Source organism: Chiloscyllium punctatum, chromosome 49 (assembly GCF_047496795.1).
Source record: "Chiloscyllium punctatum isolate Juve2018m chromosome 49, sChiPun1.3, whole genome shotgun sequence".
NCBI classification, from domain to species: Eukaryota; Metazoa; Chordata; class Chondrichthyes; order Orectolobiformes; family Hemiscylliidae; genus Chiloscyllium; species Chiloscyllium punctatum.
Genome location: NC_092787.1, coordinates 55,863,086 through 55,935,174, shown reverse-complemented (window position 1 = coordinate 55,935,174; position 72,089 = coordinate 55,863,086).

The following is a 72,089-nucleotide window of genomic DNA, read 5'->3' as shown; positions in this document are numbered from 1 at the left end:
CTCTTTTAAACTGTGTTTAAAGCAGTGATCCAAGATTAACTTTCTGTAAGTTTTGCATAACAGCCCCCTCTCTATCACCAGAGCTATAACAGGGTGGCATGGTGGCTCAGTGGTTATCAGTGCTTCCTCACAGTACCAGAGACTGGCTTTGATTCCAACCTTGGGTGACTGTCTGTGTGGAGTTTGCACATTCTCCCCGTGTCTGCATGGGTTTCTTCCGGGTGCTCCGGTTTCCTTCCTCAGTCCATAGATGTGCAGGTTAGGTGGATTGGCCATGCTTAAATTTTCTATCATGTCCAGGGATGTGGAGGTTAAGTGGATTAGCCATAGGAAATGCAGGGTTACAGGGATGGGTCAGGGTGAAATGTTTTTCAGAGGGGTTCTATGAAAGTTCACATTGCAGGCAAAAGCACATTAAGTAGCAGTCAGAAATTTAGTCCATTCACTAAAACTGTGCAAGCAATGTCAAACTTTTGCTGAAGCATTAGTCAAGTATCTCAGTTAATATGATTAGAAATCAAATTCGAGTATCCCATCTTCCAAAAAATATGAACATATTCAAAGAGAGCATAAAAGATAGTTCAGGACTTTAAAAGACTTGGGCTTGAAACTAGTTCATATATTTGAACTGAGTTGACAAAAAATAAATTACGAGGCAATATGTCTGGCTAAGAGATATTTATTGTTTACATGTAAGCAGGTAGTTTAAGTTTCAAATGCTGCAGCAAAGGGTACAAATACAAACCTAACAAGGAACAGATTACCAGTTGAAGTTGTTAATGCTTTACTTTCGAAAGAGTTGGTGAACTTTATGATTTGGACAGGAATTCAGATTTGTCAGGTTGTCTACATGAGGAATTGAATACATTGGTTCTGAAAGGTTGTAATCAATACAACACCAGTACAGAAAGGCCAGCCAGTCAAGGATGGTTATTAGAGATAACAATGCTGCCTGATTTACATTTGGGCCAATCAAAAGCTTTACACAAAACATCGGTGATAACATTAATGAGAAAGATAATGTAATAGAATAGAAAGACTCTCTTGTGGTGCAGTGGTAATGTCCCTACCTCTAGACTGAGAAGCCTGGGTTCAAATACCACCTGCTCCAGAGGTATGTAATGGCATAAAATGATTAGAAAATACACAGTAGAAGGATTGTGATCACTGGACACGATGGACTTTACTTAGTTAGGTGCTCTATGTCCTGTGTAGGATTATTGCTTTTCATGGTAGTGCTATTTAAATGAAATTAAGTCTACATGGTTTCCAGAGCATGGTGTTATGCTGCCTGTTTTACCCAGCAGTAGAATGCTTTTGTTGCTTCTACAAGCACAAGTGTTACTTTTATATTACTGAACCATATATAATTTCATTAGAAAAAGCATTAGTAAAGAAAATAAAATATTGGTTTTTGAAAGCTTTAGAATTAACAATGTTAATGTAGTTCTTCAAGTGAATGCTATTGCATTTCAAATTATATTTTTATTGTTTACAATTAAATTATTCAATAAAGAACAAAATAAAAAAATCTACATAAATATAAACTGGGGATATAGTCAAGAAGCTTGTGGCATTTATTTATAAATACCAAAGAAGTCACATGTCAAGAGTCTCAATTCAGTCTATTACAAACAATGGATCAGCATTCAAAATTAGAGCCAGCAGTTTTGTCTTTTAAGAAGCTTTAGATTAAGCATTTAAAATCTGCATCATTTCTCAATGAGAAACTCACTGGCTTATAGACATTTATAGCACAGAAGGAGGCCATTCAATCCATTGTACTGGTCTAGCGAGAATCTGACTCCACTAAACCTGTTTTCCAGTTTTGCCCCTTAGCCATGGAGGCTAAGGCTTTGCAAATGAATATCTAAATACAGCTTTAACTGATTTAAGTGTGTCTGATTCAACTCACTTTTCAGGCAGTGAGATCCAGAATCCCACCACACTCTGAGAGATTAGATTACTTACAGTGTGGAAACAGGCCCTTCGGCTCAACAAGTCCACACCGACCCTCCGAAGAGCAACCCACCCATACCCCTACACCTAACACTACGGGAAATTTAGCATGGCCAATTCACCTAACCTGCACATTTTTTGGACTGTGGGAGGAAACCGGAGCACCCAGAGGAAACCCACACAGACACGGGGAGAATGTGCAAACTCCACACAGACAGTTGCTTGAGGCAGGAATTGAACCCGGGTCTCTGGCGCCGTGAGGCAGCAGTGCTAACCACTGTGCCACTGTGCCGCCCACAAGAGAAAGTTCTCCTTTTAGCCTAAGTCTGTCTGATCTTCCTAATAATGGGAAAGATATCTTCCTACCTAACTTAGCTGTACCCCATATAATCATAGCTGAAAATGTGTTGCTGGAAAAGCGCAGCAGGCCAGGCAGCATCCAAGGAGCAGGAGAATCGACATTTTGGGCATGAGCCCTTCTTCAGGAGAAGAAGGTCCTGAAGAAGGGCTCATGCCCGAAACGTCGATTCTCCTGTTCCTTGGATGCTGCCTGACCTGCTGCGCTTTTCCAGCAACGCATCTTCAGCTCTGATCTCCAGCATCTGCAGTTCTCACTTTCTCCCATATGATCATATACACCTTTATCAGGTCTACTCTCAACTTTCCTGCTCTAAGGGAAAAAGTCCAGCCTTTCAAACCTTCCATAGCTCAGAGCCTCCAGTGCAGGTAGCAGCCTGTGAAATTGCCTTCACATCTGCACTTTCTATCAATGTGACCAGAGCTGCATGCTGTTAGTCCAGTTGTATCCGAACCAGTGTTTTACACACTACCACCATACACTTCCTACTCTTGAATTATATGCCTCTGCTAATAAAGGTCTGTGTCTAATATGGGTTTTTAATCATCTCATCTGCCTGCAGATCTTTGGATATATACAACAAGGTCCCTCCGAGGTGTGTGCTTTTGAGGGTCCTACCAATAATGATGTAATCCTTTGTCTTGTCAGCCCTCCACTAGCAGCTTCTTCCTTGCTGTTAACAGACTTCTCATATATTAGAGTTGATCCTTCTCTGCACCTTCTCTGTAACTATAACACTATATTCTGCACTCTGTTCTACTACCCTGATATAGTTATGTAAGGTGTGATTTGTCTGGATATCACGCAAAACAATACTTTTCACTATATCTCGGTACATGTGACAATAATAAATCAAATGCTTTGCCTCACACTTTTCAGGATTTAATTCCCTTTGACACTTCTTGCCCATTTGACCAGTCCACTGACATCCTCCTGCAGTTTATTACTATCTTCCTCACTATTTAGCACCCTACCAGTTTTCAGGTTGTCTATGAAATTCTTGATCACACCGCTACGTTTAAGTTCAAATCATGAATGTACAATACGAGCAGAAAGGGCTCCAGTACTGAACCCTGCAGAACCCTACCTGAAATCGACCTCCATTTACTGAAACACCTTCTTGCTGCCTCACAGTCAAATTTGGAACTAACTATAGTTGGAACAAAATAGTTGGAACAACTATTTTGTTTTGGACTGCATTGGCTTTTTACTTTCTTGACTAGTGTGCACAAGAAATTTTTCAAAAGCCTTGTAACATCCATGTAGACCACATCAAGTGCATTATTACATTCATCTGCAAAGGAGAAATTAGTGATCTTGCAAGGAAAGCTTATTGGAAATTCTCATCAACAGTTAACAGTACTGAGGGTCCATAAGAATTTATTGAACATGATTCATCAAGTTCATCTGTGAAACATATCTATAGATTTATTTGTTCTTCAATTTTCCTCTAATTTATCCTGGCTGGCCCTTAATCATCTCCCATATGTCCTATGTCTAAAAATATTCAAAATATTAGCTTTGTTCAATTTCTAATGGCATTAAGCCACATGATTATATGTTGAACTCAATTGTGGATTTGAATTCAGGGACTACGGTTAATTCTATACAAAGAGTCCTACCAGGGGGAGGTGATCTTATTGCTGGACTGTTAATCTATAGACTACATAATGGTCTGGGAACCAGCACTCAAATCCCACTTGAACTTGAATTCAAGAAAATGAATCTGGAGTTTAGAGTCTAATGTTGACCAGTAATCATTGCTGATTGTCAGAAAAAAACCCATCTGGTTCACTAATGCCCTTTAGAGAGAGAAATCTGCCATCCTTTCCTGGTCTGGCCTACATGTGAGTCCAGACTCATAACAATGTAGTTGACTCTTACCTGCTCTCTGGACAATAAATACTGGCCTAATCAGTGATGCCATCATCCTGTGAAAGAATAAAACAAACCTTTGCCAACTCAGTTATATCTATGAATTTATATGACACTATTTGAAGAAGAGTCAGAAATGTGTTTATTAACCTGGCCAAAACTCTACCCTTGAATATCACCACCAAAATCAGATTACCCAGATGTTCTCTTATTGACTGCTAATAAGACTTTGCTATGTGCAAGAAGTGTCAATACCACAGTGATTGTCTAATCTACTGTCACAAAACACTCTGCCAAATATTTAGGATATGATAAAGCATTGGGTATATATTCAAGTTATGCAGTTTTATGCATCCATACCTCATGTTTTCTGCACATATTTTTAACTTACTCATGGGACATGGGAGCCACTAGCTAAGGGTAGCATTTCTTGCCCATCCCTAGCTGCCTTTGCGAAGGTGACTGCCTTCTTGAAACCACTGCAGTCCATATGCTATAGCCTATCATAATCAAATATCATGCAGTGTCAGCATTTATTTATTTTATGGATATAACAATGTCCAATAGCCTATTCTAAACATATTTTGACAGAGTTGGCCTTCAAGATCACTGAATTACACAGAAAAAGAACTGAATAGGAAAGAGAATTGGATGTGATTTTTAAAACAATCAAAGTTCTTAATTTGCAGAATCCCAGTTTATTTTTTTCAAAAACTGTATGAATCCATGTGAAACTCTGTAAAACTATACACAGGGTTTGTCAGTCTAACATAACATTGGGCACAGACAGACCTTACACCTATTGTTTAAAAAGCTGAGCTCACATGACAATGTAATGTAAAAGAATTTCTAGGATTTACATATCAAATTTTGGTAACCAGCATATAGACAATAGACAATAGATGCAGGAGTAGGCCATTCTGCCCTTCGAGCCTGCACCGCCATTCAATATGATCATGGCTGATCATTCCTAATCAGTATCCTGTTCCAGCCTTATCTCCATACCCCTTGACTCCACTATCTTTAAGAGCTCTATCCAATTCTTTCTTAAAAGAATCCAGAGACTGGGCCTCCACTGCCCTCTGGGGCAGAGCATTCCACACAGCCACCACTCTCTGGGTGAAGTAGTTTCTCCTCATCTCTGTCCTAAATGGTCTACCCCGTATTTTTAAGTTGTGTCCTCTGGTTCGGCACTCCCCCATCAACGGAAATATGTTCCCTCCTGCCAGAGTGTCCAGTCCTTTCATAAGCCTATACGTTTCAATCAGATCCCCTCTCAGTCTTCTAAACTCAAGGGTATACAAGCCCAGTCGCTTCAGTCTTTCCGTGTAAGGCAATCCTGCCATTCCAGGAATTGACCTCGTGAACCTACGCTGCACTCCCTCAATAGCCAGAATGTCTTTCCTCAAATTTGGAGACCAGAACTGTACACAGTACTCCAGGTGTGGTCTCACCAGGGCCCTGTACAGCTGCAGAAGCACCTCTTTGCTTCTATACTCAATCCCTCTTGTTATGAAGGCCAGCATGCTATTAGCCTTCTTCACGACCTGCTGTACCTGCATGCTTGCCTTCATTGACTGGTGGACAAGAACACCCAGATCTCTCTGAACAGCCCCTTTACCTAATTTGATACCATTGAGGTAGTAATCTGCCTTCCTGTTCTTGCCACCAAAGTGGATAACCAGACATTTATCCACATTAAACTGCATCTGCCATGCATCTGCCCACTCACCTAACTTGTCCAGGTCACCCTGTAATCCCCTAACATCCTCATCACATTTCACCCTACCACCTAGCTTTGTGTCATCAGCAAATTTGCTAATGTTATTGCTGATACCATCTTCTATATCATTTACATATATTGTAAAAAGCTGCGGTCCCAGCACGGATCCCTGCGGTACCCCACTGGTCACTGCCTGCCATTTCGAAATGGAGCCGTTAATCACTACCCTTTGTTTCCTATTAGCCAACCAATTCTCTATCCAATCTAGTACTTTGCCCCCAATCCCGTGCGCCCTAATTTTACTCACTAACCTCTTGTGTGGGACTTTATCAAAAGCTTTCTGAAAGTCCAGGTACAGTACATCCACTGGATCTCCCTCGTCCATCTTCCGAGTTACATCCTCAAAAAATTCAAGAAGATTAGTCAAGCATGATTTCCCCTTCATAAATCCATGCTGACTCTGTCCTATCCTGTTACTATTATCCAGATGTGCCGTAATTTCATCCCATGATAAAAAATGAAAGTTTTAATCTAAGATTGTTTACTGTATCATATCTCCATGACATTGACCTCCTTTGGCTATAAACTCTATGAGCATGATCTTAACTTCCACAACCACCTGATGAAGGTGTGGCACTCCAAAAGCTAGTACTTCCAAATAAACCTGTTGGATTATAACCTGGTGTTGTGTGATTTTTAACTCTGCCCACCCCAGTCCAACATCGGCACCTCCAAGTTTAAGGGTAGATGCTGAGACAATGCTTTCCTGGCTGAGGGAGTTGAGGTTCACAGAATTAGAGCAAGAGGTTATCAATTCAGAAGAGTTGAAATGAAGTTTCTTCTCTCACACTGTTATGAGTCTATGGAATTCACCACCCAGAGAGCTGTGGATGTTCAGTCATTGAGTATGCTCCAACATAAATTGTTAGTGTTTTGGTTCATAAGGGAATTAAGAAACATGATGATAATGTGGGATTGTGGAGTTGGGAGGGATCACTCAGGATCTTACTGAAGAATGGAACAAGCTTGAAGGACAGAACCGTTAATGCCTGTGCCTATTTCTTAAGTTCTTATGACATTGACTAATTTCCCTCCTATATTTATCATGGAAAATAAATGAATTCCAGAGTGTAATTCCCAAAGCAGCTTTAAAAATCTTGGAATCTCAATGTAATAAAAGTGGAATTTGACTTGTTCCATCACTGTAAATCAGTAACATTGTTAGAATGTCCATTGCATTCAGCATAGCTAAGTGGAAAGGGCTATTTATATAACAGTCATAATCAACTGATGTGAAAAGAGTTGGCGATCACAAAAATGAAGGATGAGGCCTCCTGTTTCTGCTTTGGACACAGTTGTCGATCTGTGTGCAGCAGGCACAGGAAATTACATTCATGCCCAGAAGTTTTTTTTTTGGGTAGGTTTTCAGTCAAACCCATTTGCACATCATCAAATATAGATCGGTTCTTAATGGGTAAGGGAATCAAGGATTGTGAGAGAAGGCAGAAGAATGGGATTGAGAAACAGATCAGCAATGATTGAATGGCAGAGTAGACTTGAATGGCAGAATGGCCTAATTCTGCCCATATAGCTTATGGTCGCGTGGCTAAATATAAGTTCTGCCACAAGCCAGCAAAAATGGACAATAGGTTAGAAATTAATGATGTTTTTAAAACAATCTCTCAACTGCTTCTTGAGGTAAGTGCGAACTCAGTGCAGCTTGATTAATAGAACAGAAAATGGGTTTACAATCATAAAAGACCTATTAAACATAGTGACTAGCCCATAATCTGTAAGCAACTTGATTTCATAAATCAAATTTAAAACAATGCAAACCATTTGCTAGTCACTTTGATGCGTACAATTCTGAGTTTCTCAGAAAGTTAAAATATACATAGTCGAAAGCTTCTAAAGCATGTCAATAAATGTTTTGGTTCCAAAAGTAAACCTAGTTTTTGAAAGGATAATTCTGGAAAGTCTGTGATAACGTCTAAGTAAGGATAGCAGAAATTCAAAATGATGAATAATTTTATCTGGGGATGTGATCAGTTTTATTGAGAGGGTCAAATTCTAACACAATGTTTTTATACAACCATAAAAGGCGATTGAGAATTAAAATGTGTTAAATTTAATTTGTGCTTAGAATTACATGATTCTTTTGTATTAGCTTGGCTAATTTTAAGCAAAGATTAGTGTGGGGCTGGAAAAGCACAGCAGGTCAGGCAGCATCTGAGAAGCAGGAAAATCGACATTTCGGGCAAAAGCCATTTATCAGGAAAGCCATTCCTGATGAAGGGCTTTTGCCCGAAACATCAATTTTCCTGCTCCTCGAATGCTGCCTGACCTGCTTTTCCAGCACCACTCTAATCTTGACTCTAATCTCCAGCATCTGCAGTTACCACCTCTGCCCAATCTTAAGCAAAGGGCACTAATAAAAACACAACCGCCATGTTGGACCGACAGGCCGACTACTTTACTTCACAGTATAATGCTGCATAGTAATTACATTGAAAAAAAATTAGTTTGCTGAGGTGATCCTGCTGTATTAAAGTTGAGTGTGTTCCATTTGACAAAATAACTGCAGAGTAATTATGGCACAGGAAGAGCCTGGGAGTGTTGGTGTTACAAACTCTAAGACACAACACATTTGTTTTGAGATTGCAACTTAGATGCCAGCAATTCTTTTCTAATAGGTTATCCATCTTTGTCCAATAGGTGGATTTTACAACTACCTACTTTATTCCTTGAATGAATGATACAGCGGATGTCCGCACAATTATTGTCTAAATTTGATTTTCTAATAGCATACGCGCAGTTTGGACTGTGTAGCATTAGGATAGTATGAAATAGATTGATAGATGTTAAAGTGGACAATCAGTGTATCACCCACTGCTTGGAACCCCACGTTGCTTTTCTCTGAGTAGTCTCACACAGTCACTTAGTTGGCAAGAATCTGCCTGAACAATGTTGGGCCTCTGATTGAACTAAAGACACAACAGAGTGGAAATCCCCACTCTGAGGGATTCCAGGCAATCAGAGGTGGGAATAGTGCTGAGTGCAAGAATAACAGTGGAATATACCTCGAGGATTGTCAACAACTCTCCTAATACAAGTGAGTAAGGACAGGGTGGGGAGGAGTTCATTGGTAAAGAGTAAGTTAACTGACATCATGGGAAGGAGTGTGAGTCCATGGAGGGTTCCTCCTTCCCTTGATCAGACAGAGTGCTTTCAAATGAGGGAAGCAAATACACCCCTCCAGAACACTAAAGTCATAACCCAGCAAGGTTTCTCCTTATCCTGCTAGTCAGCTAAAAATAGTCATGGAGGGCAAAATCAAAGGCAAGGCCTTCATCGTGCCACTAAAAATGGCGCTACACAAGCCAATTTCAATTTCATGAGCCTCCAACATGCTCTATCCAAATCGAACAATTCAAAATTCAGGGCAATGCTGCTTTCAACTTCAAGTTCGATTGAACATTAGCCTTTTACATCGATAGATATTTTATTAAGCAAGAAGTTTTTACACATCTTTTTTATTTTTATTAAACAATTCATATTAGGGAAATATTACAGTAGTAATTATGTCATAATTAGAACAATTTCTTTGAAGATTTTAAGTACATTAGACACTGTGTGCAGAAAGAAACCCAAATTATTTTCTGCCATTAGTTCTACAGTGAATCTTAATGATACTGAATAATTTGCCAGTGGAGAATTAAACATTCACATAATTTTACCATCTCAATTACATGTAAACAAAAATAAACATTTAAAGCAATAATCTATGGCTATCAAGCTTGTGAAATTATGTGATAAGTTACAGAAATGATTTCCTTATAAAATGCAAGAAAAGTGATGTCAATGGAATTCAGTAAAGCATCAGTTTGATTAATTTGGAACCTAACCTTGGTTGATATTATTAATTGCTTCTAAATGGTAACTACATGGGCTATGTCTGAAATTAGTTGAGCTGATTCAACCAAGTTTGCAGTGTCCATTGGTCTACGGTACAAAACTACCCATAGCCTGACATTAAATTCACAGTAATACTGAAGAAAACATTGGTTGGCTACTTTGGAAATTAAAACATTTATTTGTTCAAGGACAAAAATATATGAGTATAGAAAATATGATTATACTATTCTAACGACTGGAAATGGAATCTCACAGCCTCTGGCTGTATATTCAAGACAGGGCATTCATCTTCATAATAACTGACTACAGTTATTAGAGCAGCATTCTTGCTAGATATGGAGATGCTTTGCGACAATTTCAATTTCACTTTCCATTAGTGGAGCGAAAGTGTAAAATCTTAAGTCCACTTTCCAATCAATCTTTCAAATCCACAGAATCCACAGAAATAGAGTGTCATTTTAATAAAAATGCATGTCGCTTCATAACAGAAATGAAGAGAAATTCAAGATCAGTGATTAACTTGCGCAATCCATGTATGTGCTGCATGCGAGTAGTTGGCGTGACGGAATTTCTTTAGGGCTAAGTATAATATCAGGGAACGGTTGGGAGGTGCTCGGGATCACTGGAAACAATATAACTGAGAAAAAAAACACCCTGATCTCAATCACAATGGACCTAAAACCAATTGTCTATTCCCAGAAATGTGTCCAATTCCCCTCGAAGATATTGTATGTTCTATGTCTTTTGCAATTCTTTGAATTTCCATTTTATGCATTCAATGTACTTTTTAATAAAGGAACTAAATGTAACATGTGCAATTTTCAGTGTTTACGCTGGAATTCATGCCCTTTGGTTCCAGAGCTTGGCTGATTTGTGTATGTATTTTGTCCCATTAAAAGTCTGCTCCATTACCAATGCAGGTTCCCAACATAGCCACACAAGGCCAGTGCTCTTCTGTTTTTAAAAAAAGAGATATTCTTAAGAAGATTTGAGAATCTGGCAAATCTTATGTGCTGAAATTCCACACTCCGACTTCCTTTAGATGATTTGGAGGAGCCGATGTTGGAATGGAGCACGGGTTTATTTGGAAGCACTAGCTTTCAAAACACTACTTCTTCATCAGGTGGGTACGAAGCAGGACTAGAAGACACAGAATTTATAGCAAAAGATTACAGTCTCATGCAGCTGAAAAGAATTTTTGAACAAACCTAGATCATTAAGTCTTTCATCTTTTAGAATGGGTTTGCTGGTTTTGGTTCTTCAATACGTAAATACTAGAACGTTTTTTCTAAGTTACATTCTGAAGATAACTTAAGGTTTTATAACATAAGGTGATATCTCAGCTCAGGAAATGCCTTAAAGATGTGAGGTTAAAGTCTGTCGGTATCCCAATCCCATTCCTTCGGATGAACCATTGTCTTTTTAAGAGCAATATCTTGTGTCTATCATATGACAGGTTAACTTATTGACATGTCAGTTCAATATATCATAGAGATGATCCTGAGGTTCATAGCAGCAGGATTCAACCTTTCATGCCTGCTCTTCCAGGGCTAAAATGACTTGTCTGTTCCTAAACTGCATTTATCCTCCTTGATTCCATACCCCCCAGTACTCTTAACTGAACAAAAATATCTATATTGATGACTCATTATAAAATTCCACAAAGGTTCATTCTAGGTGGTGAAACCCATTATTGATGTACATTTTTCTTTCCCCTGGGAGTCAGGAGTTATTTTTGGGTGAACCAACTAAAATGTTGAATATTTTGAATTCATTTCTCACAGATTCTGTATTTTTGATCCAGCTGAATAAGTCATTGTTTACAGGATGATTCAGTATGTGGTCGAATTTGCTATCCATACAGTTCTGGGTCAGAGGATCAGTATGCTTCTGGTCGGAAAGACTAACAAGTCAAACTGCCAGCACCTTCTCAAGAATATATCTTTTTTTTTAAATAGAAGAACATTTGGCTTTGTCTGTACATGCTGGGAGCCTGCATTGGTAATTAAGCAGATTTTTAAGGGAACATAATTCATTTGAGATTCCCACAAACTCTGGAACCTAGGGACATGGACTCAAGTTTAAAAGCTGGAACTTGCACAAATTAAAATGAATAACTCTTTAAAGAGGTTATTAAATGGATGAAATGGTGGTCCATAGACTACATGAAGCAAAATGGCTCTAATATTTTAAAGGAGAATTGAGAAGATACTTCTGGGACTGAGAAATTGGTTTTGGGACTAACCCGTTGAACTATAGGGTCTTAGTTTTAATTGTTTACTTTCCATAACTCCTTTATTCGTCAATCAGAAGTCAAACAAAACCTTATTATGTCTGATTAAGTACTTCAAAGTAGCAAGCAAATGCTGCTTTTGTGCCCATACAGTTAAGTTGTATGAGCATAAACGCTCCCTCTCAATTGTACACTGGTGTGGTTGCATCGTCATCCAAAAGATACAGCACAGATTGCTAACAATAACTTTTGCTTCAGATATTAGGTGTCCATGATTACTTTAAATGTAGAACAGATTGAAATGAAGAAGACTCAACAATAAAAAAACAATGTTTGAGGGGAACTATGCAGCCTTGATGCCTGTATTGGAGAGGATTGTGATCCCCAGAATTCACCTTCCCCAATAGCACTTAATCTCCTCAGAAAGGTAACAAAATAGGTTCCAATGGAGTCTGTATCAATGAAGATGAGAAGAGGAAAATTCTGATTTTATTTTCAAACAACAAAGGTGATTCAAAGAGCTATGAACCTGCACTCCAAGGTCTCTCCTTCAGAATTTTGTCCAATACTTTCACTCATGTCAGACTACTTGGTCTGTAATGCCTGGCCTAACCCTGCTGCCCTTTTTGAGCAAAGAAACAAATTGACCTGTGCTACGTTTTGACTTCTACCTCACTCACCATCTGAGTATCTTTCTTCAAGGTAATTTTTAAAATTCAGTCAAGGGATGTAGGCATCACTGGCTGGTCCAGGATTTAGTACCCATCCCCAATTGTTCTTGAAAAGGTGGTGGTGAGCTGCCTTCTTGAATCATTACTCCATGTGCTGGAGGTAGACCCACAATGCTGTTGGGAGGGAGTTCCAGCATTTTGACCCGGCACCACTCTCGGAACAGTGATATATTTCAAAGCCAGGATGGTGAGTGTCTTGAAGGAGAACTTGTAAGTGGTAGAGTTCCCATGTTTACGCCACCCCTGTCTTTCTAGATGGCAGTGGTTTTGGGTTCAGAAGGTCCGTCGAAGCAACCTTGATAATATTTTGCAGTTCGTCTTGTTGATAGCACACACTGCTGCTTCTTAGTATTGAAGGTGTAGGCAGTGCTGATCAAGTGGCTGCTTTGATTTTGGAATCTTTTTTGGACCGTAATAAATCTGACAGAGGTTCATTAGCAGTTCGAGTAACCATCCTATGTCTTATGAATTCTGACCTTGGAGATTCATAGTCATTTTCTTCTTCTAAACGTTTCGTGAAATTATATGGACTTTCCTCGAAATGATTTTTTTTTACTGTCTTGCTTGAATGAATTGCACTGCCTACAGTTTAGATGAACAGTTTCCACTCCGAGAAAACTTTATTGAATGAATCCTTCTGCTTGCAGCTTTAATCATGATTCCAGTTCCTTTTCTGGAATGAGTCCTGCCTTTTCTGGATCTATATGATGAATCCCATTCCTTCAATGGTTTTTCTAGATTTTTTTCAGCTGTCAGCTTCTCAAAATTAAAATCACAGTTGTTTCATATTTGTTTTCCTGGATTTATCCTGCTGTGTGCAGTTCAAATACATGCTTCCTATCTTTAGCTTAATTTCATTAATGGATTTTCTGTCTTTTCTACAGTCTGTGTAAACTCTTAACACTCTCTATTTGTTAGACGTTGTCTGCTTTGGTTGATAATTTGACATTTTTATCATTTTAATTCAAGCTTTGTGAAATTTCTGTGTCTGCAACTTTTTAAAAAAAAACTTCAGTAACCCTTGATCTCCTTACTGGAGCCATGTCTCGTGTAGACTATAATCACTTCAGTAGTGACAAACAACAAAAGCACTTTGACTTATGCTAGTTTTCCAAGTGTGTAAACTGCACCATTTTGTTGTTCAAGTGAAGACTACCTTAACAGAATAGACCACACTTTAACTAGCACTGGGACCGGTACATCAGGAATCAAAACCAATTTCCTTCATACAGATCTTTGAGTCATGCATACTTTCATTTTTCTAATTTTGTTCACCTGATGTCAATTTGCTTGTGGATCATGTAATATCCCACAAATTGACCACTTCCAGATTTTCGTTTTTAATTAAACCCTAGCTGCTCATCTTCTCTTGCCATAGCCTGTTTTCCTAGTTTTGCCAATATTACTTGTACCTACAAGTGGATCCACCCCCTCCACTGCAAGTTCCTCTCCAGCCCAGAGCAGATGTTCTGAAGCCTGGTAGGGACATGCAATGCAGTTTTTGGCATTCTCACTCTCAGGGCAGAAAATTGTATCCCTTGCCCTGATGATACCATCCCTGATTACCGTGCGAATCCTTTGAACCCCCACCCCCTCCCACCCCCCACACCCCCACCCCTCCTCCCCACCCCCACCCCCACCCCCCCCATTATAATAATTCTTATAGTATGTATCATGGTCAGTTTGATCATCTGTCATGCAACCTCCACTTCTATCCACAAAAACTGCAAGAATCTCAAATCTGTGGTACATTTGTTAAGGTTAGGTCTCCTCCATTCATACCTTCTTGATCCCCTTACCAATCGCGAAGGAACCATTGTCGAATGTCTGGCTATTGCCACCAGTGAGACCCTTTGTGAACCAAAGATTGCTCAAAGAGAAAACTCTCCACCTGAGTCAACTGATGACTGTCGGTATTCTGGGGGATATGCTACCCGAAGGAGATAATTGGCTGCTGATAAAATGCCACTGGTACTGGGAAGAGGCCCTTAATAAACCATTTAAATTGCCTCTAAGCAGGACAGCACTGTCTGCCACCTTCTCCTTGGTTGACGCAATGATATGGCAGTGGGAAAGGAGCAGGTCTCATCTTCCCAAGCCATTATGTGGCATGTTTAATCTCACCACCCCGAGATAGCTGGTAAAATTCAGCCCTTTGTGTTCTAAGTGAATGTAAGGCCAATTGTCCCCAACATCTTTACCCAGATCATTAATATAGGCTGTGAAGAGCGATGGGAGACTCTCAGTATAAAAGCTGATACATATAAGGTACAGTATTTTGTGTTTTCATTATGAGGCATTAATCAGATTATAGGTCATCCCTTCATTTGCTATTTAGCTATTGACACTTTACTCTCGTTGTCTGACACTTTTGATCATCTGCAGAAATTTATTATTCAGCCAGTCGACACTCCATTCACACCCTTTGTATGGTCTTTTGATCTCTGCCTAAAAATGCTATGCCTCTTTGTTTCTCTTCACTCCACCTGATGAAGGGGCAGCGTTCCAAAAGCTTGTGATTTCAAATAAATCTGTTGGACTATAAACTAGTGTTGTGTGACTTCTGACCTAGTCTGACCACAGATCTAAACAATGCATGTTGTGAGCAACTATGCTTAATGCCGCATTGATAAACATGCAAATTTAGTTAGGATTTATTTGATTCAAATTAGAGTCATAGAGTCATAGAGATGTACAGCATGGAAACAGACCCATAGGTCCAACCTGTCCATGCCGACCAGATATCCCAACCCAATGTAGTCCCACCTGCCAGCACCCAGCCCATATTCCTCCAAACCCTTCCTATTCATATACCAACCAAATGCCTCTTAAATGTTGCAATTGAAACAGCCTCCACCACTTCCTCTGGCAGCTCATTCCATACATGTACCACTCACTGTGTGAAAAAGTTGCCCCTTGGGTCTCTTTTATATCTTTCCCCTCTCACCCTAAACCTATGTTCTCTAGTTCTGGACTCCCCAAACCCAGGGAAAAGACTTTGCCTATTTAGGTTAAAAACAATGACTGCAGATGCTGGAAACCAAATTTTGGAGTAGTGGTGCTGGAAGAGCACAGTGGCTCAGGCAGCATCCGAGGAGCAGTAAAATTGATGTTTCGGGCAAAAGCCCTTCACTTTTATTCCTGATGAAGGTATTTTGCCCGAAACGTCGATTTTACAGCTCCTCGGATGCTGCCTGAACTGCTGTGCTCTTCCAGCACCACTAATCCAGACTTTGCCTATTTACCCTATCCTTGCCCCTCATAATTTTGTAAACCTCTATAAGGTCACCCCTCAGCCTCCGACGCTCCAGGGAAAACAGCTTTATATTTGCACAATAACATTAAACGTTTGGAGGAGCTGAACATGAAACAGAGATTTGATGTAGTTAAATAAAGCCTTTTGCTTAACAAAAACTGAGCATCATAAATCCCCTGCCTGCTTTATATCAAAAGTGACTAAAATCTGAGGGAAGCAACATTCCTGTGTTAATTATCACCAATACATACTTAGTGTGAGTGATGTGACTAAGGATGCTGTGGTTACTTCCTTTTTTAAAGCAAAATTATATTATTGGAAATTATAATTGGTACCCCCATTTTTTGCCATTATAGCTCATTTATTCCTTATTCTGGTTTGCAATTTAAAACATCTTGGATGAAGACATAAGCTATGAATAGCATTTTCATGTGGAAATTATTTCTATATACCTACTTCTGACGCAAACTGTATGACAATATCGCTCACAGTCATATGCACTGCTTTGGGATGTCACGGGAGCAGAACTTCATATCCAGCAGGAGGTCTGGCATGTTTTCAGCCCAGTCCCAATCAATCATTTTACAGTTAAAAACACAAAAGGATACTGATATGGCCAGAAAGTGAACAACTGTCTCTGCTTATAAAATTTAGGAAGAAATATAATTACACAGATGGTTAGAGTTTGCCTCTAACCTCTAGTTTCTATGACATCACTGAGAGTTACCAGTCTTTCTAAATGATAGACACAGGGAGTAAAAAATCACTTAGGGATGTGCTCTGCCTCCTGCCCACCCTTATCCTGAACCAGGTCCCTTTGGAACAGGGTATATCTGGTTCCGCTATGCTTCCTGAAGTTGTCCAGTTTAATTAGCAGATGAAATGAAGGGCTTACTTGTTCGGTCCCAGCACTCAAGGTCCCAAAGCAAAGGGCTCCAAGGGAAGAAATGAGCTTTGCAAATGCTCGCTAAATGGCATCTAAAACAAAATTCAGAAGACATTCAGTGTAGCATCTTTTCAGGCAGCAATTATCTATTTCTCCATTTCTCCAAAAGTCTGCATTTGCTCTTAAGGTTTGCTGTAGCAAGTTGCCATCTCCAGACTTGTGCAGCAACCCAATATGTCTCATGGAGACTAATCACTTCCCAGTGTGTAAACTGGACCAGCTTGTTGTTCAGGTGAAGACTAACTCAACAGTACAGACCCCACTTTACCCAGTACTGGGACCAGTGCATCAGGAATCAAAACCAATTTCCTTCATACAGACCTTTGAGTCATGCATTCATTTCCAAGTACAGTCCCATGTGTGAATTAACGTTGAATGGAAAACATGGAGTCAGAGGCTGACAAAAGTTTCATCTGCCTGAAGACTAACCCCTATCCCAGAAACTGAAAGTCCAGGCAACCATGTTCAAGTATCTCACTATACATGGGACTTAATTTATAATCAGTCTTAACTTATAATCAGTTCTTTCTTGATGAAGGTAAAATAAAAATAGTACAGTTAATAGAAACATTTTGCAATGATTGTCTTCAAATTGCTAATGCCAAGCAAAACTTACAAAATCTTTTGAAAAACAGTGAACTGGATTTAACCTCTTTACTTTCATTTTCAGGTAAAGTAAATGTGCAAAACATTATCCAGGAGCCACATTTGAACACTGAAAACATGAAGGAATCGATATTTTTCAAAATAAACATAAATTTACATTGGTAACTATTTTTTAGTCCAATGTTCCTATTGCACAACTGCTACACACATATAACTAAGAAATGAAATGGACTAACCATCTTTGATTTTCCTATCTCTAACTCTGTTCCATTTTAGGTTCAGTGTGAATTTTCAGAGCTGATTTACCAAGCTTAACATTAACAGAAGGCAGCTTCCATATATCACTGAATTGCAGCATCCAGCAAAGTATCTAACTTTTTGTTGCACTTTGATCATTTCGATTGTGAAATTATTAGCCACTAACAGTCTCTATTAACAGCTATTCACCCTCCCTGCCTGATCACTATCTACTCCATGGTCCTTCCAACTTTTCTTCTCTCTCTCTTTGGGCTCTATGCCCAGCCATCATCTACTCCTTACCTTCCCCCCTGTCCATCACCGTATCTTCTGAATAAAAACTGACATTTTCTTAGCTACCATCAGTTCTGAGGAAGGGTCACTCAACTCGAAACTTTAACTCTGATTTCTCTTCAGAGGGGCTGCCAGACCTGCTGAGCTTTTCCAGCAACTTCTGTTTGTGTTGTTAGGGAAAATTTGCTGTAAAACATATTTATTGTTCTTTTCCAAAATCCAGGGGTCAGAGTCACAGTTAAAAATTAGGAAGGAGTAAACATCAGGGGAAGATAATTACTTTCCACTTCGCAGCTTGTAGAATTCTGAACTAAATTACCATTGGAACATGCTGTATAAATTATAATAAAAAACTGCATTTCTGGAGAGAGAAAAGTTTGGAGGTATAGTAACAGATTTGAAGAGTATGATGGATTCCTGAAGTAAGCTTGGGCTTAATGGTTTTTTTGTCTTATTTCTACGATCAGAAGATAATGATTGATAGACAAGATGATCTCACTGAAACTGAATAAAGAGGCAACTATATATTCACTACAATTTTTGCACTAAATTGACAAGTATAAATAATCCTGATCAGAAAGTATTTTAATTTCAACATCCATGAAAAGAATGATTAGATTAAAAAGTCAAAATACCTATTTTGTTATTTCCTTTTTGCAATTCTGTAAAACGAACTTCACTAAAATTGAGAGGTGAACTTTATTACACCCTTCACAGATTCAGGCTTTGGAATCTATATAAAAAATGTTATCATATGGCCTCACTATTACACACCACCATTATCCGCCACTAATACTCCCCATTCGTAGCCATTCATTCACCTAGGCTGACTGTTATCCACTCCTTTGTCTTTCTAACTGATCCTCTCTCTCTTTGGGCTCTATCTGCACCAATCATTTACGCCTTAGCCCCTACCTCCATCTCTACCTTTAGCATTAAAAATATTTTTTTCCTAACTACCATCAGTTCTAAAGAAGGGTCACTAGACCCAAAACATTAACTCTGCTTTCTCTCCACAGGTGCTGCCAGACCTAATGAGGTTTACCAGCCATTTCTGCTTTCATTTCTGATTTCCAGCAATCGCAGTTAGAGTCATAGAGATGCACAACATAGAAACAGACCCTTCAGTCCAACTTGTTCATGACAACCAGATATCCTAAATTAATCTAGTCCCATTTGCCAGCACTTGACCCATATCCCTCTAAACCCTTCCTATTCATATACCCATCCAGATGCCTTTTAAATGCTGTAATTGTACCAGCCTCCACCACTTCCTCTGGCAGCTCATTCCATATACACACCACCCTCTGTGTGAAAACGTTGCCCTTTAGGTCCCTTTTAAATTATTCCTCTCTCACCCTAAAGCTATCCCCTCAAGTCTGGACTCCCCCAGCGCAGGGAATAGACCTTGCCTATTTAATCTACTCATGCCCTTCATGATTTTATAAACCTCTATAAAGTCACCCCTCAGCCTCCAAAGCTCCAGAGAAAATAGCCCCAGCCCATTCAGCCTCTCCCTATAGCTCAAGCCCCCCAACCCTGGCAACATCCTTGTAAATCTTTTCCGAGTCCCTTCCAGTTCTTCCAGGTCTTTTTTTTTTAAAGATGCTAATGTAGGTGTGCTCTCATATAGCTCCTCTTCTAAAATGAAAACTATTGCAGCAACTGCCAACCGAACATGAACAAAGTAAGATTCAGGCAGCTCAAACTGGGCCAGTCAAAAGGGAATGGTGCTTCTAGGAAATTCCAAAATCAACATTGTCAATTCATTTTGTTATTGAAGAGCACTCTACTGACATACCCTGTCTTATGGCACACATAATGATTTAAAAATGAATGTGTTTGTTAGATTTTTGAGACAGTATGGAAAAAGGTCACGAGTCCCTTCCTTCAAAGAGCCTCAATCAACAGAAGGGGTATATGGTTGACATAATCCAGAACATGTTTCTTTGAAACTTGTTGCTTCTCCCCTGCTCATATGTTAAAGCTGAAACCAACATGACCTCACCCAGCATGAAAGTTCAGATCCATCTTCTGAATTATTGCCTAAGGGTGTCTAGACTTGAAACTGACAGACTGCCAAGGAGATGTCTAATGGAGGCAACATAATACAGGAGGTAACATTTTTCCATGGTTCAACTTTGTTAAAAAAAAGTCCATAATAAGACAAGAGATTGGAAATATGTGGAAAAACTGTTCATTCTGCAAAAACTTCCATGTAACAAAATATAAACAAATAGAGACTGGAAGATATCCGTCATTATGATGGAATTAAACCCAAAGATTTTATTCCTATTTAACAGAAAACAAAGCGTAGTGAAAATTTTGTTAAAAATATTGAAAATTAAGAATCGGTTTCACAAGATTCTATTGGAATGAAATTTGTTCCTTCAGGCAGGAGCTTAAGAATAGGATCAGGTGGATTCAATATAGAAAACAGTGGATGTGAAATTGGGTAGCACATGCCTGGAAACGTTCAGAGCATAACAAAATAAAGGTTGGTTATATTTTTGTATGATTCAAGCAACTGCATTTGTGGCAATTTGCATCAGGTACAGTAGCGACACCCCATCCATAGTGTGAATCAGAACACCCACCAGGGCTGCTCCCTTGCTCCCTCAGTGTGCATTCACTTGGTGCCTACCATCATACCTACGGCATGTAAGTCTTAATCTGCCATGCCCTGTACTGGCAATCAGTGTTGTCACACAGCCGGGCACATGATCATGCTCTTTGACAATGTCCAATCGAAGACACGCACAATGAGCAACATCAGTCTACTAGCATGGCAGGAGCATTTGTCTCAAACTCAGCAAGCATTAGGAAATGTCTGAAGGTTTTCATGGACTGATTCCACTCAACTCCAAGTGAACACCCATCATTCAGGGGTTTCCAAATCCAGTTCAGACGGGCTTCCAGGCAAGGGTGGATGTACACAGTGGCTGTTATGCTCCAGGAAGCAAGTCTTGGTCAGTACTCTATCACTGTAGGTGCCAGGATAGGAGTGAGACTGTTGGGACTGTGGGGTCACCAGTCAGGGGTCTGTGTGAGGTGTCAGCTCATCAGGCCGCACAATGGCTTGTGCTGTGATCATTCCATTATCATCATTCCTGGATGTTAAAGAGGATGGAGGAGCAGGACTTGGGTGGAGAAAGAGGTAAGGAAGGTGTAAGTGCATTTACCCAGCCCAGGGAATATCTGGAAACGTGAGGCCTGATGGAATGGGCATCTCGCGGGGAGAAGGTGATGTTCAGGGTTTCAGCGACATATTAACACTGATGTTGACAGACAGTGGCAGAGTATAGTCCATAATGTTTCCACCATGAAGCACATGGACATTGCACAATGTCCTGGAGGACAGCTGAGAATGCAATTGTAATGGGAGGAGTAAGTGCACTGGCACCTGAGGAAGAGTTCAATGGGCTTTCACCAGGGAAGAACATTGCTGTTGCACATGCGATGGTGCCACACAGGCACTCAGATTGTGTTCTCCCTGGTTATCATGCAGAGTTAACCCTTCCTGTTCATCACCCCTCCCTGGCAACGTCACTGCTGGGGAACTGTCTGAGATAGTCACTCCAATAGGCACTGTGAGTCAAAACTGGGCAGTGTTGAAGGGTGGGGAAGCCTAACATGCCGGACTGAGCTAATATTATGGATGTGCATCGCTTAAAATGCTCCCACATTATGTCATCAGTTGTCATTGTATACATTCCTGCATATCATTACCAGAGAGATCAAGGATCGATGTTACAGGGGGTAACTAGGCATCGAAACCTACACAATTACATGAACAACAAATAAACTGTGTACATAAGTGCCATCTATGGGCCGCAAATAATCTTTCTCCTCCTCTCCCTCTCACTGAGCCTCACTGAGCTCCAGATAGGATCGAGGGAACCTGATCCACAATGGAGTCTGTTGACCCTGAAGATTTAGCCAGATTATCCAGATGGGTTAGCCATGCCTGGGGCAATGTGACTCTTCCCGGTCTGAACTTCCAAGGATTGGATGGAGGCAGACAGGATGGAGATGGGGGCCAGGTCACCTCTGCAGTGTCCTGAGGGTACACTGCTGAGGAACCCATGTGCAGCTTCTCCTCTGGTTCGGTGGCAAATGGTGCCATCCTGTCTCCATGTGAGGATGGGGCAACTGGAATGTGGCCAAGGTTTTCTGACTGCCTCTCCACCCAGACCCACCCCTTCAGTCCTGAGGGCCATTAGGCAGAGTGCAGGTGTTCATCCAGCATTCCCTGAAGGTCTGAGCATGGGAGCCAGTCTGATTCTCCATTGGAGCCCCCATCTGTCAATGGCAGAAGCCACAGAGTCACTGGACTGGGACCATTGCTCCAGCTTCTCACAAGGAGAGCTATAGTGCCTACTTGCTGATCTTGCTCATCTTTGACCATGTTGAAGTTTCTCATTGCTGAAATGACTCTTCTGCCATGGGCAGGACAGGTACCCAATCACTACCACTCCACCATGTGCTAGATACCTGGGACATTTCTCGCTCATCCATCTGTGCAACTGTGAGTGTGAGATGCTGATGCAGCCTCACATCCCACACTCCGTTTCCCCCATCTGCTGGGGGTGCAGTGGGCAGTCTTCTTGACGGTTTCTTCATGGTCCTAAACAGTCTCTTCCTCTGAGGTTAAGGACGTCTCCTCTGAGGATATGTGTGTTGCTGGAAAAGCACAGGAGGTCAGGCAGCAGGCGAGGAGCAGGAAAATCGATGCTTCAGGCTGGAGCCCTTCATCAGGAATCTGAAATGAGTTAGACTCAAGTTAGCTCTGGTGCATGTGGGTCAAAGATGTCAAGGTGCTCCAAGGGAGTGAGGAGCTAGAATGGAGAGGTTGTAGGGTTAGTAATTTGGGAGCATAGAGGGTAAAAATAGTGAGTCAGGAAAGATGCTACTTGGAGCAGAGGGGGGCATCAGAGCAGAAACCTTGGTGGGAGGTGAGTGCTGAGATGGAATAAATGTGAGGTAGCAGAGAACAGGGTATGGCACTTACCATGCATGGAGGAGGTTGTTGACCTTCTTTTGGTGCTGCTGTCCAATCTCTGAGCTCTGAACTGACCTGGATAGTGATCTCTGACTGGACAGACATCACACAGTGGCCCAGCCTTCTCTGCCTGCCGTCTGGGAGGAGGACCGCATGCTTGTGCGCCATCCCATTGGCTAGGATCTCCAGGCTCCTCTTGGACAATCTCAGTGCCAGTTTACATTTGTCTGCTATCTCTAGCTAATCAACGATCACGTGCAGGATAAATGCTACCGCTCATCCAGGTGCACTCCATGGCCACAATGAATGGATGGTAGGCGAGTGGCACTTTTTACTTGGAGCAGCACTTAGAATGATGGAATGGACATAAGATGCAGTACTCACCATTGGTTGGCAATGGCAACTAAATTAGTGAGATTGGTAATATACAACGAGAAAGCTTGCCCACACTCATGCCAAGTTTTACTCCACCAAACTTGATGGAAGTTCTTCTTCACCAGGATCCTTCACTAAGATTCTGCCTATTAGATTGGTAGATTCATCATGGTGGAAATCAGTGAGGAAAATTGGAACCCATCCCTGTATGATATTTCTTTATTTGGACAACTAAAACCAATTTTAGGGGTTTTAGTTTCTTCTGTGTACTATTTTCAGAAAATTAGTTAATGCATCAGAATTCATTTCTCATCCGTTGTTATTTTAACATAACTATTAATCATTTCTTTTAAATGTCGGCAGTAAATTGGACAGGTCCAATACACAAATGAGTTCATACATTCATCAGTCCCAGGAACTTGATACCTGGCACTTCTTAAATTAAATAATTAGCATTTGTACTTAAAATACATCACTTTGTCGGAGAAAAAGATTGTTCTTGCCATGAACTGTTATCCATAGTTTCGACTGCGTTTTTTACAAAGTTATACATTGTTATAAAATTCACCGTGGTATTATATGATAAATTAAGGGATGGGTCAGCCAGGTCAAGATGAATTCTTTTCTCATGAGTTTAATAGTCAAAACAAATTGAATGCTAGAACTATTATGACACAATCTAACAACAACATTGATTGGTCAATGATTGCATTTGCTGAGTTAGAGTGGTCCAGACTTTACTCCCAAAATAATAAGCAGAATTTTGGAGCAGAATTTCAGAAAACTGCACTTGCGCCTGTTAAACACGAATATGCAGTCTGATACATGCCATACCACCATTAGATTTTTATCACATGGAAAAGCATTAAATAGCGTGAAGATGGTGTAGTTGCCTGTTATAGAATCATAGAGTTACAGAGATGTACAAAAAGTAGAGGTTTGGAGGGATATAAACTGGGTGTTGGCAGGCAGGACTAGGTTGGGTTGGGATATCTGGTTGGCATGGACGGGCTAGACTGAAGGGTCTGTTTCCATGGTGTACAACTCTATGACTCTATGATTCTAAATGAGGTAACGAGATTCCAGAGAAAGTACAGTAGCGCCTTGACTTACGAACTTAATCTGTTCCGGGACCCAGTTCGCGAACCGAAAAGTTCGCGAACTGAATCAATTTTCCCATTGTTCAGATAGTCAAAGTGCACGTAGCAAAGCAGAACAATGATAATGAAACCACAGGCTTTTGGCGTTCGTACCTTCGCTCGTACCTTGAATTTCATACGTACATTGAAGCAAAATTTTACATACAATCCTGTTTGTAAACCGATTTGTTCGTGAACGGGGTCATTTGCATGTCGAGGCGCTACTGTATATTCCTGTTCGGGTGAAAGGAAAGGCTGGTAGGTATAGGGAATGCTGGATGACTAAAAAAATTGAGGATTTAGTTAAGAAAAAGAAGGAAGCATATGTCAGGTATAGACAGAATAGATCGAGTGAATCCTCAGAAGAGTATAAAGGCAGTAGGAGTATATTTAAGAGGGAAATCAGGAGGGAAAAAGGGGACATGAAATTGCTTTGGCAAATAGAATTAAGGGCAATCCAGAGAGTTTTTACAAATACATTAAGGACAAAAGAGTAACTAGGGAGAGAATAGGGCATCTCAAAGATCAGCAAGGCGGGCTTTGTGTGGAGCCGCAGAAAATGGAAGAGATACGAAACGAGTATTTTGCATCAGTATTTACTGTGGAAAAGGATATGGAAGATATAGACTATAGGGAAATAGATGTTGACATCTTGAAAAATGTCGATAATACAGAAGAGGAAGTTCTGGGTGTCTTGAAACGCATAAAGGTGGATAAATCCCCAGGACCTGATCAGGTGTACCCGAGAATTCTGTGGGAAGCTAGAGAAGTGATTGCTGGGCCTCTTGCTGAGATATTTGTGTCATCGATAGTCACAGGTGAGGTGCCGGAAGACTGGAGGTTGGCTAACGTGGTTCCACTGTTTAAGAAGGGTGGTAAGGACAAGCCAGGGAACTATAGACCGGTGAGCCTGAAGTTGGTGGAGGGCAAGTTTTTGGAGGGAATCCTGAGGGACAGGATGTACATGTATTTGGAAAGGCAAGGTCTGATTAGGGATAGTCAACATGGCTTTGTGCATGGGAAATCATGTCTCATAAACTTGATTGAGTTTTTTGAAGAAGTAACAAAGAGGATTGATGAGGGCAGAGTGGTAGACATGATCTATGTGGACTTCAGTAAGGTGTTCGACAAGGTTCCCCATGGGAGACTGGTTAGCAAGGTTAGATCTCACGGAATACAAGGAGAACTAGCCGTTTGGATACAGAACTGGCTGAAAGGTAGAAGACAGAGGGTGGTGGTGGAGGGTTGTTTTTCAGGCTGAAGGCCTGTGACTAGTGGAGTGCCACAAGAATTGGTGCTGGGCCCTCTACTTTTTGTCAATTACATAAATGGTTTGGATGTGAGCTTAAGAGGTACAGTTAGTAAGTTTGCAGATGACACCAAAATTGGAGGTGTAGTGGACAGCGAAGAGGGTTCCCTCAGATTACAACAGGATCTTGACCAGATGGGCCAGTGGGCTGAGAAGTGGCAGATGGCGTTTAATTCAGATAAATGCGAGGTGCTGCATTTTGGGAAAGCAACGCTTAGCGGGACTTATACACTTAATGTTAAGTTCCTAGGGAATGTTGCCGAACAAAGAGACCTTGAAGTGCAGGTTCATAGCTCCTTGAAAGTGGAGTCGCATGTAGATAGGATAGTGAAGGCATTTGGTATTCTTCCTTTTATTGTTTAGAGTATTGAGTACAGGAGTTGGGATGCAAAATATTCGTTTAGTATCTCCCCATTTTCTGCAGCTTCACACAAAGGCTGCCTTGCTGATATTTGAGGGTCCCTATTCTCTCCCTCGTTACTCTTTTGTCCTTAGTGTATTTGTAAAAACCCTTCCAATTTAGGAGCAAACCGTCCTTCTTGTACAAGTCATTTCTACCCCAAAAGAAATTACAATGGTCCAAAAATATGAATCCTTCTCCTCAGTCATGCATTCATCTGCTCTATTCTCCTATTCCTGCCCTCACTCGCTCGTAGCACTGGGAGTAATCTAGATATTTCTACCCTTGAGGACCTACTTTTTAAATTCCTGCCTAACTCTCTGTAATCTCCCTTCAGAAACTCAACCTTTTCCCTTCCTATGTCGTTAGCTCCAATGTGGACAATGACCTCTTGCTGGCCCCTCTCCCCCTTGAGAACATTTTGCACACTCTCTCAGACATCCTTGATCCTGGCACCAGGGAAGCAACACACCATTCTGATTTTTTTGCTGCTGGCCACAGAAACATCTGTCTGTACCTCAGACGAGAGAGTCCCCTAACACAATTGATCTCTTAGAACCTGATGTACCCCTCATTGCATTAGAGCCAGTCTCAATACCTAAACTTGGCTGTTCGTGCTATGTTCCGCTGAGAATCCACCACCCCCTACATTTTCCAAAACAGCATACTTGTTTGAAATGGGTATAGCTACTGAAGGCTCCTATACTAGCTGCCTACCTCTCTTACCTTTTTTGGAGTTAACCCATCTATGTGACTATATCTGAGACTTTCCCCCCTTCCTATAACTGCCATCCATTACATACTGTTGCTGTTGCAAATTCCTCATTGCTTCTAACTGTCTCTCTCCAACCGATCCATTCGATCTGATAAGATTTGCAACCAACAGCATTTATTGCTGATATAATCCGCAGTAACCCTTAAACTCTCTTTAAACTCCCACATCTGATAAGACGTGCATATCACTCTACTAAAGGCCATTTTTGCTCCTTTACAATCTACAGACCAAGAAAATTACACCATTTCATTCCTCTCCAAAGCACTGCCCCAGGTTAAATAAATAGTTATGGCTTATATTTTAAGTTCAAACAAGAGATATAACTCAAAAAACATATAATCAAGAAAGAACCCACTCTACTCACTGCTGCAGATTTTCTGTAGGTCCCACTTAAAAACAATACTTCACACAAACAGTTCCTCCAAGATTAGTTGTGAATTTCACTGTTTGTTAATTTTCCCAGATGCACTCCGATGTCCAGCGATACATGAATTCAGACAGCAAAGGCAGTAACTGTGCAGGTTCACTGCTGTGTCAGTTTCTTTCTCTCTCTATCTCTCCTGCACTGACCTCACCATGTGCTTCCTTTGTCTGTTCTTCTCCCTGTTAAAACTGCTGTTGTTTTGACTCTTTGTTTCCAAAATTCCAAAACAATGCAACAGCATATACAACAGTAATTGCTGCTCCTGGAATTCGAGGAAAACACCTCTCAGCACCTACAATATCTCAATAAAGGAGCAGCTGTTACAGCCAGAGGTTTCTGAAGGCTTCCCATTTTCCAACCGTCCCTTTACCTGCGAACACCTGCCCCCAATCAGCTTTCGAAAGTTCTTGCCTAATACCGTCAAAATTGGCCTTTCTCCAATTTAGAACTTCAACGTTTAGATCTGGTCTATCCTTTTCCATCACTATTTTAAAACGAATAGAATTATGGTTGCTGGCCCAAAGGTGCTCCCCCACTGACACCTCAGTCATCTGCCCTGCCTTATTTCCCAAGAGTAGATCAAGTTTTGCATCTTCTCTAATAGACATATCCACATACTGAACCAGAAAATTGTCTTGTACACACTTAACAAATTTCTCTCCATTTAAACCCTTCACACTATGGCAGTCCCAATCAATGTTTGGAAAGTTAAAATCCCCTACCATAACCACCCTATTATTCTTACAGATAGCTGAGATCTCCTTACAAGTTTGTTTCTCAATTTTCCTCTGACTATTAGGGGGTCTATAATACAATCCCAATAAGGTGATGATCCCTTTCATATTTCTCAGTTCCACCCAAATAACTTCCTTGGATTTGTTAAATACAAACCAAACTCACCACAGAAACTTGAAACTTGTCATTAAGTATGTGTACGAATTTAACTATGTGATGTAGAGGGCCATTGGTTTGCCAACTCTATGTTTCCACTGGTTGGAATAATTCTGGATGAGTCCTGCAGGAACTCAATGGAGTGAGTGTAAAGGTTCATCGTGGTCTGTTGCATGCTGAACAACTTCGCCACCACAAACTGGACTATTTCTGAAATATTTTGTGACAAAGAATTTAGGTTCTCCGTCCTTGATTCCTGATTCTGAATTCTGGAGATTGCTGCTTCCATTGCCTTTCAATTTGCTGCCTTGAGAGCTCCTGGTGTCTCGTGGACACAAAGCCAAATCTCCTTCTTGCCATCTTCTCCTTTTTGATCCCCAGTGCAGCATCCATTGGAGCTCACTTTCTCCCATGCTATGCCATCCTTTACAGATTGCTGGGTGAAATTCATGTCTATCAACATCATCTCTAGTCATAATTTCCCAACCCTTTTCGTGGAACATGCAAGCTTTAAGCAGAATTGAGAAGTTGCGTTTTTTTTTAAACCCCTATGAAAAAGGTGAACAGGGTGTTTAACACAGCGGAGACAGAACAAACATTGCAATGGGCAAATAGCATGAATTCAGCTTTGATATCTATGTTACATAAAAGGAGTGAAAGCAAAATACTGTAGAGACTGGTATTAAAGACAAACACGGAGAATGCTAGAGAAACTGAGCAGGCATCTGTGGAGAGAGAAACAATGCTCATATTTCCTGTCTGGTATGACATTTCTTCAGATTTATCATGGCTTTATTAGAACAACAACAATCAGTTTCTCCAGCATTCCTTGGGTTTGTTACATGGTAAAAGCTCCAGTCAATTGCTGCCCTCTGTCTGTTTCTGGAAACTATCCAATTTAGTTTCCATTATCTCAATGCAAGTTATTTCTGTCATTACCAAAAGTTACAGAAAGCACCCAACATGGACTAAGTTTTCATTTCATCAAATCTTATCCAGTGCACGGTGGCTAGAGTTAACTAATCTTCAAGAATATTAAAAAAAGGAATATGCTCAAAGGATGTAACTGTAGAGTAGAGACTATGCAGTCATTGTTTTTACCTCGTTGATTTTAACCCTACTGCGATCCTCTTGCAAGGATGCCTGCCTTGAAGAAGTTTTCCTCCTCTCTCTACAAGAATCTCAGGGATTCCCTCTCCCACTGCAACTCCCAGGTTATTTCCTCTGCTCTGAAGCTCTTCAACCATGTCGTGAAACAAACTCGGTACTACAGCCACATTTGCTTCCTCAGTGCATGTCTCCGTAACCAACTCATCCCACACGGACTCCAGACCACCTTTAAACCAGAAGAGTTCGGACCCGAACAGGACAAACAGTACAGACTACAGATTCAAAAACACCAGCAACAGTTCTCCTTCAAGATCCTCCACTCCACGCTTGCAGCAATGCGCCGTCACCTAACCTCTCTCCAGTCAGCCCTGCCTCAGCTGAGGGCCACACTCTCTCAGAATTGCAAAGGACCCACTCTGTACTACATCCTCAGGAGAATTCATACTCTCAACAAACAGTATTTCAACTCCATCTCAATCATCAAAAACTGTAAGTACAACAAACTTTTATCCACCCACCTCCATAACCAGCGCTCCTCAAACATTCCAGAAGATTCCCCTGGCCTCGAAAACGCCATTAGCCATGCGGCTGATGCAGCTACCACCCCCACGCTGAGTGATGATGTCACTTCTGCCCCCATCATGGCCACTCCCACAGCCACTTCCGGCCCTCACATCATCGCTGATGCCACACGCTCAGTGACTTCCTCCACCCCTACTGCCATGATCACCACCACTTCCGCCTCCACCAGCGCCACTCACCTGCATTCTGCTGACATGCCCTCCACAGACCTCACTGTCACTATCCCCACACCCCAGAACCCCGAGGGGAACATTACCCCAGCTCATGCCTCCACCCCCATTCCCTCCACCATCACACCCACTCCAGGTACTGGCTCCGACCCCACTCCCAGGTCCACACCCAAACCAGATCCCAACTCCCGGCTCTGCCGAGTTTTCACCATCCCTCCAGACCTCCCACTCACTGAGGACGAACGATCAGTCCTCAGCAAAGGACTCACCTTCATCCCCCTCGTCCACGCATCAATGAATTTAATACACGCCGAGACATCGAACAATTCTTCCGTCGCTTCCGCCTCCGAGCTTACTTTCGCAATCAGGACTCCCGCCCACCTTCCGAGGACCCCTTCGCCCACCTCCAACACATTGCATCCACCTGGAAACCCCGCGCTGGCCTATTACCCACCCTCGACCTCTTCATTTCCAACTGCCGCCGGGACATTAACTGCCTCAACCTGTCGTCCCCCCTCCCCCACTCCAACCTCTCACCCTCACAACGCGCAGCCCTCCAATCCCTCTGCTCCAATCCCAACCTCACCATTAAGCCAGCGGATAAAGGGGGCGCAGTGGTAGTCTGGCGCACTGACCTCTACACCACTGAAGCCAAACGCCAACTCGAGGACACCTCTTCCTACTACCCCCTCGACCATGACCCCAACCCCCCATCACCAAACCATCATCTCCCAGACCATACAGAACCTCATCACCTCAGGAGATCTCCCACCCACAGCTTCCAACCTCATAGTCCGGGAACCCCGCACTGGCCGTTTCGACCTCCTTCCCAAGATCCACAAGCCTGACCACCCTGTCCGACCCATTGTCTCAGCATGCTCCTGCCCCACTCAACTCATCTCTACCTACCTCGAAACTGTCCTATCCCCCCTAGTCCAGAAACTCCCCACATACGTTCGAGACACCACCCACGCCCTCCACCTCCTCCAAGACTTCCATTTCCCCAGCCCCCAACGCCTCATCTTCACCATGGATATCCAATCCCTCTACACCTCCATCCGCCATGACCAGGGCCTCCAAGCCCTCCGTTTTTTCCTCTCCAGACGTCCCCAACAGTACCCTTCCACTGACACTCTCATTCGTTTGGCCGAACTAGTCCTCACCCTTAACAATTTCTCCTTTGAATCCTCCCACTTTCTCCAGACCAAAGGGGTAGCCATGGGCACACGTATGGGCCCCAGCTATGCCTGTCTCTTTGTTGGCTACGTAGAGCAGTTGATCTTCCGTAATTACACCGGCACCACTCCCCACCTCTTCCTCCGCTACATTGATGACTGCATTGGCGCCACCTCGTGCTCCCGCGAGGAGGTTGAGCAATTCATCAACTTCACCAACACATTCCACCCTGACCTTAAAATTTACCTGGACCATCTCTGACACTTCGCTCCCCTTCCTGGACCTCTCCATCTCCATTAGCGACGACCGACTTGACACTGACATTTTTTACAAACCCACCGACTCCCACAGTTACCTGGATTACACCTCTCCCCACCCTATCTCTTGCAAAAATGCCATCCCGTATTCCCAATTTCTCCGCCTCCGCCGTATCTGCTCCCAGGAGGACCAGTTCCACCATAGAACACACCAGATGGCCTCCTTCTTTAGAGACCGCAATTTCCCTTCCCACGTGGTTAAAGATGCCCTCCAACGCATCTCGTCCACATCCCACACCTCTGCCCTCAGACCCCACCCCTCCAACCATAACAAGGACAGAACGCCCCTGGTGCTCACCTTCCACCCTACCAACCTTCGCATCAACCAAATCATCTGCCGACATTTCCGTCACCTCAAAAAAAACCCCACCACCAGGGATATATTTCCCTCCCCACCCCTTTCTACCTTCCGCAAAGACCGTTCCCTCCGTGACTACCTGGTCAGGTCCACACCCCCCTACGACCCACCCTCCCATTCTGGCACTTTCCCCTGCCACCGCAGGAACTGTAAAACCTGTGCCCACACCTCCTCCCTCACCTCTATCCAAGGCCCTAAAGGAGCCTTCCACATCCATCAAAGTTTTACCTGCACATCCACTAATATCATTTATTGTATCCGCTGCTTCCTCTACATTGGGGAGACTGGGCTCCTCCTAGCAGAGCCCTTATGGGAACATCTCAGAGACACCCGCACCAATCAACCACACCGCCCCGTGGCCCAACATTTCAACTCCCCCTCCCACTCTGCCGAGGACATGGAGGTCCTGGGCCTCCTTCACCACCGCTCCCTCACCACCAGATGCCTGGAGGAAGAACGCCTCATCTTCCGCCTCGGAACACTTCAACCCCAGGGCATCAATGTGGACTTCAACAGCTTCCTCATTTCCCCTTCCCCCACCTCATCCTAGTTTCAAACTTCCAGCTCAGCACTGTCTCCTTGACTTGTCCGGACTTGTCCAACCTGCCTATCTCCTTTTCCACCTATCCACTCCACCCTCTCCTCCTTGACCTATCACCTTCATCTCCTCCCCCACTCACCCATTGTACTCTATGCTACTCTCTCCCCACCCCCACCCTCCTCTAGCTTATCTCTCCATGCTGCAGGCTCACTGCCTTTATTCCTGATGAAGGGCTTTTGCCCGAAACGTCGATTTCACTGCTTGTTGTATGCTGCCTGAACTGCTGTGCTCTTCCAGCACCACTAATCCAGTATATGCAAATAGTCAGCCATTTTAGGAACTGCTGCTTTCGGTTCAGTCTTTTAAATATTAACCAATGATTTAGACCACTCAATTTTTTAAAATATGATTTTTGTTTTTAACAAAGCAATGCTGAGGTTTCAGGAATAAATTTAAAGATATGTTTAATTCAAATTCCATTTCCATTTTATCAAAAGAACATCCTAAGTTATTGAAGTGATGGTAAGGGCAAGCAAAGTGGTTGTTGGTAAATAATTGACTAAGATTTCTCAGGGAAAATTTATGCAGTAATAAAGTCAATATTGTAATTGTTGTTGTTCCAATAAAGCAATATGATCACAATAATATTTGAAAATCAGTAAGGCCATTCTTTGGGAAATTATCAAGCTCATTTTGGAATGAAGAGGTCCAAGAACCAACTCTATAATTATATTAAGACTAACTTCAAGAAAAGAAAAAACAGCTGAAACAAATTGAAAACCGTCTAAATCATTCATGACATAGTTTGATGCCAAAATGAGATATCTGTAAGGTGATTCTTGGATGCATGGACTAAAATATTCTGAATGGCTTTCATAATCTACATTTAATTTGGAAATGGCTTTTCTTCTCAGCCTGTTTATTACACTATGTCAGGCTCATTTAAGTCTCTGTTTTGACACTTCAATTGATATTGCTGGAAGAAAAGGAGCTGTGATCAATCAATACCATCATGAGATGAAAACTCAGAGCCAATACACAATAAGTGAAATAAATATTAATTTATAATTTTCCTAAAAATGAATTAAGTGCAATTGCCATGGTCCCAGAAAGCCGTTCTCTCATTAAAGAGTGATGATTGATGGTGAGTTTAATCTGAGGGTCACCAGCCCCGGACAAGGAGTGTGGTGGGCAAGGTGGTACTTTCATGGTGGCATCAGCTGGTACAAGGATTGAACCTACACCATGGCTTTCATTCTGCATTGCAAGCAAGCTGTGCAACCAACCAAATGAACCAACCCTTTTTAAAATGAATTATAGTATCTTCAGAAGAGATCTATAAAGCAATCAAAATTAATTCAGAGGTTTGCTTCCACTAATAAACCCAAATCCAGAGTTAAATCATTATTTTCAGCCATTTTGTTGTGTTATTTTAAATTGAAAAGCCATTTTTATGGTTAATAAAAATCTACATATACTTGTTGCTTCTGACAACAGCCTAAATTCAAATTTTAGATCCTCACCTTCAGAAGAGAGCTATAAAGCAATCAAAATTAATTCAGTGGTTTGCTTCCACTAATAAGCCCAAGTCCTCCTTTAATTAAAAAAAGAATGCTTTAGGAATTGAGGCATAGCAAACAGTAGGCTGCAGAATAAGCTGCTTACTAATTGCTATACACTACACAATAAACATTCAGATTTCTTGCACTAACACATAAGCATTGAAAATACTTTTGTGATTCCTACATGCATTTTCCTGCTTATCCTGCAGAATGATGAAGACCCCAGGGAAACAGTGCAAGGATCTTTTGTGTTGGTTGTGCAACAGAACCTGCACAAAAATTCTTTTAACTCAGAGACAAAGAATGGGTCTCGGGTGGGGTGCTCAGAAGATATTCCAAAATTGTAGCAGGGACTGAATTCAAAGAAACTGAATTGTTCTTTTACAGAAGAGAACAGAAAGAGTTCTTAAAATTATGGTAGACCAGATGCAGGTTTAAGGAAATCCACGGGAGAAATGAGGAGAATTTCTTTTGCGAATGACTTTGTATGACCTGCAGTACACTTCCTAAAGTATAGAGGAAGAGGATACAATAGTAATGTTCAGAAGGGATTTTTGTTTCCATGCTTGAAATGAGAAATTTACAGGGCTTTCAACAGAATTGGGAGCAGGAGAGCAGTGTACTACTGTTTTATCACGATCAAATGACTAGCCTAGTTGAATTGAATGGCCTCTTCTTTTGTCATGTGATAATTTGATTCTGAATACAAAACTGGACTAAAATTTATTCCAGGTGAAAAGAAAAGAATTGCATTTACGTGGTGCATTTCATGACCAGCAGACATTAACTGGAACTACAGTTCAGTACTTTAATATTAGGCAGCACCCTTTTAAGATAGGGATGAGATTGTTTTTCTTTCAGAAAGTTATAGAACTTCAGAATTCTCTGCCTCAGATATTTTGAAGACAGAGATGGAAAACAAGGAACTTCCTCTGCTGGAAATCTGAATCAAAAACAGAAATTGCTGCGGAAACTCAAAAGATCTGGCAGTGTCTGCAGGGAGAGAGCAGAATTAAATTTCGAGTCCAGTGAGCCTTCTTCAAAAGTGCTGGATAGATTTTTGTTAGCCAAGGGAAACAAAAGTTATCGGAGGTAGATGGGAATGTGGAATTCAAAGCACAAACAGATCAATCACGACCTTATTCTTGAGGGTCTGAATACTGTGCACTGCATTTCGGCTCAACTTCATATGTTCACAATGTTGATAGCAGTTGATTTGTACTCAGAAGAATCTCATATACTTTACTTTGATAATGACAAGTGAATCTGCATTTTAATGAAGTTGACGGAGATATAAATATTGCCCAAAGTACCAGTGATACCTCCTGTCCTGTCCTTCAAAATACTGTCATGGGATCTTTGATATCCACTCATTAAGCATGTCAGGCCTCAAAGATAGTACTTTACAGGGCAATGTTTCTTCTGAAGCAAATTTGAATAGATTACCAACTTTTACTTCACCAAAGCCCTTTTCAAGCTCTCAAAGTCTGAAGTTCTATTGTTTTACCCTGTCACTTTGGGTCAATATCTAAATGCAACACTTTATATAACTTTGAGACTAAGCCCTTATGAAGCCTTCATTACCTTGTCCTTCTATAACATAACTGCAAGGGGAAATGTGTTCAATTGAGAAAGATTAACGAGTGGAATTTTCTCAGCTCCTGAACCATGTGGGCACTGATGAGGCAGTTGGGTAAAGACTGTGAGATTGGAAAGATGGAATTCTCAACATGGAGAAGAAAGACTGATTCAGCAACAAAGTTTTTAACAGGTGGCGAGAATTTCACAAGTGAGTGGCAAATGGCTGTCTGCCATTAGTCTGCCATTTCATTAGTACTTTATCTCACTTCATTGATATTAGATTAGATTAGATTAGATTACTTACAGTGTGGAAACAGGCCCTTCGGCCCAACAAGTCCACACCGCCCCGCCGAAGCGCAACCCACCCATACCCCTACATCTACATCTACCCCTTACCTAACACTACGGGCAATTTAGCAATGGCCAATTCACCTGACCTGCACATCTTTTGGACTGTGGGAGGAAACCGGAGCACCCGGAGGAAACCCACGCAGACACAGGGAGAACGTGCAAACTCCACACAGTCAGTCGCCTGAGGCGGGAATTGAACCCGGGTCTCTGGCGCTGTGAGGCAGCAGTGCTAACCACTGTGCCACCGTGCCGCATTTTCTCATTCTTGCACATGCCAGCGAGAAACTAGATGGAGCTACATGGAGGTCAGAGTGGCTATCTGGCAACTCCAAGTCATTGGTTTCTCCACCAAGGCTGCATCTTTGATGGCAGTCCCCAACATTTCAGCAGAGGCACTCCATACAGTGAGCACCTATGTCCCTGTCCAAAGAGGTTCACATCAGACATGTACCAGCTTCACTAAATCCTCATGACACATCTCCAACATATTTGCAGTAAAGTTCTGCACTTCGGAGCACACCAGCACCTTTCATTGCAATACTGCTGTCAGGAAGCTTTCTGTGCAAGGGCAGGCATTAACGGATAGATTGGACCTGGGTGAATATCAGGACTCATCACTTGTTCTTTTTATGCTGATTCTCTTTGTGGCCTTTTGGATGCTCACTGTATCTCAGCCTTGCCTTGTCTTCTGGAGCTTTATCCCCTCTGCCAGAACTAAAAGGCTCACAGTCTTTCTATTGTGCCTTGCCAGACACAAAGCCAGGCACCTTGTCATAATCGTCAGCAACAATCAGTCAAGGGGACGGGCATGTTGCTGTGCAGCACTTACTGTGCCAATTTCACATTCACAGCCTGCAGCTTATGCACTGCACACACCCATGCGTGCTTCAACTAAATGACCAAGTCTCAAAGTCTAAGGACGGGGACTGCATAATGCCAAGCCTTCAGTCAGTGGGTCCTAGAACTGTAAGTCAAGGTAGCATCCAATCACAGTCCAGAGGCTTGGACACAATCATTCAGTCACAGGGTTCAATAACAGGGTATCCATATCACGACAGTCTGGCAAGTGGGCACTGAAGGCACTGCAAAACCAATCCAGTGGTCTACAATCATTCAGGAGTCTGGGTCAGCTGAATGAAAGTAAAGGGACTCATCAGGGCCAGAACTGCAGCAAGAGAGTTGGGGAAGTCAATTCTGAGGATGGGAGGCAGAATGCTGGGATGCAGAAGGACCAAAAATTGTTGTGGGGGCAGCTCAACATATAAGTGGGGGGTGGGAGGGTGGCGGTGTGAGATGGTAGTGCATTGGAGGGCAAAGGTTACTGTAGGGGGAAGGGGGACATTGACAATCACAAGGCTGCTTTTCTTAAGTAATATGGAGGGGGCGGAGATAAGGAATCAGCAACATACAGCAATTACAACCTCATTCCAGTTGACGGGCCTGTTCCCGAAATGTCGATTCTCCTGCTCCTTGGATGCTGCCTGGCCTGCTGTGCTTTTCCAGCACAACACGCTTCAACTTTGATCTCCAACATCTACACTTCTCACTTTCTCCCCATACTGCTCTGCGCAATGTTGCATGTGCAGTATTCAACAGAATCAGGCCCAATGTCAAAGTTCCATGGAGAGGCATTCCATTGTCCTTCCTGTTGGCGTTTTCCATGTCCCACTGTATAGAATATGTTAATCAGTTATTTGCATGTGATTTGAATGCTGACTGTTTACATTATGAAGAATCTGCTCCATTTCTGGTATTCCTTGCACAGTCTCATTGAACTGTCACCAGTGAATCCAACTATAGCAGAGGGTACCATTGCCGGTACTGTTGTGTAACAAAGACATAGGTAGATTGAGGAGGAATACATATGCCAGCCAAATTCAGCAGATGCCAAATAGATTCCACATGAAAACATCACAAGTAGAAGGTCTCCTGAGGATGTACAAGGTTCAGGAGGCACTATCATCCTCAATGGCATTTCTTCCAGATGAGTGAGGCTCAGGCTGAAGAGGTGGCAGGATGCTGTCACTGAACTGTTTCATCTGTTGGTGCTGGCCGGTAACCTGGAAGAGTGGCTTATCCCAATGCCTGGATAGTGACAGATGTGCTAAACTTTATGCAATTGGCTGCTTCCATTGTTCAATGGAGATCTGTGTGGGATCCCTCAAACCATATATTTATCAAGGCTGTTACTGATGCAATTTGTGCCAGCTCTCACCTCTCTCTCATGTTCATAGAATAGATCGTAGAATCCCTACAGGGGTATGGAAGTAGGCCATTCAGCCCATTAATCCACACTAACCCTCCAAAGTGTATCCCACCCAAACCCACCATCCCATCAGCCCCCTATAACTCCCATGGCTCATCCACCTATCTGCACATCCCCAGACACTATGGACAATTTAGTACGATCAATCCACCTAACCTGCACATCTTTGGACTGTGAGAGGAAACCAGAGTACCCATAGGAAACCCACACAGACAGTCACCCAAGGTTGGAGTCAAACTAGGGTCCCTGGTGCTGTGAAGCAGCAATGCTAACCACTGAGCCACTGTGCCACCCATATTTCCCCATGACGAGGCCAATGTTGCAGTAGGCTTTACCTATACAGTTGAGGGCAATATATCATAATGCAGCTAAGTTCATGAACAGAAAAAGATTGCACTCCATCAATGTACAACTTACCTGCGATCATTGGGATCACATCTTCAAAGTTTGCACAAGGTAGCCTGGAGGTGGCCATGATGCTGATACCCTTGAACTCCCATGTTCCTCTTTGTCTCAAGGATCAGATGTCGTACAAAGATGGTTTCTGGAAGACAAGGGCTACTTTCGTTATGCAACCCCTGACTGAGCCTGGCCTTAAATATATTGCTGTCCATTCTTCCACCAGTGTCATGGCAGGGCAGATGTTAGACATGTTGAAAATGAGATTCCCAATGTTTGGGTCAGTCTGGGGAAGCCTTGTGGTATAGTCCAGATAGATTGCCCTGCAAAATCCTCGCATGCTGTACCTTGCACAACTGGAGCAGGCAAGTTGAGGATATTGTTAAATGAAAGTGAGCACTTTCAAACATTTGAAAGCTTTCTGGTATGTGATGCTCTCCCTTTGAACAAAGAGATGTTGGGCTGCATTCAGCATTAGAGCGAAAATAGCAGTCTCGTGGATAGGATTCCAAGCTGAGATGATGCTAAAGAGGGGGTTAGCCTGTTTTGCTTCGAGTAAACATTTACAAAAATACACTTCTACCTGCAATGAAGTGTCAGCCAAGTCTCTAAGTGCCCACAGAAACATTTGTTTATTGTTCCCCTCCCATTACATGCGCAGTGAGGACAAGGCTTGGCAGGCAGCACTTGACTTGCCAAAAGTGGTGCCTGTGCTGGAATTCTGGCAGTGGCACTTCCTTCACTGCTGAGCAGAAGATAGTGCACGTGGGGCACCATAGAGGCATGGTGCATAGCTAATGAATCAAACGGCAAAGAACAGTATAAGAAAACTCAATTTACAGCATGGTGTTTATAGTCAATTATCACATAACATTGGACACCTCTTACTATACATTGACACCTTCTGATGGACAAACAATCCCAAACAATGTTGTCTTCTCACCATCTGTAAGCAAGCTTTTAAACAACATGGATCCTTCCGACCGAATAGTAGCCATTATTTCTCTATCCCTTAACTAATTAGTTGCCAGCAATCACGCAGCCTGGTTCACAGACTGCCTTGTCTCTGATATTCTCATGTAAACAAAGAGACAAGAGGGATTCCACCTCCCAGAGCTTGACTGTGGCCATGCATATTTTCCGCAAATATAATTAAAGACAACAGTGAAGAGAAAGAACTCAAAGTCTTACTATTTACATAACTATGAGTCACAGATGGTGGGAATCCTTGTCCAAGTAATGTGTGTTCCATCTGGCCTAAACTGTTCAAGCCATACAATACCAATTTAAAGTGATCACAATAAAGGGTAGGCACAAACATATTATAAAGTACCATTAAAATATTAGGGGAAATCAGTGGATGAAAATCACAGGTTCACAAAGGGTAGGCTACTTTCCAATACAGCACAGGTGTTGAGGCCCAAAACTTCCCCTCCAAATTTATTTTGTGATCTATTTTTTCATTTTCCAAAAAAATCACTTGATTCTTTGAGTAATTATTTACATCAATAAAATAAAGGTCTGATTTTCGCTTTCCTATTGGTTTCTTTTTCACTCTGAGTAAAGCATTGGCAAGTAGGAAATTGCAACAAAATAACATGTTGACCTACTGCCTGTTCTGATTATTGAGCGGACCTCATTTTAGCTAGCTGTCACTCCTGCCAAGAATGGGGCCTATTAAATATATTCAACTAAAGTTTAGACATCACTGTTAGGACCCAAGCTCCACTTCCATGTAGTGTAGCCAGCGCTACAAACCCAAATGTACTGACAAATTATTGACAAATTCACTTAGCAGCCATTTGCAATGCTCTGAAACCATAATCTGAGCAGGAACTATAATGGCTTCAGAGATCCAGAAATGTGGTCTCAATTTTCTCCATTCAATGAGTTTTGCATTTTTCCCAATCTTTTTGCACTTTCTTCCTCAATTCATATACTCGTTTCCGCGCCAGAATTTTTACTAGTTTTACCTGTCCCTCCAAAGTCTGAGGATTCTAGTTAGTGTGCCAATTGTTACTGGAGAAGTTTTTCCATTGTATCTCTCATCTCCCATCCTATGTTTTGTGTTAAAAACAAATCAACAGCTATATTTCCAAGTTCGTTAATGAAGGTTTTGAATTCCTCATTCCTTTTGATAAGTGCTGACATGGAGATGTACTTTTCCACTGAGTCATTCACCTCTGTTAACCTGCCAAACCACAAAAAGGAGGATGAATTTGGAGCACATCAATTGATATACATTGACCCCCTAACGCAACAGGCTCAATTTTACTGGCTCAATTCTGTAGTAGACCATTATTGCTTGTACAAAGATTAAATTGTGCTATTGCCTCTGCTATTATACAATTTTGCTTTCCTTAAACATGTTTATTTAAAGCTAAAAGCATTTTCACTCTAATTGTGTACCAGACTCCCAAAATATCTAGTGGCTGCTTAAGTAAACATGCCATTGTCAATCACATGCTTGATTCAAGCTCTTAAAATTGAAATGGCCTCTAGTATTGGAGTGCAAGCTACAATCACACTTATACTTTGTCCTTTTTTCTGTATTAATGGAAAATAAATATGAAAACAGATAGTGAGACTAATAAATAAAGTTTTTAAATCTTGGTGCTGTCATGGCAAGCATAACATGAATGTGATTAAATCCCTTTTTTTAAAAACCCTCCCTTACAGAATTATGATTAGTCAATGATAACTAAATCTAGTTCCCAGAAAACAGTTAACCATTCTCCTGTCTCTATTATTAACCTTGATTAGGAACAAGAATGGAATCTATGTATTGACTACGGATAAAAAAACATAAATAACTGGAGCAGGCAATTGGTCACCACGAAAGACGAGTTTTCGCAAACTCATCCTTTACCTGAAGTGTAGTAGAGCCTCAGGTTAAACTCACTAGTAGCTGTCTCTCTGTAATGATTCTCTGGCGGTATAATGACTTTCACTTTTACAACAAAAACTGCTCTGCATTCAGCAAGGTAATTGCTGGTCTACTATCTCAACTCCATCTTACTGCACCACACCTATATCCCTATCACTTAAATACCTTAGTACCCAAAAATCCACCTTCTGCTCTCTTGAGTATAATTGAAGACTGGATCTAGTGAGGAAGGGAATTTCAAAGATTCACCACTCTTTGACGGGTGAAATCTCTCCTCATCTCACTCCTCAATGGTACACCCATTAACCTAAGAGTCTGAATACAAGACCTAAAGTTCCCAGCTCGAGGAATTATTTTCTCACCATTCATTCTGCCAAGTCTCATCAGGATTTGTATGGTGAGAATTTTGTGTCCACCTTCTCCATCACAGGGAGCAGGCTAGCAACACGTTTTTTGCAAATTGGCTGCCATACTCTCCAACATTAAATGTTGCTGAAGTTTTCAATTAATTGTGAATTACTTAAGGATGTCCTGAGAATGTGAAATGGAGTGACAAAATTCAAGGACTTTCTTCCTTTAATCAACAAAGAATGGAATGACAGATGTCCTCTGTCACACCATTGGTACTTAAGCTATTATATTTTTTCTTTCATGAAGAAAGAGGGTGTGGTCAAGGTTATGCAGGAAGAATAGTACTCATGTCAATTTAATTCTCCAAAGGAGAATCATTCCACAGTCAATCTTCTCCCTGGATACTTGAAAGTTCTGTTGGCAATTAAATTTCAAAGTGCTTTCTAGCTAAAATTGCTGGATTAAATTCATCTGCATTGGACCAAATATTGAAATGGCTTTGGAAAGTACAGCAGAAATTGAAAGCATTTTAAGGTCAATCACACGGTTTGGATTAATGTAATTGTTAAATGACTGTGCAAGCTATTGGTCCACTTCCACTCTTGATAAGCCATGAGGAATTGCGTGGTACGTACTAGATCTATATCCTACTATTTTTCTTGGGTATGTTGAATGGTACGTTATGGAAGGCAACAAAATTTCTGTCAAAGCAATGGAGCTTCAAAGAAAAATAAAATTAATTAGCATGCCATACATTGCTCAGTCCCACCAAACCATCTTAGAATTGGAACCAGATTTGGATTCAGATGTCAGTAAAGAGGTTGCTCAATATAAAATCCATTTCTAATTTCTTTTGCTCTCTAACCCCTGAGACATCTTTTGTACGATACACTAAGGGAACAGAAAATGAAAAAGAGATGTTATTCCAATTCACACATTAACTACTGAACAGCAGTGATTGCAAACCAGCACTTTAACAGAGCATACTATCCATAGATTCTGTATGAAACTAGAATCTCTTCACACCAATGTTAGACTTAGTTTTGAAATAAGATTTGAACCTTTGAATAGGTTGTGGAAAATCAAATGAAATTGCATGTTATTTTAATTATTGTTATTCTGAGGCTGCCACTATGGTGTAGGTGATAGATGCAAATGGTTCAAAGGCATCCTGATAGCAGTATTATGGGCAAAAATCAGTGTGATGGACCACATTCCTGTCAATATAATAGATCAAATGAATTTAGACTCAATCAAGAAACAAGTCTTCACAACAGTTGGATCTTACAATGATTGCCAGAAGCTCATCAGAGAGGAGTGTGAGCTAACTCAACAACTTGCAGTTAAGTACATCAACAACAACTTGTGACTATATAGCGAATTAAACATAATAACATTTCTCAAGAAATTTCACAGACACATTAGCCCAAATCTTCTGACATGGGTCAAAATCCTATTTATGAATTAGATTATACAAATAGTCACATTTATGGCTTCTAATGAGTTTTCAGGTTTGCCTCCCAATTGAAGATTCTTCTTCATACTTGAGTCATTGCAGCAATTCTCATTGGGAATAGTGCAGAACAGCTTGTTTGAAGTCACATAATTTTGTGTTGCACGAGTTGCAATATACTGTTAAGACAACACATTTTAAAGGTCCTAAAACCTCTTTGAGAAGCTACAGAGAAGCTACAAGTTCAGAATAAAGGTAAATCTGTAAGTGTGGCAGAGTTTAGGGTGGCAGGAAGGTGAGTGTGCTGGTTAGATCAGGTGGGAGTGGTGTCTAGTTGGAGAGTAGGGTCGCAGTGGCTGGAGGGTTATCAGCTTGGTTTGGGCTAATGGGATGGTCAGGTCAGGTCAGTGTTGGCTGAGTCATATCATAGGAGTAATCATGGTGGGTCAAAGGGCTAGTGTGCAATTAATAGGAGGAGTCCTACATTTTGAAGTTAGAACTGGTTTTAATTCTTCCAGTATTTGATGAGTAATTATTCAGATAACTGAGTCAGATCACTTCAAATTTGGAGACTTTTTTCAAAGGCTTTGAGATACTAGGAAAACATCACGGGATACTAACTTACACCTTTCAAAGCTTGTTCAACTCTGTCTAACGAGAGACCAGACGTTCTGGCCCATTGAAAAACAGTACAATACCAGTCGACAGTGGGAGACATTACAGTTTTGTCTCCTTGATCTAAGAAAGTGTATGAACATGTTAAAAGCAATTCACAGAAGGTCCACAGAGTTGAAATGGGGTGTGAGGGAAGTAGTCTGTCTTATGAGGAAAACTGGGGGAGTTTGGGCATGTATACATCAGAGCTTAGAAAAATGAGAGGTAATCCCAAACATAAGAGAACTTCACAGGGTAGATGCTGAAAGATGCTTCACTTGAAAGAGAGACGAGAACAAAGAGACACAGGTGGAAAATAAGGAGGCCCCAGCTTAAGGTGGAGATGTGTTTGCTTTAATTCTCTCATGAAACATGAAACTCACTTCCCCAGACAGTGGTGGAGTTGGGAATCAGTGAATGTTTTAAAGTAAAAACAGATACAATACAGATTAACAAAGGAGTCAAAGATTATCAGAGATAAAAGCTGAAAAATGTGTTGCTGGAAAAGTGCAGCAGGTCAGGCAGCATCAAAGAAGCAGGAGAATCGACGTTTCGGGCATAAGCCCTTCTTCAGGATTCCTGAAGAAGGGCTTATACCCAAAACGTCAATTCTCCTGCTTCTTTGATGCTGCCTGACCTGCTGCGCTTTTTCGAACAACACATTTTTCAGCTCTGATCTCCAGCATTTGCAATCCTCGCTTTCTCTTATTATTAGAGATTGGCAGGATGTGAATTTGAGGCCATAATCATGTCAGGCAAGGTCTTAATAAATGATAGAGCAGGTTAAAGCAGTCAAATGAACTACTCTTGTTCCTAATTCACACATTTGGGTGACAAAAAAATACCCACGGAAGCGGGTAAGTTGAGGGAGTAGTCGAAGGGAGCAAATTGAGGCCAAATCATAGGATTACAGAATGGTTACAAAAGAAATTCTACCTGTCACGCTTCCGCTGGTTCTCTGAAGGAGCAATTCACCTGGTGCCACTCCCTCACATTCCCTCCATGTTCTTCCTTTTCAGCTCACAGTCTGATTCTCCTGAATGCCTCAGTTGAACCTACCTCCACCACATTCTCAAGCAGTGAAGTCCGGATCCCAACTACTCACCACCCAAAAAAAAAGCTTTCCCTCATGTCACCATTGCTTCTTATGCCTGTTACATTAAAGCTAGGCCTCTTGTCCTCAATCCTTCCACTAGTGCAATCAGTTGCTTGTTACCTGCTCTGTCTAAACCCTTCATGATTTTAAACACCTGCTCTCAATCAATCATTTATACACCTTAAGGATGTCATATGTTTATTAAACACTCTCAATCTATCCTTCCACCTTCAATTACTTTGTCACATACGGACGGAGTTTTCTGCTTCTGAAATCTTTTAAAACTGTACTTTATTACAGTACTCTCTTCATTCTTCCTTGCAAAATGAATAACCTCACACTTCTCTGCATTCATTCTGCAATTTATGCATCCATTCTACCAAGCTGGCTGCATTCCTTTGAAGCTCAACATGAACCATACCCAACATCCAAGTTCGGTAATGCCACAAATTTTGAAATTGCACCTATGCCCAAGAGCTAGTTTATTAATATATGTCAGGAAATACTAGGACATGAACCCAAATCCTTTGGGAACTCCACTATAAAACTTTCTCCAATTTGAAGAACAAATATTCACCATGACTGTCTGTTTCCTGTCACACAGCCAATTCTTTATGCACGTTGCTGCTGTTGTCTATTTTATTCCATTAGCTCTAACTTTGCTGACAGGCCTGCAGTCTGGTATTTTACCAAATGCTTTTCAGAAATGGAGGGGTGGTGTTCTCATAATGGTAGAAGGCAAAACCACGAATGGTGTAGTGATGAAAATCAACGATTCTCAAGAGGTTGCAGTTAGAAGAGGGCGCATATTTGATCTAAAAGAGATTACGAAGACTGGGGTAGGTTGGAGGTTGGGACAGGTCATGGAGGGATTTGATAGCTATCATTATCTGTTTGGCAGCTAACTCACACTCATTTCCCAACTACTGGTTCTTAAGTCCAGGGTGCTTTTCACAAAGCTCTTAAGAAATGCATGCTTTGTTTTATATTTTGACATCTTCTGCGTCCTTTCCGATCACCTGCATAATGGCATGATGCCATCATTATTACCTATGACCTTCAATACACATTCTGTTGCTGTCACATTACTCTCTACCGCCCTCTAATTCTTTATCTCTCTTATGAACATTTTGTCTCCAAAGTCTTTAACTTTATTGTGCTTCTTGGTGCTTTCGCCAATTTCCCTGCTTTGGCTCAATTCCCATTCAGAGGGCTTCTATGCTTTATTATTTTCCTTTCCTCAGTCAGCATGTTTCTCTCCGAGCTGGTTGTAGAATATTTTATTGCTCCTATCCATCTGAGAAATTTTTATTGCTTTGTTATTGGGTTATATTATGCATTATGATTTCTTCAGATTATCTTCAGAACCCTATCTGATCTCAGTTGCTGTGTTTTATTCCTTCTCTCTGTTAATCTCTTATCTCATTTTCCACAATCTGTAGCTGTAGTAACTCTCATGTCCTCTTATTAAAATTTCTTGTTTGGTTTTCTTTACCCGAATAAGATCATTCTCACTGATGGTTGGCTGTAGCTTCTGAAACTGGGATAGAAGTTGTTGTTGTAATCTCTTCACAAGCAATAAATCTGACAATTATAATCCATCCTGCAGTTGTGAAAATCAGTAGCTTAATTGTTTAAAACTTTTGTGCTTTTTCAGAACTATTTTGATCATACAAATTTCTCACTTGGCTTTTCCAATCATTTGAAAGAATGGTAAAATGGTGTAAGGTGTATAAAATTGGACTCACATGCAAATCTCTTGCACTGTTAGTTTGCAAACTGTGGGCTATTGTGTGAAACCTACAAGGTCTGGAATGCTATGCACTGAGAAACGTTTCTTGAGAATGCTCTATTATTGCTTCAATGATCTTGTGTAGAAGATTTGTCTCAATCCTTCTCGAGTTGTCATCTATGCCAAAAATGAAGATCTTGCCCAAACACTCAACTGCTGGAGGTTAAGGAGCTGCTCCTAATTCATGTGTTCTTATGAATAAATCTATTCCCAGGCATTCACATGCCTTAATGGAAGGGATGATTGCAATGTCATTTTTATTGTAAGTTATTTGTTCTGATAGCGTTCTCATGAAGACTCAGATGGGGATAAAGCAGAGCAACTTAGAACCTCATGAGCTGCAGACTTATAATCACAGGTCTCTTAGTCATTTGTAACAGGATTTAGAAAATTATGTAAGTTGTAGCCAATTGTTATCATGCAATAAACTACATCTTGTTCAGATAAGAGCTTCTTCAGGTTATCATTGCCTCATGGTTATTTCCCTACCACTGCAAATTAAGTCGGCCCGAAGACCAGGTCAAGAGACAAAATAGTAGCAAAATGCTTCTCCCTACAAATACCACAGTCTCATTTTGACAGTCCACACACAAAAGCACATTATTTCTTATATTTATGTGAAATCATTGGTCACCACACTGACTGTTACATCCTTGATAACACTTTGTAATGCCAAAATGACCTTGATGGAGTTGCTGAAATATTCTAATTCTTGGTATTGCTAATCATTTAGGAAAGACTATCAAACAGTTGATAATAGTAAGATGTCCATGCCACTCAAAATGTTGGCAAAGAGTAGTACTACTGTGTGTGTGATCTAGTCACCCTTCGAAAGAGCATTTCCTTATTTGTATACATTCTTCACGATACTTTTGTGCTTCCCTGATATTTTGCAAGCTTCTGTCAATAATCAGAAATTGTTTTCTGACTTAGAGTCAGAGAGTCATAGAGATGTACAGCATGAAAACAGACCCTTCGGTCCAACCTGTCCACGCCGACCAGATATCCCAACCCAATCTAGTCTCACCTGCCAGCACCCGGCCCATATCCCTCCAAACCCTTCCTATTCATACACCCATCCAAATGCCTCTTAAATGTTGTAATTGTACCAGCCTCCACCACATCCTCTGGTACCTCATTTCATACACGTACCACCCTCTGCATGAAAAGGTTGCCCTTTGGGTCTCTTTTATATCTTTCCCCTCTTACCCTAAACTTATGCACTCTAGTTCTGGACTCCCTGATCCCAGGGAAAAGACTTTGTCTATTTATCCTATCCATGCCCCTCATAATTTTGTGAACCTCGGTGGCACGGTGGCACAATAGGGCAGCACGGTGGCACAGTGGTTAGCACTGCTGCCTCACAGCGCCAGAGACCTGGGTTCAATTCCCACCTCAGGCGACTGACTGTGTGGAGTTTGCACATTCTCCCCGTGTCTGTGTGGGTTTCCTCCGGGTGCTCCGGTTTCCTCCCACAGTCCAAAGATGTGCAGGCCAGGTGAATTGGCCATGCTAAATTGTCCGTAGTGTTAGGTAAAGTGTAAATGTAGAGGTATGGGTGGGTTGCGCTTCGGCGGGGTGGTGTGGACTTGTTAGGCCGAAGGGCCTGTTTCCACACTGTCAGTAATCTAATCTAATCTATAAGGTCACCCCTCAGCCTCTGATGCTCCAGGGAAAACAGCCCCAGCCTGTTCAGCCTCTCCCTATTGCTCAAATCCTCCAACCCTGGCAACATCCTTGTAAATCTTTTCTGAAGCCTTTCAAATTTCACAACATCTTTCCAATAGGAAGGAGACCAGAAGTGCACGCAATATTCCAATAGTGGCCTAACCAATGTCCTGTACAGCCGCAACATGACCTCCCAACTCCTGTACTCAATACTCTGACCAATAAAGGAAAGCATACCAAACACCTTCTTCACTATCCTATCTACCTGCAACTCCACTTTCAAAGAGCTATGAACCTGCACTCCAAGGTCTCTTTGTTCAGCAAAGACCTTACCATTAACTGTATAAGTCCTGCTTTCCCAAAATGTTTTCCCAAAATGCAGCACCTCGCATTTATCTGAATTAAACTCCATCTGCCACTTCTCAGCCCAATGGTCCATGTGGTCCAGATCCTGTTGTAATTTGAGGTAACCCTCTTCGCTGTCCACTACACCTCCACTTTTGGTGACATCTGCAAACTTACTAACTTTACCTCTTATGCTCACATCCAAATCATTTATATAGATTAGGTTAGATTACTTACAGTGTGGAAACAGGCCCTTCAGCCCAACAAATCCACACTGACCTGCCAAAGCGCACCCACCCAGACCCATTCCCCTGCGTTTACCCCTGCACCTAACACTACGGGCAATTTAGCATGGCCAATTCACCTGACCTGCACATGTTTGGACTGTGGGAGGAAACCGGAGCACCTGGAGGAAACCCATGCAGACATGGGGAGAACATGCAAACTCCACACAGTCAGTCACCTGAGGCGGGAATTGAACCCAGGTCTCTGGCGCTGTGAGGCAGCAGTGTGCTAACCACTGTGCCACTGTGCCGCCCAAATGAAAAAAGGTAGAGGGCCCAGCACTGATCCTTGTGGCCCTCCACTGGTCACAGACCTCCAATCTGAAAAACAACCCTCAACCAACACGCTCTGTCTTCTACCTTTGAGCCAGTTCTGTATCCAAATGGCTAGTTCTCCCTGTATTCCATGAGATCTAACCTTACTAATCAGTCTCCCATGGGGAACCTTGTCAAACCCCTTACTGAAGTCCATATAGATTACATCTACTGCTCTGCCCTCATCAATCTTCTTTGTTACTTCTTCAAAAAACTCAAACAAGTTTGTGAGACATGATTTCCCACTCACAAAGCCATATTGACTATCTCTAATTAGTCCTTGCCTTTCCAAATACATGTACATCCTGTCCCTCAGGATTCCCTCCAACAACTTGCCTACCACTGAGGTCAGGCTCACCGGTCTATAGTTCCCTGGCTTGTCCTTACCGTCCTTCTTAAACAGTGGCACAACGTTTGCCAACCTCCAGTCTTCCAGCACCTCACCTGTGACTATCGATGATATAAATATCTCAGCAAGAGGCCCAGCAATCACTTCTCTAGCTTCTCACAGAGTTCTTGGGTATACCTGATCAGGTCCTGGGGAATTATCCACCTTTAGCCATTTCAAGACACCCAGCACTTTCTCCTCTGTAATCTGTACATTTTGCAAGATGTCACCATCCATTTCCCTACAGTCTATATCTTCCATATCCTTTTACACAGTAAATACTGATGCAAAATACTCATTTAGTTTCTCCACCATTTTCTGTGGCTCCCCACAAAGGCCACCTTGCTGATCTTTGAGGGGCCCTATTCTCTCCCTAGTTACCCTTTTGGCCTTAATATATTTGGATTCTCCTTAATTCTATTTGCCAAAGCTATCTCATGTCCCCGTTTTGCCCTCCTGATTTCCCTCTTAAGTATACTCCTACTTTCTTTATACTCTTCTAAGTATTCACTCGATCTATCCTGTCTGTATCTGACATATGCTTCCTTCTTTTTCTTAACCAAACCCTCCATTTCTTTAGTCATCCAGCATTCCCTATACCTACCAGCCTTCCCTTTCACCCTGACAGGAATATACTTTCTCTGGATTCTTGTTATCTCATTTCTGAAGGCTTCCCATTTTCTAGCTGTCCCTTACCTGCGAACATCTGCCTAATACTGTCAAAATTGGCCTTTCTCCAATTTAGAACTTCAACTTTTAGATCTGGTCTATCCTTTTCCATCACGATTTTAAAATGAATAGAATTATGGTTGCTGGCCCCAAAGTGCTCCCCCACTGACACCTCAGTCACCTGCCCTGCCTTATTTCCCAAGAGTAGGTCAAGTTTTGCACTTTCTCTAGTAGGTACATCCACATACTGAATCAGAAAATTGTCTTGTACGCACTTAACAAATTCCTCTCCATCTAAACCTTGAACACTATGTCAGTCCTAGTCGATGTTTGGAAAGTTAAAATCCCCTACCATAACTACCCTATTATTCTTACAGAGGGATGAGATCTCCTTACCAGTTTGTTTCTCAATTTTCCTCTGGCTATTAGGGGGTCTGCAATACAATCCCAATAAGGTGATCATCCCTTTCTTATTTCTCAGTTCCAACCAAATAACATCCCTGGATATATTTCCAAGAATATCCTTCCTCAGCACAGCTGTAATGTTATCCCTTATCAAAAATGCCATTTCCCCTCCTCTCTTGCCTCTCTTTCTATCCTTCCTGTAGCATTTGTATCCTGGCACATTAAGCTGCCAGTCTGCCCATCCCTGAGCCATGTTTCTGTAATTGCTATGATATCTCAGTTTCATGTTCCTAACCATGCCCTGAGTTCATCTGCCTTCCCCGTTAGGCCCCTTGCTGAAATAAATGCTGTTTAATTTATTTGTCCTACCTTGTCCCTGCCTGCCCTGACTGTTTGATTCACTTCTGTTTTCAAACTGTACCAGTATCAGATTGATCTCTTTCCTCACTATCTCCCTGGATCCCACCACCCCCCTCCCCCAACCTTACTAGTTTAAACCCTCCTGAGCAGTTCTTGCAAATTTCCCTGCCAGTATATTAGTCCCCTTCCAATTTAGGTGCAAACTCTGAAGTGTCAACATCTTCTATGAAGTCTAACCTGCAACTGGTATTCCTTACGGTGTGTCTGTTCTCATCTGGTACTTCCCTTGCATATCTTCAGTTGTCTGAATTTGAATTATTGAATCTGAGATGACATCTTCGTTATTAATATTTTATTCACAAGAACAATCAACAATATGTGATCTGTTTCTATTCTAAACCGAAGGTCCATTTGCATAAACTAATTCAATTTTCACTGGCCCGTCTTGTTGCTAACACTCCCTTTTCAAACATTGCATACCATTGTTCCATCTCAGTGAGTGATCTAGAAGCATGATAGACTAGGCTACACTTGCCATCATTCTGCACCTGAGAAAAAACACAGATGGATGCAGTTCACTAGGGAGGCAATGGCCTCAGGGTAATATTGCTGGACTGTTAATCCAGAAGACCATGTAGTGTCCTGGATACCTGTGTTTGAGTTTAATTACTGCAGATGGTGGAATTTAAATTCAATAAACATGATGATAACCAATTGTCAGGAAAAACCCAACTGGTTCACTAATGTTGTTTCGGGAAGGAAACTGCCATCCTCACCTTGTCTATCCTACATGTGACTCCAGACCCACAGCAATGTGGTTAACTCTTAACTGCACTCCGGGCAATTAGGGATGGGCAATAAATACTAACCTAACAGAGATTCTCTCGTCCTATGACTGAATCAAAAATAGTAAGGATTTCTCATGAAGTTAGGAATTTGTTAGACTTTGTCAAACACTCTTTCCTGCTGGTCATTCCAAAATCATTCTTGGCCCTGTGTGGTAGCTGTCTCAAAGACTTATTTACTTTTGCTGAGTTTGGCAAAAACTTGATTTATTATCCCAATGAATTTCTTTAACTTGGTGGTGATTCTTGGCATCAGAGAGTCTCTCGTGGCATTGGTTTACTACCTGATCTAAGTCTAGTAGTTTGCAACACTTCCAAATTTTTTGGGGGGGTTCTGCAAACTCACACTTTCATTCAATTATAGAACAACATTTGGAGGCAATTTCATAACTGTTATAACTTCTTGATCATGTGTTTTTTCTGTGAATCTGTGTATTACGATGTTCTTCATGTGTTGTGTGACCCTGTCAATACCTTCCAAATTGTTTGAAGTTGATCTTTGAAAAATATTTATTGTGAGTGTTATTTTGGAGGGTGACCTGTTAAAACAAAAGCATTCAAGAGATGAAATAAGAATAGTTAGCCTTCTGAAACCTTCATCAAGAAACAGTTGCCAGAAAGCACTGTTCGCATCCAGTTTGGTACATGGGGTATTCTGAGGAGCATTTACGACATTTTCATTTGCCAAAGCAATATGTGAATCTCAAGTTCCACTTCTTTATTCAACTGAGATCAACACAGATTCTTGCTTAACCATTATGCTTGATATTGTAGTCATTCCTGAACAACATTGAGTCATAAAGTCATACAGCATGGAAACAGACCCTTCATTCCAACCAATCCATTCTGACTATATTCCCAAACTAGTCCTACCTGTCTCCACGTGACCCATATCCCTTCAAACCTGTCCAACTCATGAATTTATCCAAATATTTTTTAAGCATTATAACTGTACCTACATCCATCACTTTCTCTGGCAGTTCATTCTTACAGTGGAATGAACTGTGGAAAAAATTGCTCCTCATGACCTTTTTTAAAATAAGCTTCTTCTCAACTTAAAAATATCACTCTAGTTTTGAACTCTCCCACCCTAGAGAAAAGTTCTTTGTCATTTACCGTATCTATGCCTCTCATGATTATATTGACCTCAATAAGGCAATCCCTCAAACATCTACACTCCAGCAAAAAGATTACCAGTCTTTCCAGTCTATTTTCATATCACAAACCCTCCATTCCAAGCAATATCCTGGTTAATCTTTTCTGAACCCTCTCCAGTTCATTTGAATAATACCCTTCCTATAGCAGGGAGACTACAATTGTACACAGTACTTCAAAAGTGGCCTCAATAATGTCCAACCCAATCTCAGCATGATGTCTCAACTCCTATACTGAAACATCTTGTCAGTTCTCTAAATCATGAACTTACTCCTTGTCTGTTAAAGGGAGAAACAGACAACATTTCAGGTCCAGTATGCCTCTTCCTCAGAGCTGAAAGAGGTTAGAAAATGTCTTGACAGAAATGGAAGTAATGTGAAAGGAACAGATGGTGCGGAGACCCATTAAAAAAGACAAAGTGTTTGTTAAGCAACATGACAAACATTGAAACACTTTACCTATTTTCTCATCCCTTGTCCGAACTGAAATTTGCTGCACCATTAATTGCAAAAATATAATAGTTTTGATCCCATTACCTGACAAAATAAATCACTGGATTAATATTTGTCATTTGCTGCAAAACATAAGCAAACTCACTGCTCATCCTGCAAAGAGTTATTTATTTGTGCTATAAATTGACTTTCTTTATCTTTGGAAAATTGAACTTTTTCCAAGTCAAGTTCAACTATGGCATCAACAAGGAAAAGTTTATCACTGAAAATAGCATGGTCTGGCTCAAGGGATGTAACAATGCTGGTTGAGGTCTGCAGCCAAAGCTTTTGCTGTCAACATATTTTACATTCTCCCCAACATCTGTGAACATTGCAAATGTCAGCTCAATATAGCATTGATTTCAACTGGTCATATCATAATTCTACAATGCTTTACCTCCACTTCTTTTCCAAAAGTTGAAGAAACAGAACATCAGAACACCAATTCCAGAAACTGAAATCCAAACATAAAAAGTTAGTCATTGTAAAGTGAATTCTGAAAATAGCATGAAATTGCCATATCTATTTTCTGTAACTCTAATGCATTGTTCAATTTGAGATTTTACTGTGACTTGGCTGGAAATTCCATGAATTTTATCAGCTAGCACCAATCCTTATTATATCTACAACAACAAGGAAGTGACTTGTATATGTTGACAGAATTTTACGCAAATAAATAGTTTCTCCCACCTAAAAAGCATTCTGTTCAGATAACATTCATTCTAAAATGCATTGTGTAAAGACAATGTTAAAACAGAGTTTTCTTAAAACATACTGCAATTTTGCAATCAAATGGCACAATAGCAATATTCTGCTGTTAGAAACACCAAAATCTTGAGTTTATTTAAACTGGACATCTTTTGTCATCTAGTAATTGCTTCATGGAAAACGGGTTGCCAAGTGAAATTGCTGTAAATTAAATGAGACCTTTTTCCAAGATAAATGAAACCAAAATCATCCCTTGTAAAAAGGGTGGGGACATTTATTTCTAATTGGTCCTTCACAGGACTAAGGAACATGAAGAGGCCAGTTAGCCCCTCAGCTCTGTTCTATCATTCAATGAGATCATGGCTGACTAGCAAACTGCGATCATTTATTTGCCTTTGCCTGATATCATTTCATAATTTGAGCTAATGTATATCTATCAATCTCATTCTTTCAATTTAAGCTGATCTGCTGCAAAACAACAGTTACAGAAGAATTTCAAATCCAGGTAGTTCCCAATAACTTGCATTTATTAAGCGTGATTTAGCTGTAACACAATCAGTGAACTGTGGACCTTTTTTTAACAAAGTGAACTCCCGTTCGCTGTTACGCAACTCCTTCCCCAGTATTTACTTGAACAGCTAAACCTGGCCTCACAATCCTCTGTCTGCAAAATGCAGATTCAGCGTGTTAGCCAAGACAGCAATGCAATCAGCTCTTCAAGCCTTGCAACTGAGCTTGAAACTGGGAATTGTAGTCTACATTTGGAAGGAACTTTACTTCAAACCAGAGGAGACTCTTGAGGAGGAGTGGACTTCCACATCGGCATCTCATGGTCAGTCGGCCTTGTCTGCTTTCTGATGAAGAGGTTTGTGAAAGTTACAGTGCTATCGTCAGTGAATTTAGTGTTAAAGTGTTAAATTTACTGTATTATTTCATTAAAATATATGATTTAACAAGTTACTTAGACTGTGCCATCGTTTGTGTTAGGCTAACTATTATTTTTGTTTTGATGTTTACTGATATTTCTGGTGGTTCACCCAACCCCGTTTTTCCCATGGGCTCCATTATTTGTATTGTGTGATTTTCTATGACATGGTGTTGCACAGGAATGCGCCTACTGGGTTATAGAAGAACCACCTGTATCTACCACATTTTTCCTGAAGAATAGTTTCCAAGTTTCACTCCTGAAAGACCTGGCTCTATTTTGTTTCGATTGATTGTATGCTCCCTAATTGATTGGTCTAGTTTATCCCAATTTATCTTTAGGATTTAATGCCCCACTTAATATCTGAAAAGCATTTTATATTCCAGAAATGCAAACCTAGTTTATTTACTTTCTCCCTGTAGCTTAACTCTTTGAGTTTAAGTCAATCTACTTGCTCGGAGGGCAGTAAACACTCCCTGAGATGCAACACTCAGAGCTGCTTACACAGCTTTGTATAGCTTTGATAGCCTTGTATTCTATTCAATTCCAAGATAAAGGCCAGAATTATATTAGTTGTTTTGACTATTTGCTTCCATTCTCATGACATTTTAACGACTGGGACTACCAAGTCTCTTTGATCTCCTTTTTTCAGTTCTAGAAAAATACCCCATTTCATCCTTTTTAAATTCAAAGTGGATGACACCATATTTGCTGACATTGAATCCATTTAGCGTTGTCTTGCCCATTCTCTTCATCCATCATTGTCTCCAGAAGTAGGGACCATCCTAATGTTAACCAAGCACATTTCCATAAAGGGTACGACTCAAATGATCACGTTCTAGTGCTCACCACCTACCTTAAAATGGCTTCCAAAAGTACCTGAGGATAAGCGTAATGCTACTGACCCTCAGGGTTGTTTCTGATGCAGGGCGACATATTGGCGTGATGCTTGCTCTCCAGGAAGTGCCAATCTGTGTTGAGAGAGTCAGTGAAACATTGCTTCATAGCAGATCATTCAGAGTTCAACTTGGACAAGGGGGAAATGCGTGGAGAGGACTGACTAATGTACTATCTCAGGGCTCAGTATCAGCCCCAGACCCTTTCAGAAAATACAGGCAAATGACCTGCCAACAACCACACCCAATGAGTTCATCAATGTTATTGATATCTTTTATGCCACCTAAACACTAGTCTCCCCTATTCCTTACCAAATCCCGAACAAAGACTTTACAAAGTTGATGGACGACTGCAACGTACAGCATCTCACGTTGCATTGCTATAAAATCACAGACACTACATTCGATTTCCACGATACCAGTGTCAAAATGAAATTGCACTTCTGCATGGATGGCCAATGATAAAAGCATGATCCCAGATCAACTCAGTTGAGAGCGATTATAGAAAGACCTTCAACCTTCTGGGAACATCTGAAGCAGACAGAAGCAAAACTCAAAACCAAATACAAGTTATTGACCAAGTGTGGAATCAAGCACAGGTCCCTAGCACTATGAGGCAGCAGTGCTAACCACTGAGTCACTGTGCCACCCTCTTTACTTGATGCCAATTAACAAAATTCACAAGCTGGCTGACACCATCCATGCTGTACCTCACTTACACACTCCATAACAACTTGTTTGATCCATCTAGTGCATATATTCTATTTCAGCATCGCCATATGGAGCAACCTTCCTAGGCAAGATCCACCATCCAACCACTGGGGATCCTTTAGATCAAGGGTTTGAAACAATGGAAGTGACTAACAAGTTTCTTGTGACAAATCCCATCAATTGAATGGAAGGCTTTTACCTGCCATGCTGAGAGGCATAGTTGTGGATGGGGAATGGACAGTCTTTGAAGAATTACAACAAGGCTTACAGAAACTATAGAGGAGAAAGTGAGGACTGCAGATGCTGGAGATCAGAGCTGAAAATGTGTTGCTGGAAAAGCGCAGCAGGTCAGACAGCATCCAAGGAGCAGGAGAATCGACGTTTTGGGCATCAGCCCTTCTTCAGGAAGGGCTGATGATGAAGATTCCTGAAGAAGGGCTGATGCCCGAAACGTCGATTCTCCTTACAGAAACTATACATTACTTTAAGGAGCAAAAGCTAATAAAATGTCAGTTAACTGTGGCTGACAAAGGAACTTAATGATTGCATATAAGATTAAAATAAAAAGGTTTACAAACATGCCAGAAATAGCTGCACATCTGAGATTAGGGAGACTTAGAAAACAGCAAAGATGGACCAAGAAACTGAGAAGAGAAGGAAGAACAGAATATGAATGCAATTTAAACAAAGACATTAAAAATGGAGTGTTAAAGCTTCTATACTTACAGGAAAAGGAAAACCTTTACTCAGACAAATATGGACAGATTCAGGAGAATTTACAATCAGGCCTACAGAAGTGGGCAAGAGGTTAAAAGATTATGTTGTCACTATTTCCCCTAAGGAAGATACAGGAAATTTCCCACAATTAGAGATCCAAGTAATTGTGGAGACTGAGGAAGTTGATGGAAATTAATATTACTAAAAAGGTTGTACTAAAAGAATTAATGGGGTTGATGGTCTATATCTTAAAGTTCAGCTATTACAATAGTCAATGCACTGGTGATCATCTTCCAAAACTCTACTGGTTCCAGAGTGATTCCTGTGTATTGGAAACTAGTGATTGCCAGCCTATTATTTAAGAAGGCAATGAGGGTGAAAACAGGAAACTTCAGATCAGATAGCCTTGAGTCGGTAGGAGAGAAAATGCTGAATCTGTTATGGATGATACAATAAATGGATACTTGATCTGATTTGGCATATCAACATGAATTTGCAAATGGAAATTTTTGTTTGACAGGCTTGGTAGAGTTTTTTGAGGCTGGTACTCAGAAAATTGATGTTGAAGAGTCATTCAGATTAGTAATCTTATATTTTCAGAAGACACTTGATAAGATTTTCCACAGGAGATTAGCAAAACAAAGTGCATCGATACATGGAACTGTAATGACATGGATTAAGGATTAGCAAACAGGCAGAAAACAGAGAGGGTAACAAATCATTCTTGCATTGCCAGGTAGTCATTAGTGGGGTACTGCAAGGCATGTGTGTTCACAATATATATATTAATGCTTCAGTACATTTCGATAAGTTTCATCGTTTCAAATAGTACGAAGCAAAGGAATGTATGTTGTGAGGAAGACATAAAGCAGCTTGAAAAGGACACAGACAGACTTTAGTGAGTGGGCAAGAATATGGCAGATGAATATAATGTGGAAATGTGAAATTATCCACCTTTGCGGGAGGAACTGATATAAAGAATATTCCTTAAAATGTCAGAGTTTGGAAACTGTAAGCACAGAAAAATATCTAGGTACTCTTGTCAATAAATCACTGAAGATTAATATGCAGCTGCAGCAAAATATTAGGGAGACTAATGCAATGTTAGGCAGAAGGATTTACGGACAGTAGTTGTAAAGTCTTACTTTAGTTAGACTGAATCTGGAGTACTGTGGATAGAATCCTGGTTTCAGGAAGGATATTGTTCATTTTGGAAGGGAGAACATAAGTGTAGAGGATTATTTAAATGGAGCAAAACTGCAGAAAGCTGCAGCACAAAAGGGACTTAGGAATACTTGTGCATGAAACACAGAAGAGTAGCACACACATGCAGCAGATTATCAGGAAAACTAGTGGAATGGATTTATTTTGAGGGTGTTGGAGTATAAGAGAAGAGAAGAGAAGTCCCACTGCAGCTGTGCAAAGTGCTGGTGAGACCATATCTGAGGTACTGCCAGTAGTTTCGGTCCCCTCATTTGAGGAAAGGTATCATTTCATTGGAGGCAGTTAAGAGAAGTTTCATTAGTTTGATCCCTGGTATAGAGGGATTGTCTCATGTGCAAAGGCTAAAGAGCTTGTGACCGCACTCACTGGGGTCTCATTGATTGACATATGGGATTCTTAAAGGGCTTGACAGGGTAAATACTGAGAGGATGTCTCTCCTCATGTTAGAGTGTAGGACCAGAGGGCATAGTCTTAGAATAAATACACCAATTTAAGACTGATATGAGGAGGGATTTCTTCTCTCAGACGTTTCTGAGTCTTTGAAACTGCTTGCCACAGAGAGCTGTGGAGGCAGAGTCCTTGTGTACATTTAAGGCTGAGATAGATAGATTCTTCATCAGTAGGGAAATGAAGGATTATGGGGAAAACATGGGAAAGTGAACATGGGGAATGTTAGATCAGCCATCATCCTATTGAATGACAGAACAAGTCCAAGGGGCCAAATGGCCTACTCCTGTTCCTATTTCTTATGTTCTGATGGTATTATTTCCATAGCGGGAGTGCAATGAAGGTTCACTGGACTTGTTCCCAGGACTGTCCTTCGAAGAGACATTAAGCAGCATTTCCTCAAAATTTAAAGAATGAGAGATAATCTCATTAAAATCTACAAAAATAAAAGAATTGACAGGATAGATGTAGATAGGATGTTTTCACTGTCTGGGAGCATAGTACTAGGGTTCACAATTTATAAATAAGGGGGTTTGCTATTTAGGACTGAAATGAGAGAAAATGTTTCTCCTCAGAAGTTTATGATTTTTTTGACTTCTCTACCCCAAAAGAGCTGCAGAATCATAGAATCCCTGTGGAAACAGTCCATTCAGCCCATCAAGTCCACCAATCGGCTGAAGAAATCCCACCCAGATCCATCCCCTCACACCCTACCCTTTCCCTGTAGTCTTGCACTTGCCATGGCTAATCCACCTATCTTACACATCCCTGGACACTATTCCCATGACCAATCCACCTAAATTGCACATCTTTGGACTGTGGGAGGAAACCGGAGCACCAGAAGGAAACCCACACAGACATTTGGAGAATGTGCAAACTCCACACAAGTGGTCATCCAAGGGTGGAATTGAACCAGGAAACTAAGCATTGTGAGGTAGCAGTGCTAACAACTGCCAGAAGTTCAATCTTTGGACATATTTAAATTAGAGGTTGATGGATTTATGACTAACAATGGCATAGTGACTTATGGGAATAATGTAGGTGAAAGCCTTAAAGTGTTTGATTGATCATAATCCTATTCTATGGTGGAGCCTACTTGACAGCTAAATGATCTAATCCAGTTCCAAAGACTCACAATCCTCTGAGGGGAGAAATTCCTCCTCATCTCAGTCTTAAATCAGTGCCCACCTTAACCTGAGAATCTTCCTTTCAATCCCAGACTCTACCATGAGGGGAAACATTCAACATTTACTGTGTCAAGCCTCTTAAGAATTTCATGTTTTTATGAGATCACCTCTCATTCTTCTGTGCTGCAGAGAGTAGAGTCCCAACTCATTTAGCCATTGTTGATAAGACAATCCCTCCATATCACAGATCATCCTCATCAGATTTCCTAGAACTGGCTGCAATGAAATGATATAGAGTCATAGAGTCATAGAGATGTACAGCAAGGAAACAGACTCTTCAGTCCAACCTGTCCATGCCGACCAGATATCCCAACCCAATCTAGTCTCACCTGCCAGCTCCCAGCCCATATCCCTCCAAATCCTTCCTATTCATATACCCATCCAAATACGTCTTAAATGTTGCAATTGTACCAGCCTCCACCACTTCCTCGGGCAGCTCATTCCATACATGTACCACCCTCTGCTTGAAAAAGTTGCCCCTTGGGTCTCTTTTATATCTTACCCCTCTCACCCTAAATCCACGCCCTCTAGTTCTGGACTCCCCGACCCCAAGGAAAATACTTTGTCTATTTATCCTATCCATGCCCCTCATAATTTTGTAAACCTCTATCATATCACCCCTCAGCCTCTGACGCTCCTGGGAAAACAGCCCCAGCCTGTTCAGCCTCTCCCTGTAGCTCAAATCCTCCAACCCTGGCAACTTGTAAATCTTTTCTGAACCCTTTCAAGTTACACAACATCTTTCTGATAGGAAGGAGACCAGATTTGCATGCAATATTCCAACACTGGCCTAACCAATGACCTGTAGAGCTGCAACATGACCTCCCAACTTCTGTACTCAATGCTCTGACCAATAAAGGAAAGCATACTAAATGCCTTCTTCACTATGCTATCTACCTGCAACTCCACTTTCAAGGAGCTATGAACCTGCACTCCAAGGTCTCTTTGTTCAGCAACACTCCCTAGGACCTTACCATTAAGTGTATAAGTCCTGCTAAGATTTGCTTTCCCAAAATGCAGCACCTCGCATTTATCTGAATTAAACTCCATCTGCCACTTCTCAGCCCATTGGCCCATCTGGTCCAAATCCTGGTTTAATCTGAGATAACTCTCTTCGCTGTCCACTATCTTTCCATCAACAAAAGGACCAAAACTTCTCACAGTACACCTGGTGTGGTTTCACCAGCACCTTGCACAGTTGCAGTAAGACTTCCCTACTCTTATACTCTAACCTTGAAATACACTGCCTTCTGTCTAAAAACAGGACTTGGCCCCACAAATTATATATAATTAAACAAATTTAGAATGCTCTATTTTAGCAATTGTACAATTCTATGACTGAATTAGATTGGAAATTATTATACTTAATAATGCCTTGTTCATTATGAATGATCAAATGTCATGTAATTAGAATTTTAACTGTTTCATCCTTTACATTTGTGACATTATTCATGTTTCCAACAATTTCTGTGTTTATTTTGCATTTCTGCCACCCACAATATACATTTGTTAACTCTGATTTGAAAATCTGTTTCCAGGTGGTCTTTTGAGTAAATTCGTGTTGAAATTGATTATCATTCAAGAATTCTGTGGTAAGTTTCTAAGAAACTTGTAACAGTTTATGAATATCATTACTGAGTATATTTCATTGCTGTTCAATACTCACACTAGACAACCAACCACTTCAGAAAAGCAACTGCACATACATAATGTCAAGTGGGTGAAATGAGTTTCAAGAATTTTATAGTAAACATACTTAGCACTGTATCAAAAAAATAAATGGCTGATTATATCTGAGATACTTATGAGAGTGCTATTCTTTGAATCAATGCAAATCTCTGCTTACTTAATAGCGACCAGCAGCATAAGACAGCAAAGCTAAATATCTGGAAGCAGCTACAAGTCTAGTTTTCTTGTTGGATGAGAAAGTAATCATCTACAAATTATATCCACTGCTTGTATGATTTTAGGGAGACAAACCTGACAGTTGTTTGTCATTGCAGCAAAGATTGACCATGGTAAATCACACTTCTGGTTACGCCTGAATGTATTATGATGAAACAAGAGCTGCTGTTATGTTTGACTCTATTAACTTGTATTAGCTATGTACTCCGTCACCTATGGGATCACGCTGTACTCATATTTTAATTTTTCATTGCTATGCATGGGCATGGTTTTTGCCAGTTATTGAAAAGTAGGTGTTACCAACTTCTGTAAAGTGAGTTCTTGCCATCTTTTCCCTAGGGTGAGGATTTCAAAACTAGGAAGTATAATTTTAAGGTGAGTCAGTTATTAGATTAGATTACTTGCAGTGTGGAAACAGGCCCTTCGGCCCAACAAGTCCTCACCGACCCTCTGAAGAGCAACCCACCCAGACCCATTCCCCTACATTTATCCCTTCACCTAACACTACGGGCAATTTAGCATGGCCAATTCACCTGACCTGCACACCTTTAGACTGTGGGAGGAAACCGGAGCACCCAAAGGAAACCCACGCAGACACGGGGAGAATGTGCATACTCCACACAGACAGTTGCCCAAGGTGGGATTTGAACCCAGGTCTCTAGCGCTGTAAGGCAGCACTGCTAACCACTGTGCCACAGTGTATAGTAGATTAGATTAGATTAGATTCCCTATAGTGTGGAAACAGGCCCTTTGGCCCAAAAGGTCCACACTGACCCTCCGAACAGCAACCCACCCAGACCCATTGCCCTACACTCACCCCTGACTAATGCACCTAACACTATGGGCAATTTAGCATGACCAGTTCACCTGATCTGCACATCTTTGGACTGTGGGAGGAAACTGGAGCACCCGGAGGAAACCCACACAGACACAGGGAGAATATGCAAACTCCACACAGACAGTTGCCCGAGGTGGGAATTGAAACTGGGTCCCTGGTGCTGTGATTATTCAAAGATTCCATCCAACATTCACTATTCAAACATGCCTAAATATCTGCTTTTTGACCTCAAATGCCACATATCATGATTTTAACAAGCAAACTTTCAAATCAGTTCTGACTCACAGAATTGTTCTATCAGCAATGAGTCACTTTATCAGTATTGACTGAGTCAAAGAGTAGTGAATTAAATACTGTCTTTGGAAATGCCTTTGACAATTACCATTTGAAGGATGAACCACAATAATAGTTTCTGAACGAACCAAAAAGTTTATTGCCTGTGAAACAAAACAGAAACTGCAGGAAAAAAACTCAGCATGTCTGACAGCAGTCTTCAGAAAGCAAGAAGGGACACTAGATCTGAAATATTAACTCTGCTTTTTGTCCATAGATGCTGCCACAGCTGCTGAGTTTTTCCTGCAATCTCTGTTTTTGTTTCTGATTTCCAGCATCCGTAGGTTTTTCGGTTTTTTGAGTTTAATGTCTAGATTGCCTTCAACTTTCAAAGGAAAATGTGCACCCATCAAAGGTGGTCCTGAGTTTGCTTTCAGTGGCAAAACAACAATTCCCAATCCTCACCTTGAAGAAACATAGGAATTGGGAGCAGGAGTAGTCCATTCAGCCCTTCGAGCCCTTCAACAGCATATTCCCACTTTCTCTCCATAATACTTGATGCCTTTAACATCTTGAAAAAAAAAGCTGCCCACAAGGATCTAGTGATCTATGTGAAATCATTTGCTCTTTCCCAGCAACAGTTCCAATCTGACACCAAGCTCAGGAAATCTCTCAATCAGTAGCAGCAGTGATGTTGTCAAGCTGGTAAGCTACTAAGCAATCAAGCAGATTGAAGAATTCCTATGCTTTCAGCAAACCAGGGAACGAAAAGCAGTTTCTATCCTTTACTTTCAAGAAGAATCTTCAGGTTAGATTAGATTACTTACAGTGTGGAAACAGGTCCTTCGGCCCCACAAATCCCTCCGAAGTGCAACCCACCCAGACCCATTCCCCTACATTTACCCCCTTCACCTAACCCTACAGGCAATTCAGCACGGCCAGTTCACCTAACCTGCACAGTTTTGGACTGTGGGAGGAAACTAGAGCAATTCCATGCAGATACAGGGACAATTTGCAAACTCCACACAATCAGTTGCCTGAGGTGGGAATTGAACCCAGGTCTCTGGCGCTGAGGCAGCAGTGCTCACCACTGTGCCACCCACTGTGGTTCAGCACCATTTGCAACTCCTCATATATTGAAGCAATCTATGTTTAACTTCAACAAGATCTAGGCAATATCTAGGCTTAGACTCACATGTGGCAAGGTAAATTCGCACCATGTCAGTGCAGCACTATAACCACCTCAGTTAAGAGATAATTGAATGACCAGCCCTTGACATTCAATATTGTTACCATCACTGAATCCCCCACTATCAACACCCTGGGGTTACTATTGACCAGACACTCAACTGGATTTGCCATATAAATATAATGGCTACAAGAGCAGGTCAGAGGCTAGGAACACTGCGGTGATTAACTCACGTCCTGACTCCCCAAAAAGCTATCAACAAGACACAGGCTAGGTGTGTGAAGGAATACTCCCCACTTGCCTGCATGTGCAGCTCCAACAACACTCAAGAAGCTTGACACCATCCAGGAAAAAGTAGCCTACTTGATTGGCACCACTTCCACAAGCATCCACTCCCTCTATCACCAGCTGTCAGTATGTTTTATCTGCATGATTCATGTCAGAAAGATACTTACTCAGCACCTTCCAAACCCACAACAACTTCCATCTTGAAGGACAAGGGTAGCAGATATATGTGAACAGTACCACCTTCATGTTCCCCTTCCAAGCCACTACCATCCTGGCTTGGAAAATATCACCATTCCTCCAATTTAACTGTGTCAAACTCCTGGAATTCCCTCTTAGGGGGATTATGTGTCTACATACAGCACATGGACTGCAATTGTTCAAAAAGGCAGCTCACCACCACCTTCTGAAGAACAACTAGGTAGGAGTAATAAATGCTGGCCACGCCCCACAATTGGAGAGAAAAGATGTGATTAGATTCAGTTAATGTAGAAACTGAAATAAAGGTAAGTATTTCAAAAAATGAATTATTAAAAATGAATTTGAGAACTTTGTCATCATTATAGAGAAATAAATAGAACATTTACAGGAGACATGTCGGCAAGACAGGGTGGTAGCAGGAAGGATGAAGTAAGAATACTATTAAGAATCTACTTGCACCTTATTTAACAAGACCTTTCAGTGTTTTTACATGTGATTAACTGCATAGAGTAAAGAATCTCATCAGTTCATCAGAGTTCCATTGACTGCACTTGGAGTGCCTCAACAATGTGCCTACTTGAGGAACAAAACATCAGTATTGATTGTAGTCCTGGTCCTGTTGGCACGGGAAGCTGAGCTTGCCACAGAGGGAGGATAGCAGAGGTTGCTGAGACTGATTCCTGAGATAGTGAATCTGTCCTGAAAAGAGGGATTGAGGAGACTGTAGTCTCTGGAGGTCAGAAGAGTGAGATTTGATCTTACAGAAACTTACAAAATTGTTGAAGGGATAGTTAGAGAAGCTGCAGAAAAGATGTTTCCCCTGGACATGGAGTCTGAATCGGGGGACATTGTCTTGGACTAAAATCCAAATCGTTTAGGATTGAAATAGGGGAGGAATCTTTGGAATTCAGTATTCCAGAGGTTATATAAACTCAGTCATTAAGCAAGTTAAAGACAGACCATGGTGGATTTCCAGTTCCAGATTCATAGTCATAGAGCCATTCAACATGGGAAAATACTCTTCTGTCCAAATTGTCTCTCCCTACCAGGTTTCCCAAACTAAACTAATCCCATTTGCCTGCATTTAGCCCATATCTCTACAAAACTTTCCTTTCATTTATCAGTCCAAATATCTTTAAATATAATAACGGCACTTGCATCTATTACTTCCTCTAGCAGTTCATTCCATAAGTGAACCACTCTCTGTGAAAAAGTGAAAATGTTATGAATGTTATCAAAGGAAATAAGCATCGTGCAGGAATATGGCATTGAAATGGATGATCAGCTACAATCGAGAATGATGGAGAAGGCTCAAGTAGGTGAATAGCTTGGTCCTGCTCCTATTTCTATGACTTTCCTTTTTATGAGATCCCAGACAGCAACTTACACATGTATAGAAATTACCCTGAAATTACAATTAGTTTCAATGGATAATGGCAGTGGACACTAACAGTTTCGCTATTACTAGCACTGCAAAATTCAAGGCACTATATCCCATTGTTCCATTTTGCTCTTTGCAATCTTGCCTTGCAAGACCTATTGCATCTGTTGTCCATGAACTTTACACAGTGTCATAAGACCATAAGACCATAAGACATAGGAGTGGAAGTAAGGCCATTCGGCCCATTGAGTCCACTCCGCCATTCAATCATGGCTGATGCACATTTCAGCTCCACTTGCCAGCATTCTCCCCGTAGCCCTTAATTCCTCTAGACAACAAGAACCTATCAATCTCGGCCTTGAAGACATTTAGCGTCCCGGCTTCCACTGCACTCCGTGGCAATGAATTCCACAGGCCCACCACTCTCTGGCTGAAGAAATGTCTCCGCATTTCCGTTCTTAAATGACCCCCTCTAATTCTAAGGCTGTGTCCACGGGTCCTAGTCTCCTCGCCTAACAGAAACAATTTTCTAGCATCCACCTTTTCAAAGCCATGTATTATTTTGTACGTCTCTATTAGATCTCCCCTTAATCTTCTAAACTCCAACGAATACAATCCCAGTATCCTCAGCCGTTCCTCATATGCTAGACCTGTCATTCCAGGGATCATCCGTGTGAATCTCCGCTGGACACGTTCCAGTGCCAGTATGTCCTTCCTGAGGTGTGGGGACCAAAACTGGACACAGTACTCCAAATGGGGCCTAACCAGAGCTTTATAAAGTCTTAGTAGTACATCTCTGCTTTTATATTCCAACCCTCTTGAGATAAGAGACAACATTGCATTCGCTTTCTTAATCACAGACTCAACCTGCATGTTTACCTTTAGAGAATCCTCGACTAGCACTCCCAGATCCCTTTGTGCTTTGGCTTTATTAAGTTTCTCACCATTTAGAAAGTAGTCCATTCCTATATTCTTTTTGCCAAAGTGCAAGACCTCGCACTTGCTCACGTTAAATTCCATCAGCCATTTCCTGGACCACTCTCCCAACCTGTCTAGATCCTTCTGTAGCCTCCCCACTTCCTCAGTACTACCTGCCTGTCTACCTAACTTTGTATCATCGGCAAACTTCGCTAGAATGCCCCCGGTTCCCTCATCCAAATCATTAATATATAATGCGAACAGCTGTGGCCCCAGCACCGAACCCTGCGGGACACCGCTCGTCACCGGCTGCCATTCTGAAAAAGAACCTTTTATCCCAACTCTCTGCCTTCTGTTAGATAGCCAATCCTCAATCCATCCCAGCAGCTCACCTCGAACACCATGGGCCCTCACCTTGCTCAGCAGTCTCCCGTGTGGCACCTTATCAAAGGCCTTTTGAAAGTCCAGATAGACCACATCCACTGGGTTCCCCTGGTCTAACCTACTTGTTACCTCTTCAAAAAATTCCAACAGGTTTGTCAGGCATGACCTCCCTTTACTAAATCCATGTTGACTTGTTCTAATCAGACTCTGCTCTTCCAAGAATTTAGAAACCTCATCCTTAATGATGGATTCTAGAATTTTACCAACAACCGAGGTTAAGCTGATTGGCCTATAATTTTCCATCTTTTGCCTTGATCCTTTCTTGAACAAGGGGGTTACTACAGCCATCTTCCAATCGTCCGGGACCTTTCCTGACTCCAGTGACTCTTGAAGGGGCGGCACGGTGGCACAGTGGTTAGCACTGCTGCCTCACAGCGCCAGAGACCCGGGTTCAATGCCCGCCTCAGGTGACTGACTGTGTGGAGTTTGCACGTTCTCTCCGTGTCTGCGTGGGTTTCCTCCGGGTGCTCCGGTTTCCTCCCACACTCCAAAGATGTGCAGGTCAGGTGAATTGGCCATGTTAAATTACCCGTAGTGTTAGGTAAGGGGTAGATATAGGGGTATGGGTGGGTTGCGCTTCAGCGGGGCGGTGTGGACTTGTTGGGCCGAAGGGCCTGTTTCCACACTGTAAGTAATCTAATCTAATCTCAACCAATGCCTCTGCTATTTCCTCAGCAACCTCTCTCAGAACTCTAGGGTGTATCCCATCGGGGCCAGGAGATTTATCAATTTTAAGACTTTTTAACTTTTCTAGCACTATCTCTTTCGTAATGGCAACCATACTCAACTCAGCCCCGTGACACCCTTTAATTTTTGGGATATTACTCCTGTCTTCCACTGTGAAAACTGACGCAAAGTACTTGTTAAGTTCTCCTGCTATTTCCTTATCTCCCATCACTAGGCTCCCTGCATCAGTTTGAAGTGGCCCAATGTCTACTTTTGCCTGTCGTTTGTTTCTTATGTACTGAAAGAAACTTTTACTATTATTTCTAATATTACTGGCTAGCCTACCTTCATATTTGATCCTCTCATTTCTTATTACACTCTTTGTTATCCTCTGTTTGCTTTTGTATCCTTCCCAATCTTCTGATTTCCCACTGTTCTTAGCCACTTTATAGGATCTCTCTTTTTCTTTAATACATTTCCTGACTTCCTTTGTCAGCCAAGGTTGTCTAATCCCTCCCCGGTTAATCTTTCTTTTCTTGGGAATGAACCTCTGTACAGTGTCCTCAATTATACCTACAAACTCCTGCCATTTTTGCTCTAGTGTCTTCCCGGTTAGCCTCTGCTTCCAGTCTATTTTAGTCAGTTCCTCTCTCATGCCCTCATAATTACCTTTATTCAACTGTAACACCATTACATCAGATTTCGCCTTCTCCCTTTCAAACTCCAGACTGAACTCTACCATATTATGGTCGCTACTTCCTAAGGGTTCCCTTACTTTAAGATCTTTTATAGAGTCTGGTTCATTGCAAAGCACTAGGTCCAGAATAGCCTGCTCTCTTGTGGGCTCCATGACTAGCTGTTCCAAAAAGCCATCCTGTAAGCATTCCATGAATTCCCTTTCTTTCGATCCACTAGCAACATTATTTACCCAGTCCACCTGCATATTGAAGTCACCCATGATCAATGTAACCTTGCCTTTCTGACATGCCTTCTCTATTTCCCGGTACATGTTGCGTCCCTGGTCCTGACCACTGTTAGGAGGTCTGTACACAACTCCAATTATGGTTTTTTTGCCTTTGTGGTTCCTCAATTCCACCCACACAGACTCCACATCATCCGACGCTATGTCATTCAATACCATAGATTTAATTTTGTTCTTAACTAACAAGGCAACTCCACCCCCTCTGCCCACCTCTCTGTCTTTTCGATAAGTCGAAAAACCATGGAGGTTTAACTGCCAGTCCTGACCCCCCTGTAACCAAGTCTCTGTGATGCCTACTACATCATAATCATTCACTATTATCTGTGCCATTAATTCATTGGCTTTGTTATGAATGCTACGAGCATTCAGGTAAAGTGCCTTAATGCTAACTTCCTTATTAGAGATGTTGTAAGTCATATGTCCTAAGTTATCCTTGCTTTTTTCTGCATTCTCAGTCTGCCTCAATTTTAAATCCGCCTGGAAACATGCTATCCTGCTGCTTATCTTTCCATTTACCTCCATACTCCCTGTTGCTTTCACTTTCCCTTCCCCCCAACTCAGAAGTTTAAAGTCCTACTGACCACCCTATTTATCCTCTTCGCCAGAACATTGGTACCTGATCGGTTCAGGTGGAGACCGTCCCAACGGTACAGATCCCCCCTGTTCCAAAACTGATGCCAGTGCCCCATGAAGTGGAATCCCTCTTTCCCACACCAATCCCTTAGCCACGTGTTTACTTGCCTAATTTTCTTGTCCCTATGCCAATTGGCACGTGGCTCGGGCAGTAATCCGGAGATTATGACCCTTGAGGACCTGTGCTTCAATTTCCTGCCTAGTGCTTCGTAATGCCCAAACAGGTCCTCCACCCTAGACTTGCCTATGTTGTTGGTACCAACGTGGACCACAACAACTGGATCCTCCCCCTCCCGCTCCAATATCCTTTCAAGCCGGTCAGAGATGTCTCGCACCCTGGCACCGGGCAGGCAACACACCATGCGAGACTCCCGATCCGGCTTGCAAAGGATACTATCTGTCCCCCTAATTATAGAATCCCCTATAACCACTACCTGTCTATTAGCTCCCCCCTCTTGAATGGCCTTCTGCACCATGGTGCCTTGGTCAGTTGGCTCATCCTGTCCAGAGCCCTTTTCCTCATCCGAACAGGGAGCAAGAATCTCGTACCATATATACATTATGGCAATGACCCAATTTTCCAAATCTAATAAGGGTTCTTTAATGCACAACATACCCATTTGACATTCCAAGCATCAGCTGGAAAACATACAGTGTTCAGACAAAATGAGGATTATCTATATTTTATAATGGAAATGCTTGAATTTGCATGCCGAGGAGGTGAAAAGATCTGACTTCCATAAGTTCCATTCAACTGGAAATGGTTGTAAACCTGTAACAAAATACTCACTTTGTGTTTTTTAAAATTGTCTGTCATGCTGTTTTGGTTTGGACAGTGAGCTGATTTGATGGGTGGAACAGCGCCACCTCCCCCCCCCCCCCCACCCCCCAGAAGGCACTTAGAGGATTGAAGCATGAGACACATATTGTTGCTGGTGGAAGCAGGTTGTAATGTGGGATACTTAATGTTTGGTGCAAGCAGAGGACAGGAGCATGCAGCTGCCAATGGTCGATGATGGTGATGGTTTCAATAACAATAACAGTGGAAAATAATGGTGTGATATGAGAATATTCTTTTTCATTAATAAGGATACATAGAGTAACCAGGAGTGTGTTATAATGAGCAAATTTCAAAGTTAAGATGGGTTTATTTTTTGATTAATGTTGAGCTCAAAAAACATAAGCCTGCCTTTTCAAGCCAAGACCAAACAGTTCCCAAATGATGTAATTTCCATGATTGTAAACAAGTCAAAATGTTAGACCCAAGACAAGATTTGCAATTAGTTCCAAAGCCTTTTTTCACAGATATCAGTTTTATGTATCCAGAATGGGAAGTTTTGATTCTGTAATATCCTTTGGTGAAATAATAACTAGAAATCTTGCATTTAAAGAAATACTTCTGCAATAAAGACACTAACTTGACCACAAATATTTTGCAGCTCTCCATTTGTAATAGCATAAATTTCATCAAGGGTGGTCAAAGGTGACCTTAGCAGTTGAAGGAACAGAAAGTACTGTACTATCCCTCAGGACCTTTACA